At 31.7% G+C, this 72,089-nt stretch overlaps 3 protein-coding genes and 2 long non-coding RNA genes across 7 annotated transcripts; 3 read left to right on the plus strand and 2 right to left on the minus strand.

The window, feature by feature from the left end:
- Positions 1–12,003: 12,003 nt before the first annotated feature.
- On the minus strand, positions 12,004–15,726 carry LOC114394756. Of its 2 annotated transcripts, none has more exons than XR_003662831.1 (5): positions 15,427–15,726; positions 15,134–15,240; positions 14,919–15,037; positions 14,216–14,302; positions 12,004–13,230 (listed from the first exon to the last, which is right to left on the minus strand). It is a non-coding gene; the product is annotated as an uncharacterized LOC114394756 (long non-coding RNA). The 2 variants fall into 2 exon arrangements; XR_003662830.1 differs by having other exon boundaries at positions 15,423–15,725.
- A 6,386-nt stretch (positions 15,727–22,112) lies between these two features.
- On the plus strand, positions 22,113–28,999 carry LOC114395683. The gene is made up of 2 exons (XR_003663083.1): positions 22,113–22,588; positions 28,657–28,999. It is a non-coding gene; the product is annotated as an uncharacterized LOC114395683 (long non-coding RNA).
- Positions 29,000–32,176: 3,177 nt separating this feature from the next.
- LOC114395030 lies at positions 32,177–32,990 on the plus strand. The gene has a single exon (XM_028356719.1). It carries the CDS (start codon positions 32,216–32,218, stop codon positions 32,921–32,923), a length of 708 nt encoding a protein of 235 aa, XP_028212520.1. The 5' UTR covers positions 32,177–32,215; the 3' UTR covers positions 32,924–32,990.
- Positions 32,991–34,940: 1,950 nt separating this feature from the next.
- Positions 34,941–40,358, minus strand: LOC114395749 (cell division control protein 6 homolog B-like). The gene is made up of 17 exons (XM_028357594.1): positions 40,101–40,358; positions 39,938–40,010; positions 39,623–39,843; positions 39,216–39,290; positions 39,039–39,139; positions 38,816–38,922; positions 38,673–38,732; positions 38,421–38,494; positions 38,184–38,234; positions 37,947–37,996; positions 37,367–37,502; positions 36,786–36,875; positions 36,013–36,075; positions 35,841–35,936; positions 35,609–35,698; positions 35,386–35,485; positions 34,941–35,282 (listed from the first exon to the last, which is right to left on the minus strand). The coding sequence occupies exons 1-16, from the start codon at positions 40,350–40,352 to the stop codon at positions 35,456–35,458; spliced, it is 1,569 nt and encodes a 522-aa protein (XP_028213395.1). The 5' UTR covers positions 40,353–40,358; the 3' UTR covers positions 34,941–35,282; positions 35,386–35,455.
- A 12,418-nt stretch (positions 40,359–52,776) lies between these two features.
- LOC114396484 (villin-1-like) lies at positions 52,777–70,113 on the plus strand. 2 transcript variants are annotated; one of them, XM_028358491.1, is made up of 24 exons: positions 52,777–53,009; positions 53,163–53,283; positions 54,479–54,584; positions 55,043–55,142; positions 55,419–55,487; positions 56,139–56,372; positions 61,572–61,749; positions 61,837–61,963; positions 62,269–62,434; positions 62,582–62,732; positions 62,828–62,913; positions 63,009–63,164; positions 64,882–64,950; positions 65,177–65,245; positions 65,346–65,483; positions 65,900–66,028; positions 66,220–66,367; positions 66,503–66,513; positions 66,939–67,079; positions 67,585–67,710; positions 68,595–68,657; positions 68,800–69,016; positions 69,387–69,565; positions 69,762–70,113. In XM_028358491.1, the coding sequence occupies exons 3-24, from the start codon at positions 54,529–54,531 to the stop codon at positions 69,873–69,875; spliced, it is 2,727 nt and encodes a 908-aa protein (XP_028214292.1). In that variant the 5' UTR covers positions 52,777–53,009; positions 53,163–53,283; positions 54,479–54,528; the 3' UTR covers positions 69,876–70,113. The 2 variants fall into 2 exon arrangements, with proteins under 2 accessions (XP_028214292.1, XP_028214293.1); XM_028358492.1 differs by lacking the exons at positions 52,777–53,009; positions 53,163–53,283 and adding an exon at positions 53,367–53,500.
- Positions 70,114–72,089: the final 1,976 nt, after the last annotated feature.

A 72,089-nucleotide genomic window follows, 5' to 3' on the forward strand; every position in this document is an offset into this window, starting at 1 on the left:
CAAGCATCGCAAATCAAATATTCCCATAATATTTTATTAAAAAACATTACGTTATAAATAGACTACTTAACAAGTTGGGTATTTTAATTAAGTTAACTGTAATGAATCAGAATGTTTGAAAAGAACACTTTGGGATATGTAATATGTTTAAATGCATAATTCCCATTTTAGATTCTCTTTTTCCTTGAGAGGCTACGATTATTATCTATGAATAATTATATTTGAGTTACGTAAAATCATGAACGATAAAACTTTCGATTTAAATGTTAAATATAATTACTCAAAACTCAGATTTGAGATTACCATTAAATTAAAGCAATCTTACATAGTTGAGGCAAAATGAGTAGATAGGTCACTTTTAGAAACAATTTATCTAAGGGGGTCTGTTTTCAAACAATTTTCTATCTGTTTTTTAAAGGTGTTTCGCTTGACGAAACCCTTATTTCCCTTATTCCACCATTTCTGCACCAACACAAAGGATTTCGTCAATACCACTGGTGAGATACCCGTGCTTCAACACGTGAGGGTTCTGCCAACAATACTGGCGAGATGCGTGCAATGAAGGAACCCTGTAGTCCAGCTGGCGAGATGCATGCAGGAGGCCCATTATAACAAATCATATCAATTTAAAAAAAAAACAATCAAAATAAAGTTAAAAATATATTATATCAATCATCAATTACAATCGTATTTAATTTTTTTTCTGTTAAAATCAATCATCCCTAATTTAACTACAATCAATTACAATTATATTTAATTTTTTCCGTTTAATTTTTTTCCGTTAAAATCAATCATCCCTAATTTAACTACAATCAATTACAATCGTATTTAATTTTTTTCGTCTATTTTTTTCCGTTAAAATCAACTATCCCTAATTTAACTACAATCAATTACAATCGTATTTAATTTTTTCCGTCTAATTTTTTTCCGTTAAAATCAACCATGCCTAATTTTTTCCATTAAAATCAACCATCCTTAATTTAACTACAATCAATTACAATCGTATTTAATTTTTTCCGTTAAAATCAATCGTCCCTAATTTAACTACAATCAATTACAATCGTATTTAATTTTTTCCGTCTAATTTTTTTCCGTTAAAATCAACCATGGTTAAAAAATTAAATACGATTGTAATTGATTGTAGTTAAATTAGGGATGATTGATTTTAACGGAAAAAATTTAAATGAGATTGTAATTGTAATTGATGATTGACATAATATATTTTTAACTTTATTTTGATTGTTTTTTTTTTAAATTGATATGATTTGTTATAATGAGCCTCCTGCATGCATCTCGCGAGCTGGACTGATAGTTCCTTCATTGCATGCATCTCGTCGGTGATGCTGGCGGAACCTACATCATGCATGCTGGATGGTGTATGGATGCATGGGAAACAAGGGTATCTCGTCAGTGGTATTGGCGGAACCCTTTGGATTACGACAAGTGAGTCTCGCCAACAGAAATGACGGAATAAGGGGAATAAGTGTTTCGCCAACAGGAATGGCGGAACACCTTTAAAAAATAAATTCCCTCAAAAAATTGTTTGAAAACAGACCCCCTTAAATAAATTATTTGTAAAAGTGACCCATCTATGTCATTTTGTCCATAGTTGATTCACCCAGCTGATAATATTCACATTTTAGACTTTGGACTATAGTATGTTATTAATTTTCACATATCACCAAATGTACTGTTGTTTGGATCTACATCGGATCAGATAGCACGTGATACAGAAACTGGCTTTATTTTTGAGCCGTCAAAATGGTAATGGTGGGGTCAAACAGGCTGGGCCCAATATGCCAGTAGAGCAAAGTTGGGTTACTGTTGTGTGGGCCCAACAAGTAGATGAAAGAAAAGGTTTAAGTTGTTAGTTGATAGTGTGAAGCTGTAACAAACACTAGTGATGGCACTTGAGGGAATTACTTTATTAGCCAAGACAAACTAGAAACTGGACAAGAAAGTTAGGGCATTCCAACATGTCATGTGAATGAATGGCGTGCTACCATTCTGTACTATTTGCATAACAAAGGGTTTTGGTTACGTCAAGGATACTCGTCCAATTGGTTCTAAAAAATTACCTATTAATTTATTGATTTCTTCTATGATTTTTCTCAAAAGAAGGGATAAGCTCCTTTGACAATTGACTTCCACTGTGATCTTTCCTCCCTAAATTATAGTAAATAACAGTCGAAAAATCGTAGCATTAATTTTATGTGTTTAGTTATAAAGGACTAGTCATAACTCGTGGGAACATATATATATATTCAATAACGTTTAAATTTCGGTGTTTAATGTGAATTTGAGGATAGATAGATGGATCTCTGAAGCATGAAAAACAATAAGTGACGAGGAGAAATTACTCTATGGTCCTAAATTATTATGGTTTCAAATTTATTTTTTATTGTGAGATAAAAATAATATTTAGAAGAGAGAGGTCTTTCTATTATGTTTGCAAGATCGGTCCCATGATAAGTGAGTTATAAAGTAAAATTTAAGAATAAATATTATATGTCAAACTTTTTTAGACAATATATGTGATTTTTTTGTTAACGTATGAAATCTTTTTTGTTTAATAAAAATACGATTTTTTTTCGTTAGTGAACTTAAATTATTTTATCCTTAAATTGTTTGTATATGGTTTTTATTGATAGTTTTATTTTTTTAAACCAGATGGAATTAGATTCAACGTATCTAAAAAAATAAATCAACTGATATCCCTATAATTAATTAAACATCTTTGAACAAAAAAAAATCCGAATACCTAATATTGGAATCCAGTCAAAAAGTCTGCTTAAAGTTTGAACCTCCTTCCTTTAAGATTAGAATTTAAAAAAGAATGATCATATTTCAACATCCACTTATTTTAAATCATCTATCAATATTTTTTTATTTTTTTCTATTATATCATATCATTTATTATATTTATAATTTTTTTTCACCCTCTTTCTTCTTAGGTGTCAAATTACTTTTGGATGTAAAAAAATACGGAAAACATCTCTTTCTCAATTCACCAAGTCCTGGTTGCATACGTATACATGCACGCGTAGAAATCCGTGAACCAATATGTCTAATTTAGTCTAGTTTTAACTGTAAAGTGCGTGTACACACAAGTTGCATATATATGTCACGTATGGGAGGAATCTAAAACCATAATTTAATTCAAAATGTGACAAGTACATAGATCCTTCCACTTATATCAGTTAATTAATATTATTGTTTAATATTTTTACAAGTTTACAGAAGTATTTCTAAAAAATTTATCTGTGCACCATAATGACACTCTCAAAGATAAGTAATAATAAGGAAAAAAAACACTAAGTCCCCTTAAACTATACTCTTTTTTTTAAAAAAAAAATAGGCACCATGAATTTTAATTGCATTTCAATTAATTTTTAAAATTGATCTTTTTACTAATATTTTTTTAATTTTTTTAATCTTAAATTTTAATCATTCATTTTTTTTACAAGTCATGTTTTCATATTTAAAATATAATAAAGAATATAAATTTAAAAGATATACATAAGAGGGGAAAATAATAACATTAATAAAAAGATTTTTTATTTAATTTTTAATTTTATTATGTTTTAATGTTTGAAAAAAGTGATTTACAAAAAAAAAAAACTAACAAACAGTTGAAATTAAATAAATAAAAAATTGAGATTCTTTTGCTAGTAGTTTAACTCCAATTTAATATAAGATTTTGTTTATGAAAAGGGTTATTTTTAAGAATTAACTGAGATGAAATTGAAATTAGGTGACTATATGGAAAAGAGGTAAAGCTTAAGGATTGATTGAAACGAAATTAAATTTTATGATGCCTATTTGAAAAAGAGATAGAATTTAGAGCTCAATTGAAACAAAATTAAAATTTAGGATGTTTATTTGTAAAAAAGATAAAGTTAAAGATGAGTAAATACTTTTTCCCCCTAAATTCTTTTAGGCAAAAACAAAGATGAAAAGGAGGCAACTCAAGTCTTAAATATCCTTGAGGTTGTTATGTCCCTCAATTTTTTTCTCTATTTTTTTATAGCCTTTGCAATTTGCATATGTATTTTAAAAAATAATAGTCCTTGAAGTTAAGTATTCTCTCTCTTTGGTTTTTTAAAAGAAATTACTTTTTCTTAAAAAAATAAATTATTTTTTTGGAGGCACGTAGTAAACGGAAGTGTGATAACGTGATTTAATTCTAATTAAATTTCAAGATCAAACTAATCTTCTTTTTAAAAAAATAAGGAAAAAAAATATCAAACTATGTGTTTGAATGAGCACAATAAAATTAATTTAGTTGGAACTGATTTAAAAGTGATTATGATTTATATTTGGATATTTTTATTATAGAATTAAATTAAGAATAAAATTCAATATAAATTATATTAACTAACATAAAAATTATTCAAATTACTTTAAATTAGAATCAATTTTAAAAAAATTTACAACCTAAAACCAAAAATATAAAAATAGATTTAAAATTAATTATAGACTCAGAATCAATTCTCAAATATCAAACTAAACGCAAATAATAAGGGCGCCTGGTTTTGTGACGATTCATGTTCTATGTCGAGGAATAATGCAAAGAGAACCAAGAGTGCATGGACGAGAGACAGAATATGATCAAACCAAACAAACAAACAAACAAACAAACAGAGTTTCCAAAAAGAAAATGCCAACAAAGTGCCATTAACAATATTTGACAGAAAGAAACCAAATAATGCATCATTTTCACGAAAACAAACATGCATATATCTCTTTGAAAGCAATGCAATAAGAACATGCGAGTTAAAAGGATGTTTCAACGGTCTCGCGTACGTTACAAATTTGTTGAAGCCTATGAAAGAATTGTTAGGAAGGACATTCTTCATTTTAATTTGAAACGAGCAATGATTTTTGGATATCTCATTTTTTCAAACACTTCATTAATATTTTTTATTTATTTTTCTAAAATAGCATCATCAGAATATTTACTATGCATGTATGTGTTTTTCTTTACCCCTCTTACTAGATATCAAACATAATTTTGGGTGTTCAAAAATCATTTTGTTTAATCTCACGAGTATAGTGTTGATAAAAGTTGAACCAATATCATGTGGCCAAAATTTAACTACTAACTTTTCTTGATTGGTTTCACACATCAAATGAAAACATGGCACAAGAATGTTTCTGCTAGCTAGCTACCATAGTTGCTGACAATCCTGCCAATCTCAAATATTGCTTAGATTAATTTGTGATTATAAATCATTGACCGGTTGTCATTTTATTATTTTTTGCACTTGTACGTATATATAATAACAATGGGTCAGTGAAAAACCCTTGAATTGATGTAATTTTCATTTTTTTTCAAAAAGAAAAAATAATCTAAGATACTTGTCATTTTTCGGATGTTAATTTATTTTTGTTAATGGATATTGTTATATGTTATTGAAATTTAGACTTAAAAATTTATGATATATTTGATTTGATTTTTTTTAATTTTAATTTTAATTTTTTGTATTATAAAATTAGAATATTTTATTTTAATTATTATTACTGATTGAACCACAATTAAACTATTAAATTTTGAAAAAGTATCTTGATCAATCTGAAAATTTCACATAGTTAACCCTAGCATATCATAATCTAATGTATGAAAAAAAAAATCTCTTTTATAAATTTTATAGAAGTAAAAAAAATAAAATTAAAGATTGAAATTCAAGTTACTTTCGCTATCACGGCCATCAATTCTCCTCCATGGCTCTGAGGGTCACGGCATTTAAAGGCAGGTATGATAAGTGCTCTAACTATTGTCCCTGTCTAGTGGAGTGCCTTAAAACGGTGGGGTAACACGGAAGCACATGTCATGAAATCTTTGGACTTCATACCTTGTGTTGATCAATTGCACAAAAACTTGAAAATGTGTATCACGAGGGCTCAATTACAAAAAAGAAAAAGAAAAAAAGTGACCATTTGATGAATTCTCTTCTCAACCTCCAATTATTGTACGAAGTATGGAGAATTTAATGTGGAGAGACATGTGGATTGCTGGTGCAATGTCTCAATTTAAAAGATGGATTGTCATTATATATCCTCCCACTAACTAATTAATTATATTGACATTTGGAAGGTGTTAGATTTATAGACATGATCATTTGGTAGAAATGGAGTTAGGCTACATTAATTTTGATGCTAAATAAATCTGATTTATTTTTTTGAAATTGAAGTCTAAAGTTTGATTTATTTATTGAAATATGGTTTTTTCTTTAAAGATTTTTTTTATGTTTATTAGTTATATTTTCTTAAACAAGTCTATTTACCAGGCTTAAAACTTTCAAAATTATTTAAAATCAAACATTTTAATTAAATAAGTTTTTAAAACCATATTGATTTAACTTATTTTATTATTTGATAAATATATTAATTTTAATGTTGGACTAATCATAAACCTTCAATTGGTCGCTTAGCTTATGATCACCCAATATTAAAAAATAATAGCACCGCGAATTTGAGTATGAATTTTCAAATGCTAATTATTTATTAACTTTATGTAATAATGCATTTTTTTGTGATTGGGGATAAAACCCAAATTCAACATTACATTTATCATGTAGAAATTAGAATGTGAATATGTATCCTTTATTTCTTACTTTTTTTGTTCTGACTAACAATAGTGCGAAAAAGTTTTTATATTAGTTGTTTTTTAATCTTTTAGATAAAATTTAGGAAAATGTATAATTAGTATAGATCAATTTTAAAACCGACAGTAAAAAAATCGCTTCTTATATTGATCGTAACAAGAACTGATGTAGAAAATACTCACTTTTTGTGTGGATTGTGATAAGAACTCATACAAAGTTTATTTATTTTTATATAAAAAAGAAAAACAACACAACTACATTCTATACATGCAATATAATATTATAATTCAAAAACAATAAATATAGAAAAAAATACAAACAACTTTTATATATATATATATATATATATATATATATATATATATATATATATATATATATTATAGTCTTGTGTGTATATATCAAATACAAATACAATTTCATTATCACAATGACTAAACTCAAAATAATGTGTTCAAAGGGAAGAAACATTATAGTCATTTGGCTTAAGGAATTGTTTTATTCCACAATAATAAAGATTGGGAGCCTTATCTTTCTAATTACATGGCTCAAATGGGAAAATTTTGATTGCTCATTCTTTTTGTTTCGTTATATATAATAACACCAATGTCTTTTTTCAATTTAGCTCAATCTTCTTATGTTTTCTTACATTGCATGTTAGCTTATCGTTTTTTGCCTTCTCTTTTCTTACATGCATGTTACCTTTTTGCTTTTTGGCTTTTGTTTCAGTGCTGTTTTCATGTTTGTTTTGTTACATGCATGTTATTTTTTCATTTTCCTGTGTTGGACGAGGTTTGGTTTGCATGTTAGCTTATCGTGTTTGTCTGTTCATGTTACTTCTGTTGTTCTGTTCTGGTGTTGTTTTCATGTGTGTTTTCTTACACTTTTTCAGAAAAAGAGAAAGTTTGTTTTTTTTATGATGGTAAACAAATAGTATAAATAAATAAATTAACTTTTTTCTTAAAATTTTTAAAAATAATTTATGCAACATAATTTGGGAATTATTTTTCTTATTATGTAACTACTTTTTTTTAGTACATGCAAAGGATCACATAAGAAGTGTTGTAAGGTTTGCTATGGTGGTGCTTCACGGGTTCCATTTTGTGTTCCTGTTTCAGGTATTTTCTTAAAAAATCTTTTTTTTTCGCACAGGGTAGCAGAAGCTCTTGATGCTAATGTTAAAAGGTGGTCAAGTCTGAAAAAGGAAACTTGAGGGTGCTACCAAGAAAATTACTATATGTATGTGTAAACATTCTAAATGTGTTTAAGCTCACTGCACATGTTGAGATTGTTATGCCTTGATAGATAAGAGCTTGCCATGAATCTTTCTTCTTTTTGCTTACTCTCTTGAAATTAGTGTTGTAAGAATTTGGTTTGGTTACCAAAAATGAAAATGGTAATATTTTTTGTAATATATCTCTTGCTGTTGTAAGAATTTGGTTTGGTTATATGGAGCTGGTAAGCTGTAGAGAAGAGGTTAGCCTTACCCCAAAAAATGTTCATGGTAATAATGGAACAGTTCACTAATTACTATAAATCAAACATATATACACGTGCTCTGCACTGAAACAAAAAAGATTGCTGCATAACATAGAAAGAGAATCAGAGAAGTTAAATACCATATTATCCAAAAACTAATCAGGATGATGGTGAAGATGGATGGATATGTTGGTCTTGCTTTGATCAGATTGTGAAAATAAATATATGTAAGGAATTGAATAGACTTTGCCGTTTGTTGTGTATATGACACAGGATTTTGGACAGCATATCACAGTTGATGCTGGCTTTTGATCACCATTTGTCAGATGCTACCCCTTCTTTCCTTTCCAGGCCAACATAGTGTTCTCTACGAAGACCATGATGATATTGATGATGTATTGTCTAAGCCAAGTATCTCTAATTCAAAGTTTATTTCATGGATGAACACCAACCAAAATTCTGTTGAAGGAAGAAATCTTACTTATGCAGAATTTGTTTCTAAGTTTGTATACAATCAGAAGAAAAGATGTTGGCACCTTAGGAAGAAAGGTTACACCATTGGCAGATTACTATGGGTCCCACCAATTACAGGCAAATTATTTTACTTGAGGATGATGCTTACTGTTTGTAAAGGACCTACCTCATTTGAAGATTTAAGAACAGTTGATAATGTTCAATATCCTACATATAAAGAAACATGTTTTGCTATGAGGTTTTTGCAAGATGATAAAGAATTCATTGAGGCAATCAAAGAAGCAAAAGACTGGGGCTCAGCACATTATATAAGAAAGCTATTTGTGTTGTTACTTTTAACTGCAACAATGAACAAACCTGAACAAGTTTGAGTGTCTACTATATAGAACTCTTTTTGAGTGTCTATTAAATTTTGTAGGCTTCTATTACCATTATTTCCAAGTATTGTATTAAGCTTCTGAGTTGTTCGGTTATATACATCATCTGTTATGTTCTTTTTATAATGTTGATTCTGTCCTCTCAAACTTTCTTCCATTTAATCAATGCTTCAATCCATTGACCCATGGTTTGATCTTTTACTTTCGTTACTCTGCATGAATTACACATGTTCTGTATTGCTTATTTTCATGTCTTGGATTCAACTTCTTAGGTGTTATATTATATGCATCTTCTCTTATGTTATTTTGATTATCCTAATTTAGAACTCTTAAATTCAATTACTACTACATTGCAGCAACACCCCAATTTAGGGTTGTAGACAATTAAATTGGTCAATATACATGTTCTTTAAATGCTAACTCCACTTTTTTTCATTGCACTGCAGTTGAGATTCCCTGCTATTAGACAACCATTAATATTGCAATTTAAAGCTGCGTTCCATTGTGACAATGTAAAATCAAATGCTTCCTTTCCATACTTTTTCCTTTCCCGTTTTTCATATTGTCTTTCCTTTTTAAAACAGTTTTTTTTCCTTGCAGGACGCCATAGAAATACCAGGTTTTTATCAACGACAATGGGAACCAGATTATCTAGAAATCGTTGAGTTTAAATATGATGGGGCCACCTATGAAATTCAAGTCAGGCAACACAAGGGCAAACTTTTCTTTGCTGATGGCCTAACAACATTGAGAACAAAATTGCAGATTTATGAATAAGTAATCATAAATTTCCTAGCCTATGACCACCATTCAAAATTTGACCTCCACTTCACTCCACCATTACACCAGCAGACATGCAAAAGACGCTGCACGTCAAGGAAACATATCTGGACCTATGAAATCACCCAATCAATGCTAGGGGCACCATATCCACTGGTAAAATATTCATATCCGTTTATATCTTCTATACAAATATTAATTTCAATGCCTAACTCTTTTTTTGCCTATAGCAATTTCCACCCTCTGTCACACAATGTCTAATCCATTGTGGTGACCACATGACAATCCTGAGAAAATTCAGACCTCCATTACAATGGAATGTAATCGTGCTTGACAAGGGGATTGGTGATAAGTATATCACTCAGCCTTGGTATAAATTCCTTTAAGAAGGTTATTTTAGCCATGGAGATGAGCTGTCATTCTACTATAGGCGTGCCGAAAAAATCTGGGAAGTTGTTATTAGACGCGCAATAGATTGGGACGATAGCGACATAGATTAGGTTTTACAGTTGTTATTCAACCTATTTTGTTATTTTGGAAAACAATGTTAGTTATCTTTGTTTCCAACATCTTTATGTTTATCTTCTATCATCCTTGGATACTGACAATGTGGTTGCTAGATTTTCACTATGAATTATATTAATTTTAAGTCAAAACCTGTAATCTAGGAAAATATTCTGTTTTGTGCTACTAAGATCTTTTGAATTTACCTGAATTTAGTATTTTAAATTGTGAAAAAGTTTAACCTAGTTTGGACATTAAAGTTTTGTCTTGGTTGTAGGCGGATGCAGTGGCGATGGCAGAAAGAGAGCGGGTGAGATTGGTCTTTTTTCATTCTACTATAGTCGTGACGAAAAAATTTGGGAAGTTGTTATTAGACGCGAAATAGATTGGGACGACAACGACATAGATTAGGTTTTACGGTTGTTATTCAATCTATTTTGTTATTTTGACAGACAATTTTAGTTATCTTTGTTTGGAACTATTTTTATTCTTATCTTCTATCAATTTGTCAATCAATGTACTGCACTATATATAGAACTCTTTGACATGAATGTTAGTCTTTTTGTTTTTTTTACAATACCTTTCTTTTTATTCTTTCGTCGAAATTCATGAAAGAAGGTTGAGTGAGACAATCATGGATTCAAAGCTAGAATTGTTCAATATGTCTGTCCTAAATTGCAAGTGCAAAAGTCACAAATACAGATGACAAGATGTTGAATTTTGGTTCAGGATATCGATGAAAAATGTAAGCAAAGGCAAGGAAAAAATCATGAAATAAATATACATCCAGTGAGGTATTCGGTTTAGACTTACCTTGCTTGAGGCAGTTGATGAAGCGGAACTCATGGTGGTAGTCGCTTTGACAGAATGATTTGCTTAGAGTTGAAGTGGAGGTGGTAGAAAAAGGAAGGGTGGTTTGATGGTGTGAGGTAGTGGGTGATGGAAGGGTCATTGCCTTTCGGAGGCTGTAACTGGCGGCAAGTTAAGTGGTTTGGGAACTGTGGAGCATTGAATGTTACGTCCAAAGATTGGACGTGAATGGGCAGAATTTGAGAAAGACAAAAATATAAACAAAAATCATTTCCCTACATTGAAAAATAATTTCCTTACAACTTAAAATTTAAAAGAATAAGCTTGAAGAAAAATAAAAAAGAATCCAAAGAAGTAGAATGCTAGAAATACCTTGGCAGCTTTGGTTGTAGCTCTAGACCAACGAGAAATGGCAGGTTTCATGTTCCTCAATCTTAAAGAAAGATATAAAGTTGTACTTGAGTTCAGAAAAATCTAAGAGCTTCTACCTATGTATTAAAATAAAAAGATAAAATTAAAACTCATGGAGAGTTTAGTAAAGACGGACAGAGGTTCAAATTCAAAATCTTTTTGAGCTTTGTAATCTTTTGATAAACCATTGTCAACCTGAAATCACAAAGAAATGGTAAATCATTTGCTTACAGCTTCAAATTTAAAAGAATAAACTTGGAGAAAAATAAAAAAGAATTCGAAGAAGCAGAATGCGAGAAATACCTTGGTAGTTCTGGTTGTAGCTCTAGACCAACGGGAAATGGCAACTTTCATGTTTCTCAATGCTGAACAAAGATATAGAGTTGGGCTTGAGTTCAGAAAAATATAATAGCTTCTACCTATGTATTCTATATATAGAAAATATATAGAAAATAAATAAAATTCAATTTGTTATAAATACCTATAACCAATAATATTTCAAAAAGACAAATAAATTACAAAATCTATAACATGCAGATACAATTGATGGAGTGGTCACTTCTAATGAATAGAAAAAAAATTACTTGTTAATTTGCATATCATTCTCTAATAGAGATGGTTTAAGCAGCCAAAGTGTTCTTTGAATTGAGGAATCCTCCTACAAGAATACAAATGATTGTACTCATTTATCATCTAAAGAGGACAAATTCTTGTAAACTTTTAAGACCCAATTTAACTATAATTGTAACAACAGACTTCTGCCATTCGTAAGGAAAATGATATCACAGCTCTCAAAGAATCATTTAAATTTAAATCACCAATATAATAATCAGACATACCTGTGTATATTCTACTTTTGTGAAAATTTCAACTTTCTGCTTAAACAATTTTGCAAGATGCGTTTCCAAAAGTTGGCTCCTTGCCCTTTGAGTATTTAACCTACCCAGTTTCTCCTCCCGCAAGGGATTGCTCCTTGATGAAGGACTACTTCCATTACTATCATGTAGTGCTTACGTCTACCTTGAGGCAAAACCTGCTTCACTTTGTTAACTATAATTTCAAGTTGGAAATAAAATAATGGAAATAAAAATTTTCCTCCAATTTGCTTCAATTAAAATTTGGTTTTTAACAATGGTGTCACATGATTAATATAGTCAACCCCACTTAGTGGAATAAGGCTTTTATTGTTGTTGTTGCTTCAATCAATTACCATATATTTTCATCAAATATGATACAATTATATTCCAGATTAGCAACATTTAATAAGACTAATACTCAATCACAATGCTTAAACAATTCAATACAACTGAAAAGACACAAAAAAGAATGACTGATTTAAATATACAGATATACCAACCTCTTGAAGAAATAGATCAACAAATATATGAACTTCTCTTGGTTCCTTATGCTATGTAAAGCAAAGGAAAAACTTCAGAGATTCAAGCTCTTTCAAAGACAACCGATCATCAGTCTTATATGTTTGAAAAAAGGGTATATAACAGATCGACCTTAACCCAATTAGGGGTTGTAAACCTCCTTTTCAAGAGAATGATACCCTCTGATTTCTCATATTTATGTACTGAAAAGAATCAAACAACATATATGTAAATGCTGCTTAACTTGAAGATTTTTTTAAATAATGAAAAAAAAATAAAGGACTAAGGATAGAACAGGTATAGATAAATGGAGATTAAATATCCTCCAAAATCAAAGCACTTAAGAAAGGACACTACAATACAAAGAAAGTGAAGAGCTCCTTCCTTCACTATATGTTTGATGTAATGTTCCTGCATAAGCAACCATAACATATTGAGCAAACACATCAACCAAAGAAATATAATGTAAGTAAAATCATCTCAGTCATATATATCCAAACTGAAGGACCACCTTCTAAAAGAATTATACATATCTTCTTTATTTTATTTATATAATCAAATACACAATATCATTAGAATCCAAAAATATATGTATAAGAAAATATCGTTATTTCTATTTTTGTTAACTTTATAATAAAAAAATTAGTTGCACGGTTTTTAAAAAATTTAAAGTGAGAAGAAAAACAAAATAAAAAAGTGAAAAAAAAAGAAACATGTTGCTGTGGGACAATTTATATATATATAAGTACATTGGACAGTGCTGATCTCAAAAGAAGCATGTATCCCTTTTCCCTTGTATAAATACAAACAAAGGAAAGAAGGGGTAGCATCTGGCAAATGATGATCAAAAGCCAGCATCAACTGTGATATGCTGTCCAAAATCCTGTGTCATATACGCAACAAACAACAAAGTCTATTCAATTCCTCACATATATTTATTTTCACAATCCGATCAAAGCAAGACCAACATATCCATCCATCTTCACATCATCCTGATTAGTTTTTGGATAATATGGTTTTTAACTTCTCTGATTCTCTTTCTGTGTTATGCAACAATCTTTTTTGTTTTAGTGCAGAGCACGTGTATATATGTTTGATTTATAGTAATTAGTGAACTGTTCCATTATTACCATGAACATTTTTTGGGGGAAGGCTAACCTCTTCTCTACAGCTCACCAGCTCCATATAACCAAATCAAATTCTTACAACAGCAAGAGATATATTACAAAAAATATTACCTTTTTTCGTTTTTGGTAACCAAACCAAATTCTTACAACAGTAATTTCAAGAGAGTAAGCAAAAAGAAGAAAGATTCATGGCAAGTTCTTATTTATCAAGGCATAACAATCTCAACATGTGCAGTAAACTTAAACACATTTAGAATGTTTACACATACATATAGTAATTTTCTTGGTAACACCCTCAAGTTTCCTTTTTCAGACTTGACCACCTTTTAACATTAGCATCAAGAGCTTCTGCTACCCTGTGCGAAAAAAAAAAAAGATTTTTTAAGAAAATACCTAAAACAGGAACACAAACTGGAACCCGTGAAGCACCACCATAGCAAACCTTACAACACTTCTTATGTGATCCTTTGCACGTACTAAAAAAAGGTAGTTACATAATAAGAAAAATAATTCCCAAATTATGTTGCATCAATTATTTTTAAAAATTTTAAGAAAAAAGTTAATTTATTTATTTATATTATTTGTTTACCATCATAAAAAAGCAAACTTTCTCTTTTTTTGAAAAAGAGACTAATTCTATAGAAAAATATTTAAAATAATATATTATTTTCATTTGATTTTATACTTTTTTACTTTTGATTTTTTTTAAAAAAAGTGAAGTAATTCCATGAATTTTTTTCAAATTTTGTTTAATTTTTTAAAAAATAGTAGTTTTCTATTAAAAAAATTGAAACGGACTGGCCAAACAGCTAGCCAAAATATGGTAAATAGAGCGGATAATAAAACCGCAAAGTCATATTTAATAATAATTTTTTTACTGAAATTTAGTAAAGTCATTAATATTATTCTAGCTAAGAAAATCAAAAGTTCTCCGTAAAAAAATTTAAATAATAAAATAGAATAGAATACTACCTCCTTGTAAAATTGGTGAGGTAAAGCCACCATGATCCCTACTCCATCTCCAGTGTTGGCTTCACACCGTAAGCACCTCTGTGCGTCATGCGCACCAGCATCTTCAAAGCATCAATCACCTACAGCAAAAATGACACATAATCGTAAAAACGCACACCACACGCACCATACTCATACTCACACTCACATGCAAACGCCAAAGTCATCGCACTCACCGTTTTGCGGCTACTTTCCCCGGATAGTTCCGCCACGAACCCCACTCCACACGAGTCCTTATCCATAGCCACCACATTACCACCAAAAGCCCAAAACTTGTTCGAACCTGCACAACACAAAATCCAATCCGCATCATGGGTGACCGTTTATAAACCAAAAAATAGTAAATTAAAAGAAGAAAAAAATATATGAGAGAGAGAGAGAGGAATGAAATATATCAAATACTAAGAATAAATGCTTTGAATTGTAGAAGAGAAAAAGAATTCATGAACCGAAAACTGGTCTCACACACAGTATCTCTCTCTGTGTGAAAGAGGGAGATTGGAGGTGGTGGTGGTGGAGGACCTTGCTGCTTTGAGAGAGAGAAAGCTTCCAAGTTGTATAGAGAAAGAAAGTGAGTGAGAGAGAAAGAGAGAAGAGCCTTTGCGTTGTTTGTTAGATAAAAATCAATCAATGAATAAATAAAATAAAATATAAATAAATAAAAAAGGAGCTGCACCAGCTCTAGAAAGCACGGGAGATAGAGAAATAGAAAGATAAAAAGAAAAGCAAAAAGGCTCGGGATGAAGACCGAAAAAGAAGACACCTGGAACAATACGTGGAGCAACCAGGGGAGTGAGGAATTGAAAGGCTAAAAGATCGAAAAACCAAGGAAATGGACAGGTGTCACAATCTTAAATAAGGGCATTTTAGAATTTTCCAGATACTTCTCTTTTATAGATAGTATATAGATATAGATTCTTTAATTACAAATTTGCCACTTAGGATATACACTAATCGGGTAAAGCTTCTACCTATGCTTAAACATGAATGAATATAATCCAAGTGGCGTGTTTATAATCAACGAATTTGTGAAACAAAATACAAAAGGGTAACTTGTAGGAGGGAGTTGACACTCCTATTATATCAAACGAAAAAAAAAAGTGCAGCCAAAATTTCTGCATGTGGCCCGGGCAACAAAAAAAGGGAAAATCATAAATCTATCTATTTTAAACTCGAATCAGTCTTACTTTTTGCAGGAACAAGAATAAGGAGAGTCACGTTCGACCTACCCGTTATCATGCCTAAGTGCATCTTTTGAGGCCAGAGTTTGAATGAAAGACGAACAAATTGATAAAGAGCACACATCTATAAAATGAAAATAAAAGATGTATGATGAGGAAGATAGAGGGGTATGCCAATTTATTTATGATTTCCTCGAGGCATCTTGGAACAGAGAATTAATATTTGAATATTTAAGCAAAAATCAAATTTTTAGTGCGTTGTTAAAATCAAAAACTTATAATGAATTTAATACATTAGTTGTACTAAAAACCATTATAGAAGTGATTTTTTATATTGATGCCAATATCTATATTGGTTTTTAGTGTATCTAGTCATTCTTGTAAAAAATTTCAAAAATTGGAAAATGTATCAACATTCTTCACTGATTCCGGGGGGTTTTTAAAATTTATGATGATTTTTAATCTTCAAAAAATTATTAAACACATTTTAAATGAGTCCGTCAAATAATTTTTGGTGGTTTTTAATCTAAAAAAATGTCACAAATTAATTATCATATCATTATTTAACAGAGAAACTTGATGATAAAAACTAAAAATTAAACAAAAAATAAATTAGAAACTAAGAGCAGCTAAATAAAATTTTAAAGACTTAAAATGAAAGTCGGTAAAAATTCAAGAACTAAAATCATAATTAAAAAAAAAGAAACACAAAAAAAGCTAACATATCATTTTTCTCCGTATTGAAAGTTCCCACGCGCAAGGTAAACAATATTATTAATGCTTATTTTATGTTGTTCATTTTAAAGTAACTATTTTTTTCACAATATAAATAATTTTCTAAAGAGAAAATAATCTATGATATTGTAAAATAGTTATACATTAATATTTAATTACAAATTATCGTATATAAATGTATGTTGTATATCATCTAAACACAAACTATCATATCAATAATAATTTTTTATTTTAATTACAAATTATCGTATATAAATGTATGTCGTATATCATGTAAACACAAACTATCATATCAATAATATTTTTTTATTAATTAATAGTGTAAAAGCTTTTAGACTATAGTTATTTAATCCTTTTCTTAATTTTATTTTTTACCTAAGGTATTAGTGTGTTCTTACTGAGCCCTCTTATCAATGCCTAAGTTATTCTACACTGCTCCTAGTGTCTGCTCCAACCTCTTTTCTTGTACCAATCTCCTAATCCAAGCGAAATGGGATACCTGCCAAAAAAAAACCTATATGGTAGAGTGTATATGTTTGAAAAATGACTATTCTGACAATTATTTATTTTTCAAAATCTTTCATATAATCTATAAAAACAAACGATTATATATGTTTTGAAATAAACTGAATCAAACACTATGTAACTTAGTACCAATATTATTTGTAACTTAGAACCACAAATTAGCATTGCTGCATCTAAATTTGACTAAAAATAATACAATAGTTGAATAAGTAAAATGATATATAATTATGTGTATATATAATGTCTCCATTATGTGAAAACGATTTTGCCCAATTTAGTTGAATATGGACATCGAAGGATAATGCTTGCTGTACTATACAAACACCTAAGCAGAGAAAGCAAACTTGTACACGGTGCCCCCTTGTATAAACCCAAGCGCTAAGATATTTATAAAATTAAGAGTCATTAAGTTTTTTAATCACACAGTTTTTTGTAATGCATTCTTATAACTTTTTTCTTATTCAGCAAAAAAAAAAAAAACTCTTTTTTCTTTACTTTTATTCATTACATCATTTTAATTTTATTTACATTTATTTTTATCTTCTTAATTTTAAAAAATTATACAGAAGTATTATACAAATAAAATATTTATCCATTCAGCAAAAAAATATTTAACAAATCATCATAAAACACTTAATAAATAATAATTAAATATCTAAACACATAATATAGAAATACATACCACTTAATTAGTTCAAACATAATCGATTCCCGCAAAGAAGATTCATGTGATCTTTTACCAAACAAAAATCTAAACTCATTGCTACCGTGTTTCACTAAAAGTACAGTAGGTTGAACTGGAAAAAAAAATAGCTTGTGTACATTAATTAGTCATTAGAAATGACTTATAATATTCGTCCATAGGTTGTGCAGGTTTATATATTATCCACTTGAAGCTAGAAACCACAGTAAGATGAATATGTCATGCATCATATTTTCTCTTCGTTCCAGTAACATATGCATCGTTAGCTACATACATATAATCTACATGTATTACCTATCTGTTTGTTTTTTTTTTAATCTGAAACATTTAGTTTTCACAAGTGACATTAAATCTTAACTAATCTAAGTCGACTAGAATAAACTCTTTTATGAAGAGAAAATTCTTTTAAACACCTATTTACCTTGCTATTTTTCTATCCATAAAACTAATTCAAGACCTTATAGCAAAAAAGCTCCTCGTCACTTGAGCCATCATCCAACGTCAACACACACACATTACCTTACAAGTATACATATATATGAATATAATAATTTTTTAGTACATATTTGAAGATAAATTAAAGTGACATAGTTTGAATTAAATTAACTTTTACAAATCACTAGAATTTGTGCGCATAATTAAGAAGGGTGATGTAACCTTGAAAAAAAGAAGAAGGGTGATGATGGATGTTGTTAGGATCCTTCTTTAATTGGAGAGGTTCTAGAAAATTCTGGAATTTTTTGAAAAAGTGTAAAATTTTTTAAAACGTCTTGGAGAACTCTAGAGTAGTGTACAACTCTCTAAAAGCTTGTGGAAAAATGTGGAAATCTCTGAAATATTCTAGAAATGTGTGGAATCTTCTGGAAGAGTATGGAAGGGAACAGAAGAGTATAGAGACTCCTAGAATGTGTGAACTATTCTAGAGAATCAATCTTCATCCTAAGATACAAGTAATCTCTACCATTCATTGTGGAGATGAAGTAGTATAAATAAGAGTATGAGCCTTCATTCCTAACCATCCAAGACAAGAGTGAATCCACTCCTTAGAGTGAGAAAGAGCCTCTTTGAGAGAGAAGATAAATAGCTTGGAAAGTCTCTATCTTCAAACTTAAGTGAGTCACCATAGAGTGAGTTAATTTTGTAAACACATCCTTGTAATCTTACTATCATTTTGTATAGTGGAAGAATCTCCATATTGAAGAATTATAATCGTGTGCTCTTATTATTATCTTTAATTACTAAATGTCTATCTTAACTTCACTAAATAGGAAAGTCCGAATTTTTCCAACAGATGTTTGAATTTATATATCTTCATTAATTAACTCATGAACAATAAATAGACAGATATAGATGTGTGAAATACCTGTGGCTTACATTAGAAGTCGCAATGTCACTTAAAAATTCAATGGAGATAGGAAATGATTCGTCCAGAAGCGATTACATGCAAACAGAATCATGAAGCAATTAAAAAAACTAACCCATCACAACAGAAAAGGAAAACGTTGGCCAAAACATATAGAATATAATAGAGTCACAAATTCACATGGGGTCCACACGCACACACATATTATCTTTATGGGACAAAGACATGCAGAAACTGATGATGTTATATAATAGCATTGCCACGCCAATTAATCTCAATCTCCTTATCTCCTCATCTGTTCTTCTCTCTTTCTCTCCCACCAAAAACCAAAAGCCTCTGATGGCTCTTTCCTCCTAATCTCTATCTCACTGGCTAGTGTTTGTTCTGTTACTTCAGGCTACCTTGCTAAATGACCAAAATACCCTTTTCTTCTAGACCTTGTGAACAGAAACTTTAGTGTGTGGTGGGGGATGTTTTGGTCACGTGAATTGTTAGAGGGAAAATATCTTGGGGGTGGGTGTAGTCACTTTCAAGATGTTGTGTGCATAATTGTCTCCATCGTTTACTGTCTCAACTTTGAGGGGCCAGCTTTGGTTGTTTGAGCATTCTAGTTTGATTTGATTTGCCATTCACATTTATACATATTTAGTGTGGAATTGTTGATGTGTTTTCTCCATCCTTATTATACACACATTGAGCCGTGTGTATCATCAAGAAAGATTGATCTAATCCTTAAAAATTAGACTTATGTTCCACAAAGAGAAAAGTTTGAGTCTCATTTCCAAATATGAGAATTTTATTGGTAATGTGTAAGTATTTCTCAATAAATATCATATTAGTAGTCACAACAATCAAAAGTTGATCTAGTTAATAAAAATCAAGCTCATATTTCATGAGGATATGAATCGAATAATTCAAGTTTTATGGTTAATGTAAAGATCTTATTAATGAATGATGAATAATCTATAATTATAAATGTTCGGTCCCAATAAATTTTTAAGATTCAATTCATTTCAACTTTTATATAATATATGTGTGCGCGTGCCATTTTAGTGTGGTTGATAATTGTTAATTTTTTCTTCTAAATTTTAATTTTAAAGCAGGAATAATTTACAATACAAAGTTCACATTGAGTCTCGTTATCAGTGTTTGAAAGTGTCAAATTCCCACGTTAATGAGTTGAACATAAGTTTATTGTTTAGTGAACGCAGTTTCAAACACCTGCACCAGCAAAGGCAGCTACTAGAAAAATGCTAACACCATTTATTTATCTACCCTACTATTTCTAACATATTGTTCGTTAAAATATATCTAGGATTTATTAAAATAAAAATTGAAAAATATCTGATTTAGTAAGATTTATGTGAATTTCAAACAATGATAAATGCGTTAAATAATGCACGTTCGAGTATGTTCCTAATCATCCTCTTTTGCACCTAACAAAAATAAATTATTGTTTATTATAATGTTTGGATTTAATATAAATTATTCATAGGTTAAAATTAGCTTCCAAGTTGCTATCACTTTATTTATTGAAGACTATCCCCTTTTCTCCTTTGAAGTTTGAACACACTCTGCCTCTTACCCACGATGAAAGGGTCAGAAAAGGCCAAATTTAGCGAAAGGGCAGCATACTATTTAAATTTGGATAAAAGCCAGCTAAATTTTACTTGTCTTAGTAGATTTTTTCCCATTTTTTCAAGCCATAAGATTAATCTTAGCTCCGGTAAGATATATAATGCATGTTTGTGTAGCGTTTCCAACAAAGGCATCACATTTCAAGACACAAAACACCAAAGCCCCAAGTTTCTTGCGCGTTTTGTTCATTGGAATTTGTGTGACTGCATTTTCAACTTGAAAATAAACATATTGATAGTTTTTTTTATAACAAGTGCTTTCCCTCATAAGGTTGGCTTTGAAGGGAGAAGAAAAAGAAAAATATGTCGTGAATTTGAATTTTTTTATTAACAAAAAAAATTAAAAATGAATATTTATTAATAAAAAAATTCCATTGGACAAAGCCACTTTAACTATTACAGTATTACTAGCTAGAATTTACTTCTAATTCATTATTAACAATATTTCTTATTTAGATTCCATTGAAACTAATGCAACTTTTTGGAAATAGTGACAAGAGAGCTTGAAGGGAAGAAAAAAAAAACGTACTTCTCAAATCTAGATTGATAAACTTGGTGGCAACTCTCAAAGAAGAAGAAACACAACTGTAGTTAGGATCGATCTAGAATCCTGGGATGGAGCAGCTAAGAATTCCGCAAAGCAAGAACTTAACCCTCTTTTAGCTGTTTTGAAAGTTTTTGTTGATGCTTTTGTGAAATTTTAGTTGGAGTGAGATTTTAATGTTTGTTTCTTTCTCTTCTGTTGTGTTATCTATGTATGGTGATGATGTTCTGTATTTAACAGAACAATTTTGATTAAGCCTTGATCACTTAATGAGCTAAAAAAACAACTTCTCAAATTTAAACTAAATTAAAAATTAGTTCGTTATGAAAAATATTCTTCTACCCATATATTTCAATAGTTTTTTAATTATATTTTATTGTTGATATCACTGTATATAATTTCTATTTTTTGGTATGGAGATGGAGGAACCCAAAGAAGATATATATTTTATGTTTCCAAACTCCTAAACTCTTTCCATGTGTCTCAATTATTAACTACCTGAGTATTTATTATGAGATTTTTCTTTTTGAAAAAAACATAATTTGAACAAAATCTATAAATATTGGGCCACCACCAAGGCAAGTTCATAAAATGTATTGGGCCACGGGCGGATTTGATACAACAAATGTTTGGGTTTTGAATCATATACTTCCTAATGTGTACCATGCACCTCCCCTTTCTTTTATGAAAAGTAAAAAATATTGTTAATGAGATAGCATCTCCCTTTCCCCAATTCTAACACCTCCTTCAAAAAACCCAGAACCCTAACACCCTAGTGACGAGGCACCTCCCTTCCCGTGATGATGATACCTCCTTCTTGCAATGACATATGGTTCACCGCAACAATTCCTCCTTCTTCGACACCACCTCTTTCCCCTTGTACCTTCCTCACAACATCGTGGCTCTTTGTTTGCCCTCTTTCCTTTGTGCTTCGCTATTGATGGTAAGTTCCTTTCATCTATTTTTTCGCATGGGGATGGGTTTTGGCGGCGGGTTGGTAGAGGGTGGGTTATGGTTGGGATGGGTTCAATTTCAGAATAGATATTCTAGAACAGTTGTTCTGGAAAAGCAATCCCCACCTTCCTTGGCTTTAAATGTACCTCTCTTTTATTTTTTCCACCAAATCTTTATTTAGTTGGTTGTTACAATTAGCCTGGTAATTTATCTTAGTTTTAAAATTGCTCAACATGCATGTGTGGATATCTATGCATTATGCTTTGTTTAATTAACACTTAACAATAATTTTTTAGGATGAGCATTGAGTATTGATATTATTCTACTGATTCTAATATATGGTTAGCCTGATTACTAGTTTTTGCAATGCTTGTTTGATATTTTGTAAGCAATAGTCCTTATTCATAAAAAATTATGTAGGGAAATAAGTATAGATCAATATTTTGAATTAAAAGAAAGCAAGAAATATGCATGATAGAGATTGGTATAAAAGATTAGAAATATATTTTTATTGAGTAATAAACCCTAATTCCTAATCTTTGCTCCAAATCTCCAATGTTTAATAGTATCTAGAATATAGTGCTCCAATGTTAAATACTTGTTGGTTGTTGTGTTCCCCAAGTGCATGATTTTATTTGTTCATGTCTTTACAAATTTTTCCTTGTGAGGGATCAATCAAGTATCTTTCACATACGCAACAAAATTTGTCAAACGGTCTTCATAGGTAAAGTTTGTAGGACAATCCATAACAGTACCCTAGGCCTCCATCACTTGATCTGAAGTCTCTTTGGAAGTTACTTGTTGTTTGAATTTTGCTTTCACATTCTTATCAATATGAAATTGGCACAACAGATTATGTGACTCAAGAAACACAATTTTTACTACATTCATCAAGGTTAGATCTCTACTTGACAACTACTTTCGGCAATCTATCAAATTTGCAAAAAAGCCCTCTGAACCTTTCAAGTGCCTAAACAAAATTATTTTCACATTCAACTTACACGTAACCAAAAGCAACAAAAAATGTCAGTTCAATACATGTAACACTAACAATCCCAAGCAAAGGTAGCCTATACCTGTTGGTTTTGTATGTATTATCCATGAAGAACACTATTAAGTGCATTCAACAATTTTACCGCATCAGGATGTGTCCAAAAAATGTCATGCACAACTTCTTCATCATTCATCACATGCCAATGAATATACATATCATGCTCTAACAAATTCATTAAATGTTACATTTATGTCTGGGGCTTCTTTTAGATCTCCGATATGTAGTTCTGACAATATACACTTGTTTAATGGTTGCAATGTTTTTTCATTGTGTTCTTTCAATGTCAGAAGAATATTTTTAGGTTTCACCATACTCTTTGTTATATCAATAATCATTGTCTTCTCATTATTCTTTAATCGAACAACATATGGATGACCAAACAATGTCTCAACAATATCATGATTATGACACCCACACAACACCCTAACCACCCATCCTTTACCATTCTTTAGTGGTCTTTCTATCAACCTAAAGGGATAATCACATTTTGTACTCCCAGTAGTCGTCTTTGTATATTTTTTGTATTACATATATTTATCATCCCTCTCACAATCTAAGACAACAAATGACTTCCTTCCAGGTTGCCAATTTGTTGTGTCTGACCTCAAAACAAGAATAACAAAACTCAACTCAAATGCAATCGCTCGAACCTATTTCAATAACTCTCTCAAGTATCAAAAACCTACATAAACAACATACAACAAATTTTAGTCGAAGTTCACCTTTTAATAATTAAATACATCAACAATAAAAAAATCACATGATAATAACACAATTAAATTACCTGTGTAGTTGTAAAAATATGCTACAAGCTTCATTTTTAACTGTATCATCCATATTCTTATACATATCCATGTCAACTTCATCAGACATCTTGCAGAAGTAATCATCCTCCATACAAACTAAAATTGTAAAGCAACGAAAACAATCAAAGTTATAATTATCCAATCTCCATTGGCTTCCAAAACAATAATCCCCCAAAAGATGTTCATCCATCATTCCAGAATAGGCACTTAGGAAGCGCAAATTATGCTTATAGAATGGTCATTCTAGAACACAAATTGAGTTCTAGAATAAGTATTTTGTTAAACACTATTAACATTTTGGATTACATGTTTAAGAGAAAATACACATGTTTCCAAAACAAGCAATCTAGAAGCATATTTTATGTACTCCGAAACGCCTATTTTGGAAGATGACTTATGCTTACGAAATGGTCATTCTAGAATACAAATTGAGTTCCAAAATATGCATCTCAGAGTATATATAATATGTTTCTAGAATGAGTATTCCATTAACCACTATTAACATTTTGGATTACATGTTTCATAGTTAATAAACACATTTTCGGAACAACCATTTTGGAAGCATATTTTATGTACTCCAGAATACCTATTTTGGAAGACAATTTGTGTTCAGAAATGACCATTCCATAAGTATAATTTGGGCATCCATAATACTTACTGTGAATACAGTTTCCATTATTTCTCTTCCAAAAGGGTGGTTCACAAAACAAAAAGCTTCACAAAAAAAAGAGAAAATATACCTACATGTGGACCTAACCTCACTAGATTTGTGCAACTGTGGCATCTACAAAAATGTAGACAAAGAGGGACAAACACAAGTTTAAGCGATGAATATTGAGGCTTTTGCTTCCTCTCTCATGGAAGAGAATCGTTGCATACGATAGAGGAATGAAGAGGAAGCTCGTGGAGATGAATACAGGCGGTTGTGGGACTCTATTAGAGTTGAATGCTAAGGAGGAAGAGGAACCTCGTGAAGTTTAATGCTGAAGATAAAGAAGAAGCTTGCGGTTGTAGAGTTGAATGTTGAGGAGGAAAAGGAAAGTATAATTTGAAAAGGGTAGTTTGGGATTTTGAAATTTATGAGGTGCAAGATGCAAAATGAGAAGTGTAGGATATAAATGTCCAAATGTTTACACTATGAGCTCAACTCAACCTAATTTGTTATCGTTCAAACAAAAAATAAATTTGTTCTTGAATTATTGATAAAAAAAAAGTTCTAAATTCACGTAAATAGAATTATTTAGATGGCAAGATTTCTTTTTTTACAATAAAAAAAAGAAGAGTTGTTGGATAAATATGATTTTCTAAAAAAAAGTTGAATTACTTTTTTATTGTAAATTAAATAGAACTACTTAAACTTCGTCAAAGTGTTTATATATTATAAAAGTTGAAAAAAAAGCATAAATGATAATATGATTTGTTAATGATTACTTAAAATTTACATATAAACATGTAATGACACTACATATCATTGAATATCAATTATTGAAAATGTTTGTGTCCTATCCCATGTGTGTGTATAATTTTATATTATGGCTAGAATGTTAAGATATTAATAAAGAATAACTTGTAAAAGTTTATTTATATTTTAAAAAACTATTTATGAAAATAAGATGACCATTAAGTTAAAAATATTGATACACATGAATAAAAAAATTATATATTTTTGCATTGAAAAATTCCACCTTAACATGGTAATACATGCTTAACGACAATTTATAATGGTGTAAAAAATGACAATTTATCATTTGTTACATAATTTACATGAAAGTATCATATATTTATATTTGGTAAATAAATTTGAATAAAATAGGCAAAAATATTATAATAAAAATAAAATAAAATTAACTCTGATAATTATCAAGTTTTAAATAAATTACACTTTCCAAAATTATAATTGTAGTTTTCCTTTTTATTTGGTGACTTTAGGTGACAAGTTTGAATAGAAGTGTTTATAGGTACAGGTTATTCGCGAACACAAATTAATCCAAACCAATATGAACAATTTGGATTGGATCATTTATGCATTTGAGTTAAAACTAAGTTGAACCAATCAAAACTATTCATGTACGAGTTGAGTTATAGGTTTATATTTATAGATCCGATCAAAACCTAAATGAACCGACCAAAATTGTTAGAGTTGTTTGGTTTGTCTTTAAATACTATTAATATTGGGATTTCAAGTATTGGAGCTACAACTATTGAAACTTCTTAAGGTATTACTTTCTAGTACATTGTTATTTATTTTACCTTTTTTCATATTTTTTTTGTCATGTTTATAATATTAATGTATCATATTTTATTTATTTGTTGTAGCAAATCTGGTTGTAGTAAAGTTTATTGCAAGAAGTTAGTTTGTAAAAAATAATTGTGATTCAGACTATCATAATAAATCTCATTGAAGAATAATTTGTTTTTAATTTATGTTAGTCTATTTTATAATATTATGTTGATGATATTAAATGAACAAATTATATTATTTCCAAATATTTGATAATATTATGTTAACTGTGTCTGGTATTTGGATAAATCATGATGTAAAATAGTAGTTCTAAAAAATCTAATTTAAATAGGTAATCTGATGACCTGAAACGAATCATATCATTTTGGGTTGGGTTGGGTTTAAAAAAATTATAAATACCAAATTGAACCAAACCAATCAAATTTGATTGGGTAGAATCTTGAATTTGGTTAAAATCAATCCAAACCGGCTCCCAAACACCCCTAAAGTTGAACACAAACTTTAAAAACAAAAAAAGATAAAACCATTGGTTTAGATGAAAACTAAACAAGATTGCATTTATCAAGTAATAAGATGGACATTAAGTTAAAAATATTAATAATGTATAAATAAAACATAAACTTGTATATTTTTGTATCAAAAAATTCCACCATAACATGATAAAATAATATATATTTAAATGAAATTTATACTTCTGGCATATTTTACAAGAAGTTATTATATTTAGCAAATAGATTTAAATAAAAATAAAATAAAGTAATTTTTGTTAACGATAAAAAATTTAATTAAATTGCCAGTTTCAAAAATTATAATTGCAATTTTGTTTTTCATTTGATAATTTTAAGTTTTTTTTAAGAGTCTTGTTAATCAGTGTTCTAAAAGTATTGGTTAAGAAACTGAAAGTAAAAAAATATTTATTATGTAAACTAAAAGGATAAGTGTCAAAAAGACCATGGACATTACAATTTCTTGTATCCTAATAAAAATATTTTTACTTTAAGTTCCTTAACAAATGTCATAGTGCCACAAATTAGTGTTTCCTCTAGACTTAAATCTAAGAAGAACAAAAGTAGTATTGTATGTTGAACTTAAATATAAGCAATCTAACTACTTTTGTCCTATTTAATGTTATCATTCCTAAAATACTCTTCATTTAATTCCAATTCTATTTTCAATTACTCATTTTTATTCATGATAGTTGTACATTGAAGGATCTTGTATATGTTAGTTTAGGTTTTGATTTTGATATTTTTACATGTCAAAACACATTTTATAGGTGTGACATTTATTGACTGTTTAGATAGGCACGCATGTGCTTATAATAGTTTATATATCTTATGCATGCTTTAGGATAATCATTTATGATGGCTTGATACATAAGTTTTTGAATGCAAAACAAGGTTTTCATTGTGGAATCAATTACCAATTTGTGTAATCTATTACAAGATGAAAAGACTAGCATATGAACCAACTTCTATTGAGATACAACCTAAAATCATTGAATTAATTGATTACGAAATATCGTAATCGAGTACAACACTTGTTTTAAGTGAAGGATAGGCTTTGTATATTGAAATAACTAATTACCATTTATGGTAATCGATTACAATACTTCTAGAACACTTAGATTGCTTGTTGGACATTGAAATAATCAATTATTACATATTGTAATCGATTACTTTGGTTCACAAAAGCAATACAAGGTCTCTATTCATCAAGATCATCAATTACCTCATATTGTAATCAATTATCACGATTCTAGAAATGCAGAACAATGATATTTTAGTCTAATTAATCGATTGCAGTTATTGTTGATAAATTAAATCTATTTCTTTCTATTAAATTTATAAATACCTTACTTGTTCTATCTTTTTTATGACTTTCTTTATGAAACTTATCACTTCAAAATATTTCTAAGAGTCATCTAATGAGGTTCTAATGCATTTTCTCTTAAGAGATCAACACAACAAAGATATTGGAATCTCCATCATGGGTTGATCATTGATAAAGCTTGAAGAAGTATTGATCTGCATATCAAAGGTGTATTCAATCCAACTTTTTATTTCTTTCTAGTTTTTTTTAAATCTTGGTTAGGGTTACCAAAGGATTTTGAGTTGATAGGGTTTCAACTCTTGATTTTTCTCTTATAGGGTTCAAGGGAAAAGTAGATTTAGGAAATTACATGTATATAGTGGTTGTACTTGGTTCTCTAATAATGGAATGTTCTAAGGGATTGTAGAACAATTGGATGTAGGTCTTCTTGAGGATTGAATTAGTATAAATTCTTGTATTTGATTCTCTCTTTCTCTAACCCTAGGTTTTTTAATATATTGGTTTTATGTGTTGTTGATATTTCTTCAACAAGTCTTTTAAGAAATTCTTGATTCGCAAAGGGGTATTGATTTTATTTAAATCTAAAAAGTAATTGGTAAAATTTCAAAGAATTTATTCAAACCCCCCTCTTTCTAGATTCTCAATTGTACCAATAATTTGTATCTAGAGCTAGGGTCTTGAAATCTAATTGATTTTATTTAACTACCTTTTGTTGAGGGAACATCTATTAACTAGTCACCACTCTTTTTTGATTTAAATTACCCTTTTTGGAAAGTAAGGATGGAGATCTTTATGGAATCGATTAACATAGGCATTTAGCAAGTTATGGTTAATGGCTATACAATTCCAACACAATTTGTTGAAAACAAAATTCTAGAGAAACCCTTTGAATCTTGGAATTTAGAAAAACTAGAAAAGGAGAATATGATTCTAAGGTTGTGAACGTCACTCACTTATCATTAAATTCTAATGAATTTTTCAAGGTGTCAACATGTACAACCACCAAGGAAATGTGGGAACTCATCCAAGTCACCCATGAAGGAACTCTGAAAGTGAAAAGAGCAAGGAAAAACTTTCTCATTTAAGATTATAAGACTTTTAGGATGAAACAGGGGGAAAATATTGTGGATGCCCAAAAGAGATCCACTCACATTTTAAATTATCTCAAATGCCTAGGGAAGATTTTTGAGGAAGAGGAACTGAATGTAAAAGTTTTGAAATCCCTCAATAAAATATGGCAACCCACGATCACCACCATTTTGGAGTCAAAAGATCTCACATCCATAACGCATGCTAAGCTATTTGGAAAATTGAGATAATCTGAGATGAACATGACTAATATGGTTGAATAAGAGGCAAAAGACAAGAAAAGTATGGGACTGTCTCTCAAATCAGCCATACCAACTAGTGATGATAGTGAAAGAGAAGATGTAGAAGGATCGGAAGCTGAAATTTAACTTTGCTCATTAGAAATTTTAAGAGATTCATGAAGAAGAATCCAAAAGGAAAAACATTTCAGTTGAAGAAAAGTTTCAAAAAGAATAAGCCAAACTCTCCACATGTTTCAAATGTGGAAAACTTGGCCACATTAAATCTGAGTGTCCTATCTTTTTGAAGAAACAAGAAAACAGAGATAAATCTAGAAGTTACACCAAGAAGAAGAAAGCCTATATAGCATGGGAACAAAATGCTTGAAGCTCTTCAAGTGGAAGTAGTGATGAAGAGGAAACAAATCTTAGCCTGATGGCCAATGAAGAAGTTAATAGCAATGTAAGTGCATTTGATTCTAAATCTAATGAAAATATTGATCAAGTTATTGATGCTTTTGATGAAATGCATGAGGAAGTACAAAAATTATCTCTTGGTAATAATTTCCTTAAAGGCAAGCTAAGGTGGCATGTGGATAGAAAGAGTTACTCAATTTGAAAAAGAAAATAAAGTTTTTGAAAAAGCTACGAATGAATCTTCTTGTAATAATAATGTTATTTCCACTAATTCTCTTTCCCAATGTGAAATGTATAAGGCTCTTGAATCTAAAATCGGTATTTTTTGAAAATCTTATCTAAATTCACAACGGGAAGAGATAACCTTGATGTACTCCTAGAACAGAAAAGGTGCACATTTGATAAAACTAGTCTTGGATACATAATTGACAAAAAAATCCTTTAAGATTTTTTTTTAAAATTTGTCAAAGTGTCCAACACCCCATTTACAACATGTCTTTATTGCATGTACAAAGGTCATTCTTCTAAAAATTGTTTGATTAAGAAATATGGAGTTTCAAATGAGAAATATAAGTGGATTCTCAAAGGAACTAAAAAGGATACTACCCAAAAAGGATCCAAAATCTCTTGGGTACCTAAAACTTCTCCCTAAATTGTTTTGTAAGTATGTTTTGAAACCAAATAGCTTATATGGTATCTTGACAGCAAATGCTCAAGGCATATGATAGGAGACAAGATCAAATTTGTGTCCTTGGAAGTAAAGGAGTGAGGTTTTGTAACTTATGAGGACAATAACAAAGAAAAATTTCTTGGTATAGGTAACATTGAAAACTGACTAACTACTTCTATAGAGAATTTGTTGTGTGTGGAAGGGCTGAAACACAATTTATTGAGTATTAGCACAATATATCTTCAGCATGCTTTAGGGATGATAATTGATGATGACTTAATACATAAGTTTTTGGAAGCAAATCAAGATTTTCATTGTGTAATCGATTGTCAGCTTGTGTAATCTAGTGTAATCTATTACAAGATGAAAAGAATAGCACAAGAACCAACTTCTATTGGGATATATCCAAAAATCATCAAATTAATTGATTACCAAATATCGTAATTGATTACAAGGCTTGTTTCAAGTGAAGGATAGGCTCTGTGTATCAAAATAATTGATTCCTATTTATCGTAATCGATTACTGTGCTTCTAAAACACTAAGATTGCTTGCTAGACATCGAAATAATTGATTAGTACATTGTAATCAATTTCTTTGGTTCATAGAAGTAATATAAGATCTTTGTTAAATGAGATAATCGATTACCACATTTGTAATCGATTACTACATATGTGTGTGTCATAAAACTTTGTTTTATAAGATTTTTGAATATTTTGATTTTATATGTTGTTGATCTTTCTTCAATAAGTTTTCCTTGATTTGTAAAAAGGTATTAATTTTAATTGAATCTAAGAAATAATTGGTAAAATTTCAAAGAATTTATTCAAATCTTCCTTTCTAGATTTTCAACTGAACCAACAATAGTAAATTTCAATGAAGAACTTTTTAAAAATAATATTATTTTTTAGTTGAGATTAGGAAAATTAGATAATATCAATTAATTTTTTTAATTAGTTTGAAATTAATTATTTTTACTTGTATGGAGTATTTTTTTTTTAATGCATTTGGTAACTTACGAGTTAAGACAATTATAGTTTGAACACAAACTTTAAAACGAAAAAGATAGAAACCACCGGTTTAGATGAAAACTAAATAGGTTAGCATTTACCAAGTAATAAAGAGCATTCAAAACATTTTGTTTGTTTCATTAGTTACAAAAACTCATTCGACCAAACGTTAGTAAAACCTATAATTTCAACTATAAATATAGTTTCACCATTCGCTTATTACCACCAACAAAAGCATTTCAGTAGCCTCAATAAAATTTTATTCTTCAAAACAAGGTCATGGCAACATTCAATAACCTTTGTCTAATGGTAGTAGTCTCCATGGTCATTACAGCTTTGTTGGTCAAAACAGGACATTCATACGAAGATCAATCATCTGAGGAAGCTGTCCCTCCAATGACTGATGTTGAAGAACACTTGGTTGCTTGTATAATGAAGTTGCAAAGACCTTGTGATGAGCTCTATGTGTTCGGTACAATATTCTTTGGTAACAAAAGGATTAGCAAAGATTGTTGCACCAATATTCATGACATGGGAAAACCATGCCATGATGCATTGACAACATATTTTATAGGATTACCAAAATTTGAAGCAAAGAGAACCCAAATTTTAGAGAGGAGTAACCAAGTTTGGAAGCAATGCAACAACACTTCTGCCCAACTAGATCATGAAGTTCCAAACAATAATCTTGCTAGTGATGCAGGTTATGTTCCAACTGATCCACCTGTAAGCCCATCATATGAAAATTATTTAAGGGATTGTGCAGCTAAATTGCATCCACATTGTGGTGACCAGTTTTATGCTGGGATATTTTATGGCAGGGGTACAATTAGTAAAGATTGCTGCAAAAACGTTGTCACGGATGTAGGGAAAACTTGCTATGATAACATGACCAAATATGTTTTGGGATCACCGCAGTTTAAGGAAAATGAGGCCCAAATTATGAATAGGAGTAACCAAATTTGGAATGATTGTACTTTAGATTAGTCGGTAATCTCTGAAGAAAGAAGTTTCATAATTTGAATGCTTATATGTTATTGTAATTCTTATTATGTTGCATTATGTGAAATAAAAAATAATACACTTCACTTCTATTTTTTTCATGATGTATCGGATGGCTCATAACTATTACCCACTTTTGTTGATAATTACTCTTATATGAAATTTTAATTTAAAATCTCAGAACACTTAGTGCAAATGTTAGTTTAGTTAGATTGTAATTTTAGTAGTATAAGTTTGTGCATTGTAAAGGACAAATATCTTTGTGTGAGAGAGACTTTTTCAGAATTATTTTTCATTGAGTGATTTTAAGAATTTTTCCTTTAACAGGAGTATTTTAAAAAAAATTCTTAATCCTTTAAATAGTTTAGAAATTGTGGGACTCAACTATATATTTCTGCCTATCTTTTTATCTCCTTATTTTTTTCACTATTTTTCTTCAACCAAACACTTTTATTTTTACTTATTTTTATTTTTATCTAGGTGTAAGTTTTACAAATTACAAGAGTGCAAAAAGAAAAAAAAAAGTTTTACAAGTGTAGCAAAATCTGCGGTGGCAAAGCACCAATACAATCTTTTGGAAATAATTTAAATTTGTAATTTTAAATCTTTAGGATAGTGTTTAGAATTAAAAAAAATATTATCTTATTTCTAAGGTGTTATTTAGAATTAAAGATTTATTCTGTAAATTAGAGATTTATTTTCTTGTTTAATAGTATGATTCTAGGTCTTTACTTAGAGGAAGGGTTACTATCTTGGGTGAGAGAGGGGTCATGTTGACGAAATGTTTATAAGTTTATTTATTGTCTTAAAACTTATGTTGAGGAGATCATGAACATTAAATAAATCTAAATTGTAGATGTATGGGTGAAAGTTGAATCACGTTAAATAAATTTCTGATATTTTTATATTTTATTTATGATGTTATCTCTTATTTTTCATTGTGTGATTTTTGAGTAATAAATAGGAAATGAGTAAATCTCGTCATTACAACTTTATTTTTTATGAATTGCCATTGCAACTTAAAAAATCACATTTTTAAAACTATATTTTAATTTAGAGATTTAATTGGTTCTGATTAGCTTAAGTTTTTTTTTTTATTTTCAATTCAATTTAATTAAAGTTAATTGGGTTAGATTGAATTAGGTATACCTTTTTAATTTTGTCAATCCAATCTAACTCATCCAAGTTTAATGGGATTGAATTGGATCATTAAAAAAGTTGACATTTTCTAAGTTTAGAAAAAAAAAATTATCTATTTTTCAATCTAATCTAATTAAACTTAATTAGATTGGATTAAGTTTATCTTTTTATTTTGTCAATCCAATTCAACTTGGATTGATTATGAGGTTAAATCATTAAAAAGTTGTCAACTATCTAAGAAAAATTTAAAAAAAATTCTCAAATTCAAAAATTTAGTTTAAGGATAATTTTTTTTATAAAATAGTAAGAATATTTTTTAAATCAATATTCATAAATACTATACTATTCATATGATAAAAAAATCATAAATACATACTTATAATGTCATTCATAAAAAAAATATTACCTTAAATAAATAAAAAACTATAAAACAATATATTATTTTAAGATAAAAATAAATTACCTTGAGAAACAAATATACTTAATTAAGGATTTCTATTAATAATTTAATTATATACAAGTTAAATGAAGATTTGATTGAATCCAAAATTCAACATGTTACCTAATCCAATTTTAATTAGATTTATTAAACTAAAGCTAATGCAATTCAACTAAAATATCTAATTGAATTTGACAAATTTACATATTAGATCCAATTCTCGTATACCCCTGGTTTAATTAAAACGAAATCCAATTTGAAAGGGACAACCAAATTTGATTTACTCTAACCGCTCTTCAGACCAAAATTGAAGTTTGAAGAACTTAATATATTCATCATATCATATTTGCTTAGTCCATCTCACTTCTAGTTCACTAAATTTTCAAACTAATTTTGGCATTTGATTACAACCATTCAGAGGAATATCTTATAATCTCCCAACTTCAATAATACATATTCATGTTTACATTTGAGAATTAATTTTAGTATAAATAAATGTATCTATAGCTATTTTCTGCTCCTGAGAAAATAAACCAATAAAACCTTATCCCTATAACTTATTACTACTAAGTGCGATCAGCTAAATAAACTACACAATGCAACTCAGCTCTTGAAAAAATAAAATAGCAAAAAAAAAAAAAATTCTCCAACAGCTTTTGCTTATTGGGTGAAAATTTTGCACAAGTGATTTCAACTCCATGCTTCGAGTATACCGCTTCATACAATGAATAGTTGAAGACACCGGTTTGAACCAAATAAACTTATCTGCATATGCACAAGAAAACAAGTTAATAAAATTTTGACACGTAAAATTAAATTACATACATAAGCCCTATAAGAAAAAGCATGTACAACATAATCTTCCAACCTTAATCTAAAGAAGAGTCTTTGATCTCACGTCAAGCTGAGTGAAAACTACCAGTCTATCAGTAGAATCATTAAAGGCAGTTTTGAAAAAACCGTATTCCCTGTGTCATGGAATTTAAATGGCAAAGAAATAATTTAAGATCAATTACAAATCTCCAGATGCAAATAAATTAAGAAATAATAAAAATCAAATAATATAAGATCTTAAGGGACTGAAAGACTACCTGCAATGCAAACGTAATATCACCCTCGTCTATTTTAGGTGACACTCTTCTCAATTTATCCTCTCGAGATTGTCCAAGTTTAATAAGGCCCTGCAGTTATAATATATTTCATCATTTCACCTATTATCACTTTCCCTCATTGATAAAACACTGAAGTTGAATATGAAAATTTATCTAGTTGCAGGAAGTTACATCTAAAAATCTAAAAACCAAATCAAGTTGCCTTCAATACCTGGTCATTTAGCACTCTGCACATGTTTGAAAATTCTAAGATTCCCGCTGGAGGAATTAAACAAGATTTGCATACCCCCACATACGATTTATACAACTGCACCATTATTTCAGTTTAGAAATCAATATATAGGTTAGAATGGATCACAGTCTTGTGAGTGAGCAAAACATACCTCTCCAAGGATTGCATCTTTCTTGGCTCCACGAAAATGTTTCATAGAAGAGCAGAGTACAATCTGCAAACAGTGCAGATCAAGAGAAAGTTATAGCCAATACCTAGTATAAAAGGAGCTTCTGCATTGGGTTTGATTAATTTCAGTATTCAGTAAAACAAGCAAAAAGCTTATTACATGGCTAGCACCTTAGTTTTTAAAAGCTCTCATCTAACTCTGCTAGAAACTAAAGTGCATAACTTCATTTTAACTTGTAGGATTTTGATTCATTTTAACTCTTCATTTCTTCTCCTATAAGTACTAATGAAGAAATTTATCCAAACTTGGCCTTAGTCAAACTGTCAAAGATCTTTAGGTAAATTTGAGTATTCTATTACTCAAGCCTTTAAACTGCCTACCCTTAATGTCATACAAAGTTACTGCCCTTCAATGACTTTCAATTTCTATCACAGTTCACATGATTGATCAAAGGTCCCTTCTTCCATCTTTCAAATTTGTTGGAAAAATGTATAAAATTCAGATTATACAGGCAGAAAATTATGATTTTTTGCTATTGTATTGTAGTTAAGAGCCCTAATAAGACACTTCCATTCATCTATTATTCAAAGTTTTGAACATTTGATAGGACTTTTGTGATAATAATGATTAAGACTGAAATTAGCCCATTACATATTCACACCTACCATAGCATCTAAAGTAGATAAAAAGTTGTTAGTTCCAATAATAGGAAGCCTTAGCTCTACAGTTCACACAACATTCATAGTTCAAGTTACCTGCTGATGATGTGGCAGAGATTGTATTGTATCCACCACTGGTGATCTATATGTCTTGGACAAGGCACAAGCCATATGATCAGTCTTTACCTGCAATTTATTTTGAGGAGCTTAGGAATTTAGTACAAAAGTAGGAAGCATAAATGACAGAAGAACTTTACTCATTTAATAAACAAAAAATTATTGTATACTGGTGCTCAGATGTCTTTAACATGCCTCAATGATAGTACAGATTCTGATTAAAGAAAATAGTTCACTGCAGCTATAATATTATGGAATGCTATTATGGAACTAAGTTGCCTATACCTAGTATGACTGATAAGTCAAATCAGACTAAAACTGATGTATCTCTATTTAATGACAACACCTGAGAGCAACCAACTGAATTTAAAAATTATAACACAACTTGAAGAAATGTTATTCGAACCTACTAAATAGTCAAAAGAGATGCTCATGAATGTAAATTTCTACTCATTATATTTCATCCTTAAATTCTTTACAATTTTACTTCAGTGCAACACTTTATATAATTCATCCACAGGTAAGCATAAAAAATTGGAAACGAATTATTGAACACTTACAGTATCAAATTCTCGTTTTTTCATAAAATCAGGAGCTGTTGCAAAATTTTGTCTTGAGGATGATATCTCTTCCAATGAGGTATTCAAATTGCAGGCAGATTCTCTAATTTCTGCTTCAAGCATCTCTATTGCACTCCTGGAAAAAGAATAAACTATTAAAGTTGTTCTTTGGCTGGATTTTGCTCTTGCTAAATTGACAAAGCAAATTGTGACAGCAATCTAATAAGAATGATCCAAATTAGAAACCCTCCCAGTATTAGAAACCTGAAAATTCTCCAACCGAAGCCTCAATTCAATCACACATCCACACCCCCAAACCAACTTCCCTTTTCCTAATTTATTTACTCTAATCAAATACATTTAAATGTTTATTGGACAGTTTTTATTTTAACTGAGTTTTAATTCCCTGCAAATATGTTCCCGGTTCAAGTTCAAATAGTGACTTATTTATAATCAACAAATTTATGGATGAGGTCTGGAATTGTAGTAAGGTTCCATTTCAACTTTTATTCTATAAATAAAATGAAAACTTTAGATGAATAAGCTTGGATGCACTAAATTATCATAATAAAAGACTGACCCGCATATACAAAGAGCATTCCGCATGTCTCCAGAAGTTGCAGCTACTTTCTGCAAAGTGCAGTTCTAATTAGGCTTTACATGGTATATATATTCAAGATGAATTACAATAGCACTTTCTTAAGCTCCTCTTTTCATTAATTTATTTAAAACATAGTAAAATGGGACTTGATGCACCTTACATGAGAATAAAAATGATTGCAAAGCATTATTTTTTCAAATATATAAATGGACTCACCCTAGCACATAGTTCCAGGGCTTGCTGTTGGAAAACACTGTAAGGAAATTCCTGGTGATGAAACACAAGGATATTAACAATAATAATCAACAAGAAGAAATGCAACATTTGGTTCACATTTTTTATTCCACGAAGTCAGTAAACTATTTAACAAAGCATCACAATGACAATTTTCTTCCTGTGGTCACGATTCAAGGTGAAGATCATATAACTCATGTTTTATAAAATTAATCTTACATTTAACCTTTCTTCAAGAATCTTGAGGATCTGATCTTTAGAGTAAGCCCGAAAATTTACAACAATAGGTTTGCCTGGAACAAAACAAATGCAAGAGATTAAAAAAAGACAATAAAAATAATGTCCAATGATGTACACAAGTAGGATAGCTCCATCACTATGGTCATTGAGAATTTGAGATGCAATATCCAAAGAGTTTGAAATAAAATGAGATTTTTTTTATATATAAACTTATTGACTTGATTTACTCACAATTCAATGATGTAAGCCTTGGAAGAAATCGATCAGCTAGATCAATTGCATTCGCTACACCTGTATGAACAAGCACAATATGTCTTGAATTGCCCAAACTGATTTACCAGTCCCGAACAATTTTGCATTTTAAAGAAATTTACCTATTAATATACATCTAGAAAAAGGAAAGGTGGTGAGCATGAAAAGATCATGGAGCACGGCTCTGTCTTTGGTTATCAAATAATCTAATTCATCAGCTACTATCAATCTGTTACAATGAAGGTACATTACTTCTTTGTTAGCATCCAAGCAAGTCAGATCACACTATATTCAATTTGAAAAACTCTAGTGAGTCCTAGTCCAGGGCAGGTATATGTTCCTTACGTCATGTTCTTGACAGATGATTTCTGAGAATACATGTTCTGAAGCTGCTGCAAGGGCAAGGCTGAAACCTTTTTACCCTGTGTTTGGTTTAACCCAAGTATCTGCTAGAACAGCCAGTGGGTAAGTCAACTGATAACATTAACTTCAGGTCTATGAAATGTGCTTCAGCACTCCTACCTTAGTGAAAATATCTGATGTATTGGTAAGGGTTGTACAATTTACAGACAAAACATCTGGCAGTGGAAGACCTTCCTGTAAATTATATTGACAAAATCATATTAGTAAATAAATACAAATCACATTACAACTTAGATAGATCATTCCAAGTTAAAGATCTATGTAGTGGTAAGCTTCTTCAACCAATTATACAGAATCATCAATCATATCCAATGGAAAAGCACACGACATTGTATTTATCAAACATACTAATGGCATATTAGACATAATAAACAAGGGCTAATTAACTTTCAAAAGAAAAGAGGGGGGGAAAAGAGCAAAACATAGCTTTCAATATCTATGCAACATGTTCACAATCATCAATCCATAACATCGCTAAGGGCATGAAATCAGCAAGTATATCATACCTCCTTAGCCCAATTGAGTAATTTATCTTTCACTTTCTCCATAGATAATGATTTCCCGGTTCCGGGACACCCGCATATGTAGAGACTCCCAGCCTTCTGGTGCTCAACGCACCCCTTGCAGAACTCCAAAACCATATTCTGCTCCTCCTCGCGGCACACAACCGAAGACGGTGCAGTGGACAAGTGCAGTGCCATTTTTGCCCTCTTCAATTGCTCACCATCTAATTATTTTTCCCACCACAATAAAAAAAATAAAAATTACCACTACAAAAAACAAGAAAGAAAGAAAGAAAAGAAACGAATCTAGAACCTCACCTTTGGGATTCCACTTGGGTTTCACAGCTGCCGGATCAGCTTGGTTTTCGTCGGCGCCACCCAATCTGTTTTTCTGCAAATGAATGAACAGAAATAAATTAATTAGGGGTATTGAAAGAGAGGAGAGAGTGGTCGCAGGGGAAGTAGGGTTTCTGGGAATTACCGTAGGGGTGGAATTGGGGGTTGCGGCTGTGCATCGGCGGGGAGATTTGCGAGGGGGCGAGGAAGGGTGAGATCGCAACGTGCGCTTGGCGGCGATGACTGGCATTGTTTTGGAGGTGAGAGAACCGTGAAGAGAAATGGGATTAGGATTTTCAAGGTTGAAGAAGAAAATGAAAATGGGATCTGGTAACGGAGTGAAGGAAGAAGAGAATATATGACATAAGGTTTGTGTTATTAGCGGGAAAAAGTTCATATGAGCGCGCCAAATTGTGACAATCTTCTTTTCCCGCCTCATAATCAAGGCGATTTATTTGTGTTTTTCTTATTATCATTAATTAATGAATTAATAAAAGACTGGGCTTGCGCAATTGAATATCATTAATAATTTTTTTTGTTATGGCAACTAAATACTTGTAAGGGTGTTCAAGATTGAATTGATTAAAAAAAATAATTGAAAACCAATCCAAAAAATTAATAACCGATCAAAATCATTTTTTTTTTGGATTTGATTCTAATTGGAGGAATGATTTAGTTCAATTTTTGGTTTGGAATTCTAGAATTGACTCAAATGGAACCAAATTCTAGTACCGCATACTAATATCTATGTGTTATGTGCTGTTGTCGCACTCCCACTCTATAGTGTTATTGTCTTGTCTCCCCTCACCTCACCGCAAATTTGTGTGGCCTCTAAGCTCCTTCAACCTCACTCTCGTGTGCCTCTACTCTCAAATTTGTGGTGCCGTTGATAACCTCAATGCAACCGTCACCCCACCAAGTCTCCATTGTGCAATTGTCGAATTGCGAAGCCTCGTTGTGTTGTTATAGACTCACTGTTTCAATGAGCCACTGGGTTCAGTCTTTCAGTTATGTGTTTCCAATGAGCCCTCAACCTCAACTTCTAAGAACTGATTAATATTTAATTTATATTATCTAATTGATTAATTATAGGATTTCATGTCTGCTAGATCTTGAAGCAATGTGATGCTTGGGTTGTCTTGGTCTTTATCTGTGCTGGTAGATATTAGAAAACTTGTTTCATATTGTCTTTGCAGAAGGGTGTTGCATTGTGTTGACAGTTTTGTGAAAAATAAGATTTATAAATGGAATTTTTGAGGATAAAAATTAAAACTATATTGTATATTGGAGTTGTCTTTATGTTGTGCTTATTGTTTAGAGTTTGAAAGTTGTGTTTAAATTTCAACATTATGCCTAAACTATATATGTCTTGTTAATAATAATTGGGAGACTTTGTTTGGCACATTCCCATTATAAAATTTCGACAATTTTATAACAACAAAAATCACAAAAATTAAACTGCGAAATATTAGTTTGGTTTGAAGAACAATTGATTTTCAAGGAGATGAATAAATGGTGGTCTAAATCAACGAAGGTGACTATTCGCCCAAAACAAAAGAGGGAGGTGCCTGGCTGGTTGGATGGGTACTTACAGACGGAGATGTAAATCCTGGGGCATTTAAGTCAACAATGGTCCAAGCTAGGAACATGAAGAACATGTGTGAGATTAGGGATGTGTCAAAAAAACCTTTTCACCTTCAAGGTTTTTTGATCGAAAAAACATGCAGAAGATTATCAACTTGAGCCCATGGAACTTTGACAAAAGGATCATTATATTGGTGGAACTGAAGAGTGATGATAACCTGGAGGAGTTTGATCTCTCAACAAGCCTGTTTTGGGTCCAGGAGTCAGACCTACCTAGAGCATCGAGGTCGGAGGCAGTGGCACAAACTATAGGGAATTCCATTGGAACTTTTTTGACATGGGATGATATTGACGAAATTATGTATGGCAAGGTTATGAGAATAAGGGTGCAGGTGGATGTGACTAGACCCTTGAGGAGGGAAATGATGCTAAAATTGGGGACAAAAAAACCAATAAAATCTTCTTTCGATATGAACGATTGGCGGGGATCCAATGCCCCCCTAACTTTTTATCCTTTGTGCTAAAGTGTTTTTGACCTTGATTAATAATAGGGCACTGAAGATGGATTTTATTCATGGCACCAGAGATCTCTCATCCTTTCTTAGCAAATGATAGTGTTATCTTCACTAGAGCCACTCTAGAAAAAGCTTCTCACTTGGCTTTTATCATTAGACAGTATGAAGAAGCCTTCGGGCAAATGGTGAACCTTAACAAATCAGAGCTATCTTATAGCCGAAATGTTCCTAGTCCCCGACAGATCATGCTCTAAATGCTCCTTGGTGTTAAGGCTATGGAAAACTCCATGACTTACTTGGGGTTGCCTACAATTGTTGGCAGATCCACAACTTTTGTATTTCAATTTGTTAAGGAACGTGGTTGGAAAAAGTTGAAAGGGTGGAAGGAGAAGTTCTTGTCTCAGGCAGGAAGAGAGACTTTGATTAAGGCGGTGGTCCAGGCAATCCTGTCCTATTTTATGAGTTGTTTCAAGCTTCTGGCCTCAGTGTGTAATCAAATAGAGGCATTGATTGCCAAGGTTTTTTGGAGAGGAAATGTTGATGAGAAGAAAATCCACTGGATCAGATAGGATAAAATGGCAAAACCAAAGAATTGTGATGGAATGGGCTTCAGAATGGTTTCAAGCTTCAACAAAGCTCTTTTGGGTAAACAATGGTGGAGGATTCTTTCTCGGCCAAAATCGTTCATGGTAAGGGTACTCAAGTCTAGATATTTCTCGAACTCAACAACGTTGGAGGCAAACCAAGGGCACTCCCCTAGCAATACATGGACAAGTTTATTTAGTGTTAAGGGGATTGTGGAGAAAGGAATTATTTGGAAAGTGGGGGATGGAACTCAGATTAAGTCCTGGACAAATACGTGGATCCCATCCAATGTCAAGTTCAAAACCTCAGCTCAACCCCAAGATGATGATGATAAGAGTTTATTAGTCTTTGAGCTTACAAACCACAAGTAGAGGACATGGAATGAGTAGTTGATATATCATGTGTTCCCCTCTTGTGATGCCATGAAGATAACTTCCATACCTATCACTCTTCATCTAGTTAAGGATAGACTTTTTTGGACCTTCACCGAGTCAGGTATGTACACAGTTCAATCTGGATACCATCGAGCTATGCAATGAGCCTTACATAATGAAACATTTATAAGCTCAATATCTAGATATTTGTGGAAAGATATTTGGAGAGTCAATGGGGTACCCAAGTGAAAGAATCTAGTCTGGAGGATATGTAAAAATATAGTTCCAATGAAGACAAACTTACAAAAGAAGATGAAGCATATTGATCCTTTTTGCCCTTGCTATGGAGAGGAGGAAGAAATAGTGGAACACGGTTTCCTGAATTGTAGAGAGGTTAAAAGCATCTGGTTTGCTAGCCAAGTTGGGGGTATAGTTCAAGACCACTTTGTTCCTTTTAACAGGTGGTTGGGACAATGTTTAGAAACCGGTGAGGGGGAGTTTATGCAACAAATTTTTGGTCTGTTATGGTCTATTTTAAAAATGAGGAGCCTGTGGGTTTTTTAGAGGAAGAGAACCCCAATTCATCTTTTTATTGACCGAGCCTTTTGGGTCATTTGCCAAGCTACAAAGGAACCCATCTGAGTACAAGCTGAGCATCCAACCTCTTGGGAACCTCCATCTGGTAATCATGACGTGAAGATTAATTTTGATGTTGCCACTTGAGATGGTCAAAAAGTGGGAATAAGGGTGGTTTGTAGAGACCATGAGGGTATGGTGCTTGCTTATGCAACCAAGTTTCATAACCTTGGTGTGCCCCCAAAAATTGTAGAAGCCTTGTGTATGTGTTGGGCTTCACAAATGGCTCAAGATTTATGTCTTCAGAACTGTGTGATGGAAACTGGTTTTTTACCGCTAGCCCAAGCTTGGGTCAACAAAAGCAAAAGGCCTACCACCCTTTTTGATGCCATTCTCCAAGATTGTAAATCCATCAACAAAGAAAGTGCAAATGCCAAGGTTCTCTTTGTGAAAAAACAAGGTAATAGAGTTGCGAACACTCTAGCAAAGATGTCTTTTACGGTTGAGGGAAGTTATTGGATAGATTATATTCCACAATAGGTGTTAGCCATTACCTGGCTGATGTAAATATCACCTTTTCTATAAATAAAAAAAAGTTCCTGAATATCCCCATTTTCAAATTAAATATATATAAATACCTTTTTTTTTTGGTGCAGTGTGAATTCGGGTCCTTACCCACTAAATTCACAACTTGTTTTTGACAATATATTGCACACTCATCTTAATAATTCCATTTTCCATAAACCAAATTGTTAACATTTTTTGTTTTTTGTTTTTTTATTTATTTTGTTATTTAAAAATCATTAAAAGATATTTCTAATTAGGTAAATTGTTTTTTCTCTTCTTTTTTTTACTATTTTTTTCTTATACATTTTAAGACATCCATTTTGATTTTTTTAATTGTGAAATTTGACTTAGTGAAGTTATTAAAATTTTAGTTTTATGTTGTTTGTGGGAGTGACTTTTGCGTGATTTTTTTTTTGTTTTGGAAGTTTGTTGGTTAAAAAATTAGTTAAGTTTGATGATCTTTATGTAGATAAATTTAATGGTATAAATTTTACATATTAAATCGGTTTAAAAAGGTTTGACAAAAGTATCTCAAAATGCAAAAAACATGTTTTGTACTTTAATAGTTTCTTGATGGTCATTTTTTGCATTCTTTTTCTTATGAATATGAGATTATTTTGTACAAATAATATATCATTCACATTATTTTCATGTTGATGAATCTAATTATACAACCATCACCACTTGAACCGATTTAGAAAAACTTGAAAATTATATTTGTAAATTATAGAAATTAGCTTTTTGCACTTTAAAATTTTAATAACTTAACTAAGTCAAATTTCATAATTAAAAAACCAAAATAAATGTTTTAAAATGATGTTTGATTAAGTAAGTTTTCACTGAGTCCAACCCTAAGGATATAACTGAGTAGCATAAGCCAAGCACAATCCAAACTCATAGACTTGCCAATGTCCATGGGCTAACAATTGTAACTAGTTTATTCTAGGGACATGCTAGGGGCACCCAACAATTTTGTTGGTACACCTAGCATAAGGTGTGAAATGTCGATTTTGTTTTTTTTAAGCTCAATACGGATTGGCAATTGGTAGGCCCAATACGGATTGCAATCGAACTTGTGACTTTCGCGTTATGAGCACAACGCTCTAACCAATTGAGCTAATAGACCAATTATGTTATAAAATAATTAATATCGTTATATATAATACTAAAATTTCTAACGTATATTTAATGCAAATGTAAATTTACATAATAAATTTTGTGATGATTAATTTTTATCTAATAATTAATTTGTTTTCATGTGTAAATTATAAATAAAAATCATAGGTTTAATAAAAATTTACATATGTAAAAAAATATCAAATTTATTTAATTATCAATTTTTGTAATAAACATCTAAATACATTATTCAATTAAATATCATATTTGTTTAATTTTCAATCACTATAATAAACATCCAAATATATCATTTAATTAAATATCAAATTTATTTAACTATTAATTACTGTAATAAACATCTGAATACAACATTCAGTTAAATATCGAATTTGTTTAATTATCAATTTTTGTAAATAAAATAATGTATAAAAAATTATAATTTTTAAAAAAATTTAAAACATACGGATTATCAATCCGTATGAACGTCAATCTGTATGTTTTAAATTTTTTAATACATATTTCTTCTTATCAAGCAACGAAAAACCACCAAACTTCACCATATATTTGTAAACAACGTATGTGCACCACCAACGATAATAAACATTCATGAAAGGACACTAACGGAAACAAGTTACAATATGGGAATGCAACTTTTACAAAAAAAAAAAAAAAGACAGTACAAAAATGAAAAAACTAATATATTATTTGTAACCAAAAATACCCATAAGGATATTTTTAGTATTTTGGAAAATTGTTGGGTGTACCTGCAAAAATACATTGACCCAAACAGTCCCCTTTATTCTATCGAATAATTCACATGACTTTGTTGGATGTACCTTCAAAAATACTGATTGACCCAAACAGTCCCCTTTATTCTATGGAATAATTCACATGACTTGAAGACCCTATGTGCCTTAAACCCATAGATCCAAATTAGAGAAAATTTATATCTTTTCCACAATATATGACTAAGACATGACCCCCTTCTTACATGGAAGAGAAATATCACATATGTCACTTCAGAAAAAATGCAAAAATTGTTAGAAGACAGCTGAGGACACACTCGATAAATAGATGATCTCCTCTAATCATGTCACTTTGTGTATAGCTTGCTAAGATTTCTTGAGTTTAAATTGAGCTTTAAGACATCTTAACGAGTGTTATTTAGTATGATCACTTATTATTATTTATAATAATTAATAATCAAATAAAACTATTAAAACTTTCAAACTATTAAGGTACTTCAATTAATTTTATTTAAAATCATATAAAATACATAACGACATACTTTTAGAAGGAACACCTGGAACGGTGTTACTTGGTCTTTTTTACGAGTTTCTTTAATGTTACTCTTCATGTATTTTCATTAAACACTTTTTCTCCTTGTAATTATCTGTACTATGTGCTCTAGAAAGTAACATGAACTTTTCCTTTTCGAGGATTTATACATTTAGATAGTAAATCATTGTCATGTAATAATTATGTAGCATATTTATGTCTATAATTTCATTTTCCCAGCAACGGTTGCCTTATGTGATTGGATATAAATTAAAGTTGAAGGAAAGTTAAACTCTCAAACTGCCCCATTTGAATTTAGGCCAAACGAACTATTTCATCTTTTATCATATTTTTTACTCACTTGGGTGTTTTTTTTTTTTTTTTAAAGTTTAATCTTGTCCTTTATTTTTTTTATGGTTGAGTTTACTCTTTTATTTTTAAAAAAAAATTATTTTAGTGATTTATCTTTTTTATTCAATTTAATCCTTTGATCCATTTAGGTTTAATATTGTTAATTATTTAAGAATAAAATTTTGTTAAAAATAAAGTGGAGTAAAATGTGAGAAAATTGAACTAAAGAAATTTATTTTTAAATAATTAATGATAGCAATCTTAGATAGACAGAAGGATCAAACAAAAAAATAAATAATTAAACTAAGTCAAAAAATAAGATAAATGATTAAATAATATTTTTTAAAAAGATAAAGACTAAATTGAAGCAAAAAATAAGATAAATAATCAAGTTCAAATTTTTAAAAGATAAATCATCAAACTAAACCAAAAAAGATAAATGATTAAATTAAATAATTTAGTCTTAAATTTAAGGACACATTTGTTTTACTGTTGATTGGAGATGCATATTCAATCTCCAGCTTTTCTTTTGTTTTGTTTAATTTCGATCTTGTTTGGTATTTTTTTTTTATTTGACACAGTGAAAAGAAATTTGTTACTTTTCTGAAAATTAAGTTTATAATAATGGCAAGGTTAATGCAAACAGCCTCTAAGATGTTAAACAAAAATGAACAAAACCTGGGGGAGGAAAGAGAGGACGAGTTGTTCCAGTATTTGTATGTTACTATAATGATATAAACATTAAAAGAGAAACGGATAAAAATGTTTGAAAGGTGGGGACAAATTAAAGATCAATGCACAAGCAGCAAGAAAGGTGAAAACAAATGGGAGGCCTGGCTTGATGAAATCGATTGCAAACCATAGATCGGTGGCCAAGCCTTATAACTGCTCCTTTCAGTGTTGGGTGGGGTTGGAACTTCAGACTTTTAGGTATGCTTCAATTGATAACTTTTTTGAATTGCCGCAGAATCAGATATCTTAATTGGCTTGGCTCCATACAGTTGGTCATAGAGAATTCCATATGTAATTATTACTTGCATTGTATTTTTTGGCCACTATTATTACTTGCATTTATTCTGTGTAAAAAGTAGTATCCTGACTCTTATATGAGAATGCTCCCACATCAAACTACTTAATACTTGTCAAATAGTAGGAGTAATATATTATTATGATTGTAGGTCATTGATCTCTCAAGCTTAAACAAAATGTTAGAACTTGAGTTTTATAAATAAAAAAATATGATTAAGAGAGTCTTATCATTATGGTGATCAATTGAATTTTTTTGATAAATATTAATTATTGATAAAAGTGACAAAAACATTACACCAAAGACATAATGATAAAAAAAAGAGGGCGAAAATTTTAAAAACCTATATTTGGGACTAAAAAGTGAGAATGACATGAAATTTCAAAGGAATGTAATTCCTAAATTTTCTTCCCTACTTGACCTGATTTTAAGATTTATATATGAAGGTGTTGTTTAAATTTCAAATGGACAGTTTTCATCACTTTCATGTACCGCGTGGTTGTTATGAGAATTGATATTTGACACCAATAATGTAATCTAAGAATAATTTTGAATTTTTAGATGGTAGTTGGGTAGATTTTTAATCAAACAACTTATGCATATCTTATTATTATTATTATTAGAAAAATAAGATAATAAAATAATATAGTATCTGTTGGTGTACTGTATAACCTACGCTAACAAATAAACCACTCCCAAGTCAAATAATACTATATCCATACCTCCTATGTAATTTTAGTTAAATCGGTAACAATAATAAGGATCTAATCACAAGGACAGGATTTTTTTTAATAAAAAAACACATAAAAATAAAGTGTTATATACACAGAAGTTAAAAAACTAAAAAAATAATGTATAGAGTTATTAAATTCTATGTAAATAGATGTAGAACACTGCTCAAATAGAATTATTATATGTAAACTCATTTGTATAATTGCACTAATGAAATGTAATTTTTTTTTACTACATCATTCTGTATATATTTTGTTTTTTTTTTGTGCTACATCATTTCGTATATAAAAAAACTTCTCTGTTTACTTTCACCTAAAAATAGAAAGAAAAAAATATATATAGAGTATTATTTACAATAGTTTTAGCAGCATATAGTGCTTAACTCTTTGAAATTTGTTAAGCACCTTAAATAGTCCTACTTGTATACATCACTTATCTTTTTATATATAATTTAAGGATCTTAATAGGTATTCAACTTCTCTAACCCAACACCTCTACATAATTAACTAAATAGTTACTTTAAACCATTACTTTTTATTTTATTTTAAATGAAAAAAGTTACTCTCTACAAATTTTTGGCCACCATTCAAACTAGGGAGCGGTGGCTATATAAGGAAAGAGCATATGTTATAAAAAAAAAATATGATACCTATCCAATGGTTTGTAAGAAGTAAGAATCAGTTCTTATTTCTTAAGAACAGTGCAAGATCCTCGTTGCACTTGCTCTAAAATTATAAGTGTTTAAGATCTTAAAACAATTGTGGGACTCCACGTTTATATTGTGGGCCTCACTTAATAAAATTTGTAGAGTTATAATGGATTGTGGAGGTGAGTTGCTTAAAAGGGTTAACCTTCCTACACTCAACAAATTTCTTCTACAACCAATATATTTTTAAAATTTCAAATTTTATCATTTTTTATTTCTTTGTTTTGTCCTTTTCTCTTTTCTTTGTATAGTCTATGGATTGACAATCCGTAAGGCATTGTTCATTTAGAATTTTTGGTGTGTCTGTTGGTCTCTTTCTTCTCCTCCGTGAAGCTAGAGTTGATATTATTCATGGTGTGTATTTGTTGTCCATGACTCCTCCCTAGTTTCTCCTCCGGCAGTTGCTTGTCGTCCTCTACGAGTTTTCTCTCCTTCGCCGTCATGAATAGCACTGCATCATCACTTGTAAGTTTTTTTGCCTTCATTTACTCCATACAGATTGTCAATCCATATGAATCATAAGGATTAACAATTCGTATCAATACGAACCATACGGATTAACAATTCGTATGAATCATACAGATTGATAATCCGTATGAATGACAATTTGTATAATTGGCAATCCATATGAACCATATGAATTGGCAATCCGTATATGCTCAATACATAGGAAGAAATAACACAAACAACAGAACTCAAGGCGACGATAGCAGAACGAAGGCGAACACCAATGATGAACACACACAGATTGATGAAGATGAACCATGAATTGATGAAAACAACCACAAATTGAAGAGAAGAAGATGAGAGAATTTAAGAGGAGAAATGAAAAATGCGTGAATGAATGGTGCACGTAGACGAATTCTCAATCTGTATTTCACATTCAAGTGTTAATGAAGGAGGAACAAAATTGGTTTTTCACTCAAAATGTTGGGTGTAGAAGAAATGGTGTTGGATGCAGGAAGAAAATCCCTTACTTAAATTATAAAAGATATACATGAGGATGTATATTGGTTTTAGTTGACCCATTTAAGAACCTCAAAATTAGTTGTTGGATTGTATATATTGATGCTCTTATGAGCCACTTTTGCCCATATGACTAATTTAGATTAAAAAACACTAATACATTGACCCAAACACAATGAAATTCATAAATAAATCATGAACAATAGTCTAACAATAATTCTTGCTTGACTAAAAAGGTTGTCCGTGAATTTGAATTAACCCAAATTAACTCAAATAGTTTGATTTGAATAATTTTTGTGTTTGAGTTAAACCCAAATCAAACTTGTTGAGTTTTTCAGTTGGATCACGAGTTTTAATATTTGAACCTGTTGATCTGTTAATTTGTATTAAATTATTATTTTAATTAATATATGTAATATATAATATATATTTTTAAATTTATAAAAAATCAAATACTGTTGACTATTGATTATATAGATTTATCGACATGAATTGAGTAAGCAACAACGTGTCCTTAACCTTCAGGATAAAAGCGACAAAAGTTTTATTGATTAAAGCAACTTCAGATGAACTTTTAAAAATATTTTGAATCTATTTACAAAAATAGGTCTTGTAATGTCCCATTGATTTTGGTAGAAAAAAATATTTGAAACTTATTCTTAATATGTTTATTGAAATTCCTTATCTTGAATATGATATGCTTAATTTTTCATCTGTTATCGATAGATAGATATGAGTCAATGGAGTGGAGTGAGGTGTGACAACATCACAAAATTTTATTTTTAATTAAAAATCTAACAAGAAGCAGTTGTATCTGATTCATTTAATAAAAATTTTAACTTATAAAAATGTTGTATTTTAAAAAAATAAACAAAATTAAATATTTTGACCCGTTGACCCAATTCAATCTAAATTGTTTATAAATGAGTTGGTTTGGGTTGAATTTTTTTTTTCCTAAGAAACCCGACCTAAACCAACCTGTTCAAAATTAATTTGGTTGGATCATGGGTTTGACCAAACTTAATCCAAATCGACCCACTTACACTCCTATTGAACTGAAGGAAAATAAAAGTATTTACGAGTTTAATATTTGGTGAAAATAATTTTTAATCAAATTTTATTTATCTCCGATTGAATTCCGAATGAATGAGGATCACTTTTCCCTTATCAACCTAAGAGTTATGACAATTTTTTTTTCTCAAAATATAATTCTACAATTTCATGAGTTCAAAATAAAAAATAAACAAGGTAAAGGGAAATGGTTATAAAAGAAGAATATTCTAAAACTTGTAGTGTGGTTTTGTATCATCTTTACACGTATAATTCCTTAAATATAGAACAATTTATACTTGATATGTCATATCTAGAAATATAAGTTCTATCTAATCTCAATATTATTACAAGAGCGCATACTAAGTTAAGATCAATCTTCTTTACACCCTTCAAGTGACGGCGTGTGTTTGGATAATTTTGAAGAATTTAAAATTTTAAAAATTTTAATTTCTTTGACATTCTTTCATTTTTGTTTTTGTTTGACAAAAGTATATTTCTTCATGTTGAAAATTTTGTGTTCGGATTAAGTAATAAAAAAAGTTATATCTATTTTTTTTGTTACGATAAAATAAACAAAATTCTTCCATTTAAAAATTTGTATTAAATAAAACAATTAAATTTCGTTCATTTATAAAATTTAAAAGAGAGGAGAATAGGGAAGGGGGAAGAGAAGAATTTTGAAATTCTTAATTTTTAAAATAGAATTTAGAATTCTTGACTATTGATTTCTTTTTATACATTTTTTTAACTTTTAAATGATTTAAGTTTCCTTTTAAAACTATTAAATTTTAAATTTCACTTAATAAAATATCTATCGATAAATTTTAGTCAAAATAATTTTACTTTCCCTTTAAGATTACTTTCCCTTTTCTTTAAAATATTTCCAAATTCTAAAGACACCATTTTGTTAGACCTGGTCAATGGAATAACTTAAAAATAAAAAGATATTTAACCTATTTGATCTCTTTAAAATAAATTTCCAAATTTACAATTTATTGACAAAAACCTTAAGTCAAAAAAATAATCACAAATAATTTATAAGCTTAACAACTTAAAATATAAACAATTATTTGAAAATTTCAAAATAGTTCAATACAATTTGTACAATTCAACCTAATAATAAATAGAGCAATTTTATGATATCTTCAAAACATTTAAGAATTTCAACACTAGTATTATTAATAAACTCCCACTCCATTCTTTTTCTTAGTATCATGGTATATCCAACTTCATTTAACTATTGTTCCAAAAACAATTGTATCAAAATTCAGATTTTTTTCTTATCATAATTCATAAGAACTCTCTATTAATAACTAATAATATAAAAAAAGATACTGGTACATACACAAAGAGACAGACATCTATAAGTACCTAGGAGGCATGTCAGAACACAGAGAGAGAGAGAGCGTTGAAAGTTACAGGAGTTTGGAAATCTCTATGTCTATGATAGTTTCCATGAGCATGCTTTAATCTTCTCTCTGGTCACATTACAAAACGTAAAACAGACACAACAACACAACACAATACAAGCTGAGTTTCGTCATCATCACCGTCTTTTGATCCACCACACTGGAAAGTTAACAACTAGAAAGCGCTTTCGTGGGCCCCTCTTACAAGCTGGACGGTAAAGATAGATAACCATGCTTTTTCCTTTTTTTTTTTTGTTTTTTGTTTTGCCTTTTCTGAAGTCTTTTTCTGCACCAAACGCTGTTATCATCATTCCAATGCCATTTTACCCTCCAATATAAATGCCTCATTTTTTGCATTTGTCTTTCAGCCTTGGCTTGGCTTTTCAAATGGGAGGAATATCCAACTTTTTTGTTCTCTCTCTGTCTGTTCAACCATCACCATCAGCATTAGCATCACCTGTTAGCTCCTGAATCTGCTGTTGAGTCAAGGTATGAGTGTTTGATCTACCCTTCTGGTCAACTGAGTTTTCTTTGCTATTTGAATTTGTTTATGCTTTGTGTTTGATCGCAGTAGATCATCTTCTTTCTCTCCTTTTTGACTTGCATTGTTATTGCCTTTTGACTTTGTTTTCCCCAAGAAATGAATGGCCTTTGTGGTTGATGCTTGATGTGTTTGTTTCAGAGGCTTAAAAATGAGGACTTTGGGGTAGGCTCAGTTGTTGGTATTGACTGCTATAGTCATTTGTGGTCAGCTTTAGTGTTTTGTTGATTTTGGGAGTTAGGTGTCTGTTGGGCTAGTTTCTCCAAATATTTTCTGAAAATTTGAGGCATTTTTATTTGAGTCATTAGTTTAGATTTCCTGCTAGTGTTGGCTGTCTTCCCACTTGCCAGTAGATGCAGATGCTTTAATTTTAGAGCATGGATAATAGGGGGTGGGGGTTATAGAATGATTCAAATCTTAAAATTAAGCATCTTGCAATTCACTTGAAAAGTTATCAAGCTGATTAGTTGAATGAGATTTTTTTATATTTTTGTAAATTCTTGAGGTCTACGTGGAAAAATGTGTTTATCAATTCTTTAATTATTTTTCATCCTAGTTAATTCAGCAGCAAAATGGCATAGGTTAAACCTAACAGGTGTTGCAGAAACAAAATATGCATACTTTTCATGTCTTATGTACATTCTCCTTTGGAACAGTTCATAACCAAAATAATTAAAACTTTGTGTGATCTATTTTTTTGTCTTGCATTGGTTTATTTTCTTGATAGAATTAAATTCTTAATTAGTTGCACAGCATTATGTTGAGGAATTAATAGTCAAGTGACTGACATAGTTGCATACTGATACCAAGTTCTGCAGATTATGAACACAATAGATTTGATTATTATTCTTTAAGTGCAACCTTAGCTGTTTTAGATTAATTGCATAATGGTAGCATGTGTTTGCTTACCTTGATTTATTTATTATAGCACTGCTTCTGGATTATAGATGGGCTGACAAAAAACATAAGTAATTAATGTGTGCCCCCAAGTTTCATTCTACTTTCTCTGTTTGCTTAATCCATATGGATATATCTTAAACCTTACTAGATAAGTTTTAATAATATGCTCTGAAAAGTGCAATTGTATTAGTTAAATATGTCTCAGCTTCTGAGGACTAACATAGTTTAAATCTTGGATTGCAGAATAATCTAGTGTTGAGTTATTTTGGTGGAGTATTAGAGCCATAGACACAATGCCTACTGCCACTAAAGATATGGATTTCGCATTCCAAACTGCAGGAGCAAACCCGTATCCTTACAACCATTTTCTTTCAAATTGATTTATAGTTTGTGCTAGTATGTTGAATAGGTATTAGTTATTTTACGTTCAATTTTTTTCATGCTAAAGAAAATAGAATTGGTATTAATTTCTTATGACAAAGGCACCATAACGAATAGCTGGTTAACTTGAATTAGCCCATGTCCATTGACATGGGTTTCCTCGGCCATTGGTGAATGTCTTATTGATTATGTAGAAAAAATAAAGAATAGGATAGGAAACTGGGTTCTTGTATTCTAATAATGGTATATTTTAAGAATAGTTGATAAGCAGATAAAAATCTTGACCTTGAGACTTATTTCTTGAGTTTTATTTTTAAAGATGTCTCCTAGTTCTTCCAGATTTGTGTTTTAGCTGTACATTTTTTTATAAATGTATCACATTTCTTTGTTCAAATTTCTGTTTTGTACTTAGCTTAATGTTCTTAGAGGCTTAGAAGTTTGGTGTATTGAGAACCAGCGGTTGGTTTCGGTGTCAAAGTCAAGCCATGGAAAATTCTATACTGGAAGTGCATACTTAGTCTTGAATGTAAGATATTCCTCACTTTATTTCCTCATTGATCCTTTTAAATGCATGAAGAAGTTGATGGCTATATCTCCTCAGTTAAAATCCAAAATTTCAAAGATTATCTTCGTCATCTCTTCCTAGTTTTGCTATCCCTTTTTGAAATTGAATCCATTACTTCTGGAGCCACCTTCACCATAATGATGTTTTAGCAATTCCCTGTCAGTATGAGCTTTATTTTCATCTAAATTCTTTATACATACAATTGATCCAGACCTTTTTACGTGTTTGTGAAAACAGGCAGTCTTTCCAAAAATTGGCCCTCCTCAGTATGACATACATTACTGGTTGGGAAATGAAGCCAAGAAGGTTTGTATCCTTTCTTTTTTAATTGTCTTGTCATTTCCAATAAATTTCAACTAATAAGAGACTATGTTCAAAAGAGTGTGTTCCTAACATTTTTCATAGTGATAATAATTTATTACTGTTAATTTTCTGCAAGTCAAATTTTTTAGGCTGTATATACCCTTAGTCCATTTTCCCCAATTGGTTCCTTATTCTTTTTACTCACAACGTGGTGTGGTCCTCCATTTTCCTATAACATTTCTCGTCATGTTTACTGTAATCAATTGTTCTCTTATCTGAGAAGAGAGTGAAACTGTATAGAAATGTAATTTGCCCCATTGAGGGAATGTGAAACTGTAGTGACTAAATACTAATATATAGTTCCAAGATTTCCTCAATAAAACTTGCTTGATGTGTAATTTCTGTTTATCCAAAAGCAAAATAAAGACTAAGGGTGTGTATTTGTTTATCTAAAATTTGCTTGGTGATTTAAATGTGGTTAAATAGACCAAGGAAGGTAATAGGTATAATGGAACAAATATTTATTCACCACATTTGATTTAAAAGATACATTTACAAGTGAATATAGTTTTTAAATAAGTATGAATATTGAATTGTTGACTGTGATTAAACAGAATGATCAGCATTGTTTCACAGTCAAGTAAGTGTTTACAGGTAGACTCAAGCTTGGCATCAGACAAGGCACTTGAACTGGATGCAGCCTTAGGATCGTGTAGTGTTCAATACAGGGAAATTCAAGGCCAAGAATCGCAGAAGTTTCTGTCATACTTCAGACCTTGTCTTATACCCATTGAAGGAGTGTTTACTTCAAAGCAGGGGAACCTGAATGGTGAATACCATGTCAGCCTGTATACTTGCAAGGGAGACTATGTTGTTTACGTGAAAGAAGTGAGTTGTTTCTCAAGTTTGATAATTAACTGCTTCTGTTGTCTGATAGTGTGAATCTCCTCTCCAACTATTCCTCTTGATGAAAAATTTAGATATGGACTAGAACTTATTGTGTCTCCACTCTCCACATAATACTCTGATTTTCTAATTTTTTTGAAGGGGTTTTTTTACCAAGATTTTTATGAGGGGATAGAACAATGATTGATAACTTTTTTTTTATCAGCAAAAATACTAATATATTAGATATAAACAGCAGTACAAGAGGTACTGTACAAAATACACATCAGCACCACGATATGCAGAAGTATGGTAACCTAATTCAAGTTAATTAACAAGAATTAGGCTACCAAACATCTGACTGTAAACTTGGTATATAATTACCCAATACCTATAACATACTCCCCCCCTCATTACAAAAATCATCCCTGATATTACTGGACTAGTAATGGAAAGGTAAGTCAAATCCTTTTTCTAGGTTTCTAAACCATGTCCAGCAAAGAAATATAGCATCCTTCATCAATTTGTTGCCATTGAAAACATTTGAGAAAACAATCCTATTTCTATGGTGCCAAATGCTCCTAGTTAGGGATATCCAGCAACTCTGCCAACGCTGTCTCCTGATACCCGACAGCCTGCAAGAGGAATGTTGGAGGAAATGGTGCCTCGGATTTTGCGAGAGAGGTCCCACTGCATTTATCCAAGACAACGATTCCCACCATAGCGGCATGACCTTATCACATGAAAAGAATAAATGTGTTGCATCCTCTTCAAAATTCCTGCAAAATGGATATATACTGTCATTGATTTCCACATTTCTCCGACGTAAATTGGTCTTTGTAGGCAATCTGTCCCGAATTAGTCTCCAAGCAAAGAAAGCAGCTTTAGTTGGAATTTGGAGTTCCCATAAATCATTAAAGACTCTATGCTGATTCTCATCTACCATTTCCTTAACTAGCCAATTGTACGCACTTCCCACTGAGTAACTCCCACTTGGATCTCCCCTCCAGACCCACTTGTCATGTCTGTAAGGATGAATTGTGAGCCCTTCTATATCCTCCATAAACTTGGATGCTATATCTATTTCAGCATTGAAAAATAAGTGCCTCCCCAACCTCTGACATTGTTGGTTGTCCAGCACTCTTGGACAACTTTTCTGAATGTTTTATCTTGGAATCAACAATCCAAAACCCAGAAAGGTTTCGGTCCCTAATCAACAGTTGAGGATCTCAATAGGATTGGGCAATGATCTGAAAATTTTGCTATAGTATGAACTGAGTGCTTCCTTGTCATTTACTTACCTATTCATTCGATACAAGAAATCTGTCCAGTTTGCTTTTTGCTGTCACATTTGGTCTATACCAGGTGAATTTTCTCCCTACACAAGGCACAACTTCCACCTGTAAGTTTGCTATCCATTCATTGAATTCCTGCAAACTCCTTTCATCTTGCCCTCTATGACAGGTGCCCACTCTTTCAGATGATCTTCTAATGCTGTTAAAGTGACCTAAAATGTACCATAAGCCACCCATATTTGAGTTTCTTAGCTGTCTAATTTGCTCCCACAAAATTCTCTTCTGATTCAGATCACACAGCGAGTAGATGTTTATTATATTTACTTTTTCTCCATCAGCAACCCAAATTCCTTCCAAATAAATGAAATTACAGCCAATGTGCTTCCTCTCCAATCTAAAGGTTTTTTTGACTCCATAGGCATAAAATTCCACCTGCACTATTGCATGCTGGCTGCAGTTCCCAGCTAACATCCGCATCACCCCACAAGGCTTGGCATACAACCTTATCCACTTGTTCCTTCTTAGTCTCTTGTAGGCACAATATATCTATTCTTTCTCTCTTTACCATTTTTCTTATTGCTGCCCACTTCACCTCTCTCCCCAATTCCTTTATATTGTTAGGATATAATCTTCATGGGACATCCTCCCTATTTCCCAACTTTTGAACCACCTCCTTATCCCTTTCTTCTAGGCTGATCAACTTAGGCACCATTGATTCCTCCTTTTTCTGCAGATTACTGTTGATGGATCGACAAGTGCACCAATTCATCCTAAGTAGTAAAGTTAAAGCGGAAGTCCGAGTGTCGAATTCACATGGACTTTGTTTGTACTTAGGTAGATGAATATTTTATTAATAAAAGAAGTTAAAGAAAGTTGACTTGAAAAAGTTATGAGAAAAATAATAATTTAAATTGGTAGAAAATTAAATCAAATAAGAGAAGAAATTAAACAAGAATTTAAATTGATTAATTAAAGAGAAACACTACCCCTAAAACTTACCAGCAAATGAGTGATTAGGCCACAAACAATAATATTAAGCACAAGAAATAGATAGGAAGAAAAATTACAGTTGGCTGTCAGTGGGTTTCTCATTTAGCCTGCATTCCTTACATAGCCCGCTTCCCTTAATTAGTCTATTTTCCTGAATTAGTCTTGTTTTCCTTAGTTATCTCTGCTTTCTTGAATTATCCTGTTTTTTGGGCTTTATTTTACTTACTAAGCATCATTAATCCATCACTTTCAATATTCTCTGCACAAAAACTTAAATGGTGTTAATTTAATAATTATTTGCTCAAAAAGGAAGAATTAGGAGATAAAAATTACAAATTCCTATATAATTTAACCCTAAAATATACTCATAATTAACAGTTATCAATTATCAATTACTTCCAAAGTTTTTGCCATATCCCAGTTCAGTGCAACTTCCTTTACCTATTCACAGGTTGAGGATGTCTCCCCTATTACATGTTGTTCACTATTCTGTTCTTCCTATCCAGCCACTTCCTTCAGCCTGTTACCCCTCATCACTGATGATGATATATTACATATACGTGAGGCATTGGTATTTTTGTGTGTTGAATGTCCAGCTTTGAGGTCAGCTGTTTTGTTAAGTCCCATTTGCTTTTTACGTCCTTTATTTCTTGAGTATACTTGCCAAGTGTGAGCTGACCCATTTGATTTAACTTCCAAGTTGTCCTTTTCTCCTGCATTTGTTCCATTGTGGTTTTGAGTAGCAAGGCCCATTAAAGGGCTTTCAGCTTCCTCAAGAGCTTGTGACCCCCTCCACTTTAATTCAAAATTTGCTAACCTGGATGGCCCCCCTTCCTGCCCAATGTTTCCATTTATGTCAGTACTCTGATTTTTATCTTCCAAGGCCAATTCCTCTTTCCCCTTTTCTACCTTATTCCCTCCTGTCTCTTCCTCGTGATCTCTGACTGTCGTATGTTTCGTATCCTTGCCTCTAGACTGTAGTTGTTGAGTAGGTCTGCTTATACCACGGTTAACGTTCCCTGCTGTCTCACTTTATCCGCAGCTTTCGTCCCTATGCCTGGGTTGTTGTGGTTGTTGTGTTAGCACCCATAGGGTATTCCCTTGGGTCTAAGCGTGGGGCATTGTCCGTCGGAGAATTGCTTATCACGAGCAACACCTCCCAGTTTTCCGCCTCCTCCATTTTCATTGCTGATGTTCATTGGAAACTTGCTTTCTGATGACTCATTGGCCGCGGTTAATGGCAACCCCATTTTGCTCTCATTAGAGCTAATCTCCTCTGATGACCCCATCATGCTCCTCATATGCCATTTACAGGTGTTTGGACTGTAGCATGTCTCCTTTGCCATATGAATTGTATACTCCTCCCCATTAATTGAAGCTATTACAACGTGATGAATGGTAGGGTGTCATGGTGTTTTAATTAATACCCGAGCCCTATCCAGCTGCTGAAGTTCGCCAACCTCATCATCCACCTCCACTACTTCCCCTACCGCAGGCACATTCTTCTTAATATTCTCCTTGTCCCATGCGTGTAGTGGGATTCCCCAACACTGAATCCACACCAGTCTATATCCCGTCCTCATGCTTGGGTTCTATTTCTCCAACGAGAAGAATAAGGTCATTCCATTCACAGCTCCCTTCCTACACATTTCTTTAGCTCTTGTATCAGTGAGTCCCAACAATAATACCATATCATCACCTAGGTATTTAGGAGTGATATCTTCTCCTCCAACCCACATGATTTGATCTTCCATTTTATCGAATAGCACCAAGTTCCTTAATCTTCCAACCCACGCATTATAGTACCATTTATTTTCCTCTATGGGTATACTCGGCTGCAGCGTCGAATGAGAGATTGATCTCGTTGGAGTCACATGCCTTGGAAAACATCTCCTCTCCATGTTGTTGTTTCCTTTCGCGTACGAGACTGGGGATTGCATTCGTTGTGGATGTTGCTTTAGTAGTCCTCTGTTCTTGAACGTGTGTTCTGTTTCCTTTTTGCCTTGTTGCTGCTCATCCTCTGCTACCTTGTCCATGACTAACCCTACCTTGTGCTTCATGTCTATGATAGATTCGTCGTTTATCACTGGCTCCCTTCCATGCTTTGGGAGATTGGCATGCAGTTTCAAATCCCCAATAACCATGTTGTCCAACTGACATTCAAGCATCCCCACTTCCTCCACTCCCTTGAATCTAACAAAGCCATACTTCCGACCACTTCTGTTTTTTTTCTTCGCAATGAAGACCTCTCTCACATCCTCCCATTTCTTAAAATTCAAACCACAGATCCTTCTCACCCATCTCCTTTGGAAATCTTGTGAAATAGAAGGAGCGAACGTCCGGTGCATCCCTCCAATTTGTCCTTCCGTGTTCCTGTAGTTGTGCCGCCAATGTCACCGCTGATTGTTGGCCATACCTATTCTCAGTGTAGTTACATCGGGATCCCTCTCTCACCCACACTATGTTTCTCTCTCTCACCCACTCTTTGTTTCTTTCTCTCTCTCATCTCCCTGTTTTTTCAGAATACTAGTCAAGGTGCCTTGCTGCATTCCCTGACCCACAAGGTTTCTTGGTATGCATCTTTCCCCACTCCTTTAAGATCTTCAATCCTTTTCTGCATTTGAAGTAAAGATATAAAGTTTGGAGGAAACTCTACATCCTTCACATATCAAAAGGAAACATGTCACTCCTAAGACATACATGCAACCAAGTAATTCAAGGGATGATTGATAGCTTTAGATGATAATATTAATGATCATACCGAGCTTATACATGTTGGTTTCCAGACATCTTTGCTTTCAGAATATCTGTTGCTTGACTTTTCACATGCATTTGTTATAATACTTTGCCTACATGTCTTTATGTTTAACTGGAATTTGATTAGTATAACTTGTCTAATCAAATATGTATTCGTTAGGTGCCATTTCTGAGGTCATCGTTGAATCATGAAGATGTATTCATTCTTGACACTGCCTTAAAAATCTTCCTCTTCAGTGGGTGCAACTCTACCATTCAAGAAAGAGCCAAAGCTTTGGAGGTTGTTCAGTATATCAAGGAGAATAAGCATGGTGGAAAATGCGAAGTGGCAACAATAGGTTTGAATATCCACTACTTTTTTTTGGTACTTATTCCTGTTTTGTGAGGGAAAGATGTTGCAAATTATAATTGTAATATTGTTGTAGAGGATGGAAAATTTGTTGGTGATTCTGATGTGGGTGAATTCTGGAGTTTATTTGGTGGTTATGCTCCCATTCCTCGAGATTCGCCTTCTGTTCAGGAATCTGAGGCTCCTCCTGTAAAGCTATTTTGGTGAGGTTCATACATCTGTGTGCATAATGTTTGTGTGTTGATGAACCATACTTGCAGAACCTTATTTCTATGTTGAACATACAAGTTTGTTTTGGATCAATAATTAACCGATTCATATTGATAGTTCAATAGTCAACTTAATAGCATCACAGTTTATTGACTAACCCGAATTATTTTATTAGTTGGTTTAAATGGAAGGCATTATGCTTCAGGGACGTGTGAAGGAGAAATAGTAAAAATGAACTTTGCTTACTTCAAGAAATGTTAGTCTTAGCTAAAGAGTGGTTGTTTTCACATCTCAACAGGATAAATTTACAGGGAAAACTTTGTGAAACTGGAAGCAATGCTTTCAGCAAAGAAATGCTTGAGACAGACAAGTGTTATATGTTGGACTGTGATGGTGAGATTTTTGTCTGGATGGGAAGGCAGACTTTATTGACAGAAAGAAGAACAACAATCAGAGCTGTAGAAGTAAATACTCTCTTGAAGTTTCCTTTTGTTTCATAGAAACTGAACTTCAGTATATCCTAACTTCCTAATGCATGTTGTCAATTGTGCTTGTCCACAAGCATTGCATTGAGGGCATTGCCTGTGCTCACTATTATGTCCATTTACTAGGAATTTGTCAGAAATGAAGGCAGATCAAACAAGACTCATTTGACATTTTTATCAGAAGGATTGGAAAGTACCATCTTTCGGTCTTACTTTACTAATTGGCCTAAAACAGTGGAGCCTAGGCTTTATGAGGAAGGCAAAGAAAAAGTGGCAGGTTTAGTATCTTAAACATATTACTTGTGTTTAAGAAGTGTGCAATTAGTGTGTCTTCTATTACTCTTTTCTTTATATTTGTTTTTTCTGCCTCAGCCATATTCAAGCACCAGGGTTATGAGGTGAAAGAGCTTCCTGAAGAAGACAATGAGCCATCTATAGATTGCAGTGGCACAATAAAAGTATCTTCTTGCTCATAACCTGGCTGTTTCTTGTTGTCCAGTGATTATATTTATCTTTCCCTGTGTTGTCTGTTAACTGAATACTGCAATTTCAGGTTTGGCGGGTGGATGGTGATGAATTGTCCCTTCTTTCAGTTGCAGAACTGACAAAGCTTTACAGTGGAGATTGCTATATAGTACAGTATACATTTCTGGGAAATGGAAGGGATGAGACACTATTTTATGCTTGGCTTGGCTCCAAATGTGTAATGGTAGGCACTAGTCAAGGTTTTCTGTCTTCCACTTGGTAGTTTTTTAACTTGTAATTCTTACAAATGGATTAAACTGTCATTTAAGATCATAACTACACAAATCAAGCTTTTTCCCACTAGGTGAAGCTGATTGCATGGATCAAAACAACCCGTTCAACATGTTTGTTGTGCATCATATCTATACACAAATCATTGACCTCTAAACACTTCTTAATGATTTCTACTATATTGTTTTCTTGGTCTCCCTCTATCTCTAATAATATGGCTTTCTCTATTTTATCTAGTCATTATAGGTCTTCTCCATGCATGCCCAAATCACTTAAATCAAGACTATACCATTTTTTCTACAATGTGTTACTCTAAGGTCCCCAAATTTCTCTCTAATTCATTTATTCCTTTTTGGGTTAAAGTGTGGTGTCAAGTTTCCTTATGTGGTTGTTCATGACTCATTAGTGTAAATCTCCCCAGTGTTTACTCCCCTCAATTGTCCAACAATTGGTATCAGATCTGATGGTTCGACTTGGTGACCTGCTCAGACGAGTAAGATGGCGAAAATGGATCCTTAGTCTGGAGATCCCTTGTATCGAAAGTCTTCCTGGTGGTGGGTCCCATGGGTGGAGCGGCGGTGCAAGTACCTAGAGCATGTGGGCTCTAATGGCTACCATGAAATACTCGTGGATGATAATGACTTTCACTCGAGGGGAAGGCTATCATGTGGAAGAGACTCACACTTGAAGAGAAAATTGTTGGAATACAAGTGTGAGGTGAAATCCCACATTGAGTAAAAGTGAAAAAGTTGAGCACCATATAAATGAGGAGTAGACCCATAAACTTGAGCCTTAAGGTTTTGAGTTAAAGTGTGGTGTCAATATATTATGTTTATATTCTCTTTTTGTGTTTCTAACGACCAACATCCATTCAATTCCATATTACAGTGCAAGTTTTATAGCTGTGGGGTAAAATTTTCTTATAAGCTTGGGCCTTTCCTTTTTGTCATAGATAACAATTAAGACACTCCTCCAGTTTACCCTGCTTGATTCTTATGGTTTACATCCCTCTTTATTTCTCCATCGTTTTGTATGATGGGCCCAAGATGCTTAAACTGATTTACTTGTGGTAAGGTACAGTCTCTAAGATTCATTTACAAGATAAGATCACTGTGCCTCTTGCAAAACTTATATATTTCCTATACCCTGTCTTTTACTTAAACAAAAGTAAGCTAGTCTCCACATCTATATCTTCCCATTTATTTTCTCTATCGGCTCTCCAACTCGGACTATATCATCCTAAAATGCATGCACTGAGGCACTGACTCTTACATATGCTCAGCAAGCACATCCAAGACCAGAGCAAAATGCTAGGAGCTCAAAATTGACCCTTAACAGAATTTAGCTAATCCTTTGACAACCCTTAATGCAAAGCTATAGTTGTATGAAAAACTGTTATGATCAGAAAAGTATAATAGGATAGTCTAATATCCTCTGTTTAGATTACTGACCATGGCATCTTACTTAGTATTGAAATTTATAGAAAAAAATTGTAAATCATTTCCAGAAGTTATCTAAAATTCTCAAATCTGTCTTTTCCATGTTGTACTCAGTTCTTCAACTTCTGCAACAATGATAAACTTTTAATCTCATCTTTTTGAAATAGGCTTAGTTGCTGGTAATAGTTCCTAACACAAATTGCCCTTTGGTTCTATAATTTTGGCCTGCAGGAGGATAAAGCAGCTGCCATTTCCCACATGAGTACTATGGCCGATTCAATCAGAACTAATCCTGTTATGGTTAGTGCGGTTCTTGCTCTGCTAACTCTTTCATCATGTGCTGATTGAATGTGTACAATAATCATATTATAGTTTTGGGAAATATGTTTACAATTTTTATCACTCAACAGGTGCGAGTTCCCTATTGCTACATTCTGCATCTTGAGTACATTCATATAAAAGACATATAAGTTTCCTGCATATTACTATGCCTAATATATTCAATGTACATCGAATGTCTGTTCAGGCTCAAATCCATGAGGGTAAGGAACCAGCTCAGTTTTTCTCAATACTTCAGAGATTAATCATATTGAAGGTATGTTCCCAATAGAATCTCATTTTTAAGTTGTGTTTAATATTAAAAAAAAAGTCACAAAGTCACGAGCTCCAAATTCTTCATTTTTTCCTCTTGTAAGGGGGGAAACAGTTCAGGATATAGGAAGTTTATAGAAGAAAAAGGTATAGTGGATGAAACATACAATGAAAACCTGGTTGCTTTGTTTCGGGTACAAGGTACAAGTCCAGATAATATGCAGGCCATCCAAGTTGATCAAGTAAGTTTCAATGATTCTGACTTTATCCATAGTGGAGCCCTTTTTAATATATCTTATCTCTAATTACCAGAAAAATGGATAGCAATTATCAAGGCTTTCAAGCATAGCTATTGAATCCTTTTTTATCTTCTAAATTTCATTACTAACTATTTCAATATCTTGTTCATATTGAATATGGACTAAAATACTAGGCACTTAAGTCCAACCTATTGTGCTGTATTAATGCTGGTCTATTGGCTGATATATATGTTGGCTGGAACCAAAATAAAATTATAATCAGAATAATTATTTTTCCATCTGTTGTGCTCGAAACGGTAACTTTGAAACACACTTTGTTTGTATCCTGTTTTATTTTTTATGTATAATTTTATATTTTTTGTTTGCATGTAATGACCATGTATTTTAAATTGTTATAGGTTTCAACCTCCCTGAATTCATCCTATTGCTACATTCTGCAAAGTAAAGCATCTATCTATACTTGGATTGGGAGCCTATCTTCAGCTAGAGACCATAATCTCCTTGATAGAATGGTGGAACTATCTAATGTATGTCATTGCAATTGACATATGGTGTTGGAAATGTTTATCTAAATGACAGTCACCGCAAAGGAAGCATTTAATAATGAGTTTTCATTTGGATTTATATTAAATTATAAGACAGTTCATTACTGCCTTCTATTTGAAATATTTCTTCTAGTGGTGTTAACTTGTATCTCATTCCTTGATGCAATCTGCAGCCAACATGGCTACCTGTTTCTGTGAGGGAAGGGAATGAGCCTGATATTTTCTGGGATGCTCTCAGTGGAAAAGCAGAGTATCCAAAGGGCAAAGAAATTCAAGGATTCATAGATGACCCACATTTGTTTGCATTAAAAATAACGAGAGGTAAGAAAAGCACCCTTTTAAGAAAAGTAATCTAGATCTCACTTGGTTTAGAACTATCCTGGGTGAAATGACAGGGAAAGCATGTCTAATTGATGGTTCTGTTTCTCACGCTCATTTGTTGGAATTTCAACTCAGGAGACTTCAAGGTATATTTCTTCTACAATTTGAATCTGATCATGTCACATGTAATAAATAATTATATGAATACCTAATATTATTGCTGAGGAAGACTGAGATAAAACTCACCATGAATAGCATCTCTAACAAGAGAAGTGCTAGCAACACACTCTCTAATAACTCCTCTTGACACACACTAGTGGGACCTACAAAAAATTGTGATTTTCAATAAATTTCAGCCAATCATAAAGATTATGTTGTTATCATTTCTTTTCTAACAATCATTAAAACTATCTGATTGAAATGCAAATAGAATCATTAGAACTAAGGTCTTTTTTTTTTCCTCATAAAATCTATGAACTTTGTTTTTGTTAAAAAATTATTGTGCGCGCAAGCGCATACATACACACATTATTTTAATGTGATTAATGATGGCCTTGATATAATATTTCAGGTCAAAGAGATATACAACTATACACAGGATGACTTAATAACTGAAGATGTTTTATTGCTTGATTGCCAAAGAGAGATTTATGTGTGGGTTGGTTTACATTCGGCTGTCAAATCAAAACAAGAAGCTCTTAATCTTGGCCTGGTATCTATATTGAACTCACTGATAGCTTTTACGCTAATTGTCACACCATGATGTTTTCACACATACACATTTGAATCAATATGTCATTTCACTTTTATATGGTCTTCATTTAGTCATTCCTTTTCAATACTTCGCTCACATTTGAATTCTCACCATTAACATATGTTATAATTACTTTGTACTTCTACTATTTATTTTTTCTTGCATGAGTGGATCTCAACCACAGCCCCTAGAACTCTTTGCCAATGCATCCAAGTGCTTCATGAAAATGCCTCTATACTATACAAGGAGTCATTGTTTATACATCTAATTCTTGAAGAGCCAAGTTTGATAGTTGTTTCTCCATTATTCATTATTCACTAATTATTTGACAGTCTCATCTTAGGAACTAGTTCTTATTCATCTATAAAATGAGTCATGTGATCAAACTCTACGGTTTTAATGTTACATGGACTTACTGTTTCATGCCATATGTTTTTCTTACAATGGAAATTGTAATGAGCAGAAATTTCTGGAAATGGATGTCCTTGTTGAAGGCCTATCCCTGAACATCCCTATTTATATTGTAACGGAAGGTCATGAGCCACCTTTTTTCACTCGTTTCTTTTCATGGGATCACTCAAAAGAAAATGTAAGTCTTCTCCCTTCAAAGTTATAAATATTGATCATAATACTATGATGACTTATTTTAGGAAGTTCTCAACTTTTCATTGGGAGAGTGGTGGAGCATTATAGGGACTTGAGGCCATCCCCTGCCCCCACCTTCCCCAAAAATACAGATTGATTGCCGAACTCTGCAAGAAAATTGTTATATATACCGATGTTGATTTGCCTTTCAAAAAAAATACCGATGTTGATTTACCTATAAATGTAGTTTTCTGTTATCATTTTCATTTATTCTCTTATGTACATAATGCTTTCTTCTGCATGCCTGTTTTTTAAACTCAGATAATTTATATTCTGGCAAGTAGATAAAATTTTGCATTTATTATGTACAACTTTATTCAAAGAATTGGATGTACAGTAAAAGAGGAAGTTTTGAAATTTGACACAGGACATGGAAACTTGTTTGTCTCTTTATGCTTTGATGAAAATGTCACAGATATATAATTCCATGTTTTTTATATCCTATGATGGCAAATAAATTATTTGTTTGAATGACCCTACTCTGTTTTTCAAGTGTTGCAAGATACTCGTTCTGTTCTCATTGTTCTTGTTTTCCACTTATATTCTAGGCTGTTTCTGTTTCTTATGAATTCGGCCACATATTTGTGCTCTTCTGCTGGAAATGTATATAATTAGTTTAACATGTTAAGTGAAGTTTAATTTGATATGATTTTGTATTCCTGAGTAATGGGAATATTTAAGATTGTTTGCTACCTTCTCCTTCCTTTCTTTCAACATGCTATACTACATACAAGAAATTTTGAGGGGGATTTGGCACCTTTCTTGCATTACATGCCTTGATTGTATTTGTCACCCATCTTATAAACTATTTTGAATGAATTGTTGTAGATTTTTGGTAACTCATTCGAGAGAAAGCTTGCAATTCTGAAAGGAAAACCAAAATCTCTAGAGGTACGTGACTTGGTAGTATTAGAGTTATTATACTGATTTTTCTGGAAGGTTTGGGTCTTGTTATGATAACTTAAATAATAATTTCAGAATGTTTTCAGCTCTGATCCTTTACTTTGTCTTTGTCTTCTTTTTCTTTATTCAGGGACATAATAGAACCCCATTGAAAGCAAACTCCAGGCCTTCTACTCCTGATGGTCACGGAAGCATTTCTGTTTTCTCCAATGGACGTGGAAGAAGTAGTTCACCTATACCTAGTAGTGCAGGCTCAGATCTTAGGCAATCAGGTGATAGGAGTCTTTCTAGCTCTACTCCAGTTGTCAAGAAGCTCTTCGAAGGATCTCCTTCCCAGAGTAGTGCTGGTAATAAGAATCCCTCTCATCAATTAATGATGTGAAATTTATTTAGTTGGATAGTTAGTCAATATGTCAATGCGTTCCTCTTTACTACTCTAAAGTTTGTATAGTTGGATAATGGATATCATATCCCCCCGTTCTTTAATTTGATGAATTACTACTCAAATGTCCAACATATTCCCCCAAATTATAGTGAAGGCCAGTCAATGATCCTGTTCAATAAAGTTTAGGCTGAAATTTGAACCACTAAAAAATTGGAAAGGAATGCGAAGTACTCAAGTGTCACAATATAGTATTATGCCATTTCTCTTATATTCATTCAATTTTTCATCCTTTTTCTTGCTATTTTTTTCTCACTGTTTTTTCTGTATCCTAGGAAAAACAATGCCACAGTCTGGTTCTCCAGCAACAGAACTGAGCTCATCTGATGAGACCGCGAGTTTCCCTCAGAAGGATAGAAATGTGGATGGTGAGAATACGGCAATATACCCCTATGAGCGCCTGAGAGTGGTTTCTGCTAATCCAGTAACTGGCATCGATTTGACAAAAAGAGAGGTACTGTCTGAACTCACTCAACAGTCTTGCTAGCATCTTCACCTTGCTTTTTCTTGGTCTTGGAGGATCAATTTGAAAGGCTATTTAATGAATTTGTCTATATATTATGCTGAACTTTTATTATGAGCTATAGATAGGCATTCACTCTTTTCCTGATAGAAAATTGACTGGAATCTACACATTGTGATGAATCTAGGTATATTTATCTAATGAAGAGTTCCGCGAGAAGTTTGGAATGCCAAAATCTGCTTTCTATAAGCTTCCTAGATGGAAACAAAACAAACTGAAGATGTCTCTGGATCTATTTTAGAGCAAGGCCAACTAATGGCTGTGTTTTGTTTTGTGGCACTGTATTACAACATTTTAGGATGATACAAATTTTACCTCATTTGTGTATTAAGCGTTTGAGCTTGAGCTGCTCCCCTTTTTGTGAAATACGAGTCATATAGTATTTGACCAACTTACTACATATTTATCTTTTCATTTGATCTCATAATGTAATATTATGAAGAGGATGCTTTTGGCGCATGCAAGTGGAATTATGTTCTGTTTTTTGCTTGAAAGAAAAACATAGTATAGAGTTTTTCTTCCAAATGCTCAAACAAACTTGTAGTGGAGTTGAAAATCTTTCACAGGGTTGATTGAATATGTGTTATGATAAGGGGAAAAAAAGGCTGCCAGAATTCATTAGTGCATGTATTTAAACAAAGGATGTGCATATGTGAAAGATAGACCATGTATATCATGCATGTTCCGCTTGGTTACGAAGGAGTTGAAAGCTGTTGGATTGAATGATCCCAACTTGTAGTTTCTCTCGAATTAGATGACCGTCCGGTTCTATATACTTGGTTCTCATGAAAAGTTGGATTGTGGACAACTTGAATTGCTGAGAGATTATCACAATATAGGAAAACTGGACGATTAATGAATAATCAGATTTTGATAGTTTATATCCCAAATAAATAAATAAGGGTAGAAGTCAGTTTAAAGCACCAAATTCTACAGGCTTCTTTTAAGCCATATATATAAAGAGACTTTTGTAGTTTGCAAATTGATTGTCATAGGTTGCTTTAAATCCTTGAGGAATTGGTCATGTAGATCTCTTCATATAGGTCAGCATATAAGAAGGCCGATTATGAGTTGCTGTAAGGGTCAAGACAAATTTCACAGTTGTGATTTTTACCATGGGAGATTTTGTTTTCTTTTTCATTTTTTGCATAGTCCCTTCATTCGAGTTGAGTAAATCTTTTGGTCACAAGTCTGGCCTTTTATCTTGCGATAATACCACCCGAATTTTGTTTGATTTTGCATATCCATTTACAAATTATAACTTTCTTGTTGGGAGGCAATTAAGTTGATGATAGTCAAGTATTGTTTTTAAGGCCTAATCCTTGACAGGCCTCCTAGCATATCCCGCTCGAATATTAATTACAAAGTTTGAGTATGATGTTACAGGTCAATTTTTAAGGCCTAACCTTGACAGGTCGCCTAGCATATTTCCACCTTTATAGGCTTTTAAGTAGGAAAAAAAAACATACTTAAAGATTTTAAAATGGGTCAGGTCAAGTTTTTTTTTTTTTTTTTTATCATAGGTCAAGTTGAAAATAATAGTACATGCATGTCAAGTAATAAGCTAAGATTGGGTCTTGAATATTTTAAAAAGTCAGACCTATTTAAGAAAAATATTACTCAATTCAATTTACTTCCATTGTTATCCACACATGTTTTCTTCCCTTTCATTTCCCTTTTCCTTTCCTCCTCTAAGCTCCACTCTTTCCTTCTAAATCGATAGGTAAGAAATTTTTACCCTCCTTGACTTTTAGCAAGATAATTAATGTCAAGTGTATTAGATCTCACAACTAAAAAAAAACAATTCCATCTGAAAAAAAGGAATAAATTCTCAACAAAAAGTCCAGGGTGACTTCTCCTTACAGCCAATATTGTGGTTTTGTGAAACATATCCTAACGGGTTGTGTTTGAGTCTAATTGGTGACCGTCACAGGTGATTGTGTCACGTGGTCAATTATTGTGATATGTGAGCATGAATGGTGATCTATAGTATCAAAGTTTGGCACATTGAAGTGCAATACGATCTTGGTGCTATGATTTTTAAGGTGGTAATCATTGGTGTGATGGTTTATGAGTTGCACCATGGTCAACTCTTTAGTGAAAATTAAAATAAAAAAAATAATAATGCAACCATTATAAACCCTTTAAGCGGGTCAGATCATGTAAGTAGGTTCTCAGCCTTGGTTAATTAGAGCTTCAATTAGGTTGAACCAAGCCTTAAAAATTAGACTTTCACAGTTGAACAAACCAAGCTTAAGTTTTGAAATGCTTATTTCATTTTAAAGTTTTAGATAGGTCTATTTCATACTTAAGCATTTATTTTATATTATTATTTAATTTAAGATTTAAATATTTTTAGTCCCATAAATAAGTCATTTTTCTCTTTTAGACAATGTAAATTATATAATATATATATATATAGTTTTTGGTTCCCACTAACATGACGCTTATTAAC

This window comes from Glycine soja, chromosome 18 (genome assembly GCF_004193775.1).
Source record: "Glycine soja cultivar W05 chromosome 18, ASM419377v2, whole genome shotgun sequence".
Lineage (NCBI taxonomy): Eukaryota > Viridiplantae > Streptophyta > Magnoliopsida > Fabales > Fabaceae > Glycine > Glycine soja.

What these genes read in the sequence shown, in the direction of transcription:
- LOC114395030 (XM_028356719.1), top strand. Translation starts at nt 32,216, where the DNA reads ATGGCAACATTCAATAACCTTTGTCTAATGGTAGTAGTCTCCATGGTC.
- LOC114395749 (XM_028357594.1), bottom strand. Translation starts at nt 40,352, where the DNA reads ATGAACTTTTTCCCGCTAATAACACAAACCTTATGTCATATATTCTCT. An exon ending in AAGGCTTACATCATTGAATT is followed by an intron (nt 38,495 to 38,672) that starts GTGAGTAAATCA and finishes GTTTTGTTCCAG; the next exon opens with GCAAACCTATTGTTGTAAAT. An exon ending in AAAAACGAGAATTTGATACT is followed by an intron (nt 36,876 to 37,366) that starts GTAAGTGTTCAA and finishes AATAAATTGCAG; the next exon opens with GTAAAGACTGATCATATGGC.
- LOC114396484 (XM_028358491.1), top strand. Translation starts at nt 54,529, where the DNA reads ATGCCTACTGCCACTAAAGATATGGATTTCGCATTCCAAACTGCAGGA. An exon ending in GAATGGTGGAACTATCTAAT is followed by an intron (nt 66,029 to 66,219) that starts GTATGTCATTGC and finishes TGCAATCTGCAG; the next exon opens with CCAACATGGCTACCTGTTTC. An exon ending in AAGCTCTTAATCTTGGCCTG is followed by an intron (nt 67,080 to 67,584) that starts GTATCTATATTG and finishes TGTAATGAGCAG; the next exon opens with AAATTTCTGGAAATGGATGT.